This window comes from Lissotriton vulgaris, chromosome 3_2, assembly GCF_964263255.1.
Source record: "Lissotriton vulgaris chromosome 3_2, aLisVul1.2, whole genome shotgun sequence".
Classification (NCBI taxonomy): domain Eukaryota; kingdom Metazoa; phylum Chordata; class Amphibia; order Caudata; family Salamandridae; genus Lissotriton; species Lissotriton vulgaris.
Genome location: NC_141690.1, coordinates 326,417,625 through 326,489,713, shown reverse-complemented (window position 1 = coordinate 326,489,713; position 72,089 = coordinate 326,417,625).

The window sequence follows — 72,089 nt, the reverse complement described above, 5'->3', positions numbered from 1 at the left end:
CATTATAAAGGAAGATGTGTTATACATAAGTTACTGTTCTAGTCTTTCTAGAATGATAATACATGACCTGTATTCTACCAGAATGCTCTTATTCTTCTGTTCTATGTTTGCTCTCAAGTAAGGGTTCTATTCCACGCCAGTTGCTTGTTGCCTCCGTGGAAAGGAGTCCGCTCTTGTCTCCCCCTACATACTTGGAATAAAGGACTTCTCAACCCTGGTGTTCCATGCTACTTCATTTACCACAGAGAGTGAGCAGAAGAGGAGTAGGAGGTACAAGGAAGGAGAGCGAGGACAAGAGCAGCAGGAGGCACAAGGAAGGAGAGTGAGGAGAAGAGCAGTGTGCAGCACAAGAAAGGAGAACGAGGAGAAGAGCAGTATGAGCCACAAGAAAGGAGAACGAGGAGAAGAGCAGAGTGAGGCACCAGAAAGGAGAGTGAGGAGAAGAGCAGCAGGAGATAAAAGGAAGTAGAGCTATGAGAAGAGCAGCAGGAGGTACAAGGAAAATGAAGCGAGGCGAAGAGCAGCAGGAGGTACAAGGAAGGAGATCAAGGAGAAGAGCAGCAGGAGGTACACGGAAAAAGAGCAAGGAGAAGACCAGCATGAGGTACAAGGAAGGAGAGCGAGGAGAAGATCAGCATGCAGTAAAAGGATGGAAAGCGAGGTGAAGAGCAGCAGGAGGTACATGAAAGGAGAGTGAGGAGAAGAGCATCAGGAGGTACAAGTAAGAAGAGCGAGGAGAAGAGCAGCAGGAGGTCCAAGAAAGGAAAACGAGGTAAAGAGCAGCAGGAGGTACAAGGAAAGAGAGAGGAAAACTGCAGCGTGAGGCACGAGGAAGGAGAGTGAGGAGATTAGCAGTGTGAGGCATGAAGAAGGATAGTGAGAAGGGTAGCATGAGGCAAGGAAGGAGAGTAAGGAGGAGAGTAGCGTAAGGCACAAGCAATGAGAGTGAGAAGAGGAGCGTGAGGCACAAGGAAGGAGAGTGATGGGGAGAGTAGTGTAAGGCACAATGAAGGAGATTGAGGAGGAGAAGAGCAGCGTGAGGTGGTGTGGTGTTAATTGTTACAGATAAGAACAAGAATGGCTTAATAATATTGCAGATGAGTGAGCAGGGAAGAAGGCATTGGCAAGCAAGAAAGAAGCTCAGCTGGTGCTAAAAAGAAGATGCAAACAGAGGGCAGGGATTATGAAACAGTAAGCAGAAGTTAGGACATGAGGGGCCAAGTAAGCAAAACTGAAAACGGGGTAGAGCAGTCAGGGCAATGGAAGAGGAACTGCAAACACACATTGGTGGCACTGAGGCACTGGGTTCTATTTTTATTGTAGTAATGTCTGTAAATAAATAATCCGTGAAATATAATCAGACTTGGGCAGAACACACAGAAGGGCACCTAAATAAAAGTACTTCCTATCAGCAAATCAGATAGCGAAAAATGTGCTAAGTTATTTTACAAACCCAAAGACGTTTTAAAGAATAAGGGTGTGTGAGTACATCAACAGAATCCTGTGGCAGAGATCTGAAGAGTGGGGCGGTTATTAAAGCAAAAACTGAACAGTTTAAGGCTCATAAATATTTTAAAGTCAGAACAACAAACAGAAAGACACACAAATGGAAGAACAAATGAACCAAAATTATGTGTAAATTTGCATAGATTATGTTGGGCTGTGAACCATTTGTTTCTTTTTGGGCATTGCAGTAGCACCAAGGATAAGAGTGCAGGATGCCACCACCCAACTGATATCTGGTCCATAAACCCAACCTCCCCAATTACCCCTACCACCTCTCACAGCTGTGTGGGGGACTTGTGAGGGGTGGAGCAGTACATATTGTGCTAATACCTTTAATTGTGAATGCTTACTTGTGAAAGCTTTAGTAGGGTTGAACATTTTCTCTGCATTAAATTCCACCTAGACCCATCAACAACCACCTAATCCCAGGGAAACTGCTGACTTAGGTGGGCCAGGGAATGCATTATAAAGGCCTGCACATCTATTAATAATGGAGCTAGCGTGGAGAAGTATGCAGGCCGGACTGATTAACCTCACCATTTGGTAAGTAGTACGGCTTTTGCGGCCTCCTTCAAAGGACTCTCCTCACTACATTTTGCGACACAAGGTTTTTTCGATGACGTAGGGCAAGGAATGGGGGGTAGTGGGGGAAATTAAGAAATACATTCCTGCAAGATGTTGTAACAATGGTTTGGGAAACACAATGGAGCCTACTTTTTAAACATGGGGGGATGGTGGGGATGAGCAGAAGCTTTCAAACAATATTGTATTTCAGTAACTGATTTGGAAAACGCATTCATAAATGCCCTCCATTTTTTTAAACATTGCAGTATATATAAACATAATTTTGCAACCAGAGGCAAGCTTGACTACAGGCAAATTGTGTTTCTAGTGCACAGGAGCTAATGAAATTCTGCCTGAGTGTACAGTAAAATAAAAAAAGAAAGTGTGCACAAAGCAGTGCCACAGATGCCTCTTCCAAATTACAAAGCCTGTTCTGGCTGATTAGCAAGTGCTGCCTGGGAAGGGGGATGGGGGCAACAGTGTGCAATAGGGTGGCCAACTTGCATGGGTGCAAATTCAGGACGGTGAGTGTAAAAATTCAGGACAAAGGATCAAAATTCAGGACAAAAATTTAGCCAGGATTCAGCAAAATTTCAGGATGATCTAACTGCTATCTCTGATTGGATGGCCAACGACTACTTTCAATTAACTCCACCAAATCTGAAGTCCTCCAGGTGGTCAGGGACTCCCATCTCTGGGGCAGCTAGTGGTGGCCCGCTACCCTTGGTGCACCCCCCTACCTCAATCTGTTGTCAAGAATCTGGGAGTATGGGTAGATTGCTCCTTCTCGTTTGAGGCACTTGCTAAATCAGTGGTAGGCACCTGCTTTGGACTGCTAAGTGGGCTACAGCCTATCCTGGGACTCTTTGAGTCTCACACCCTGCAGTTGATTGTCCAATACTCTGTCCTGAATTGGACTACTTTAATGCGCTGCTTCTAGGCTCTAACAAATCAGTGATCAAAAGGCTCCAACTTGCCCATAACACTGCAGTCTGCACTCTGTTCACACTCCCTAAGCATTGTCACTTATCCGACCTCCTCTGCCGGCTGCATTGTCTGCCATAGGAACAGAGGATTTACTTTAAAACTCTCTGCATCATCCAGAAGATCTTTTTGGGCCTCTGCCCTAGGATTTTGAGTGACATGTGCTCTCCTTGTGCACCCACCTGATCCCCCTGCGCTCAGCGGAGTTGCATCTGGCCTAACTGCCTCGGGTACACAGGGCCAGAGCGGGTGGCCACTCATTCAAGGCATTGGCGCCTGCCCTTTGGAACTCTCTTCCTCTCTCTACCCGTTCCATCTCTGACCACTGGATTTTTAGAAGGACTGTAAATACTTGGCTATTCTCCAATCACTAAGCTGTGCCATCTTCATACTCCACTAGACAGTCAGTGTTGGGCTGCCCCGTTGCTGGGGCAGTCATGTGCTCTATAAATATTGTAACATAACATAATATAACATAGCTTTCCCAACTGCTTCTCCACCCATTTGAATCACATAGTCATTAATCTGTTTTTACTGCTCAGAAAGACATTGTAACATGTAATAGGTTGAGTACCAACGTGTTGGCACCTCCGGTATAAGGCAAGATCACATCAAAGGAGACATGCAGGCCTATGGAAAAAATACACTGGCTGGCTACACAAAATGGCCTCCAGCCACACAGTCAGAACAAAAACCAGCAAGTGGGCATGACCACAGTAAAGAAGAGATGCAGGCCTAAGGCAAAAACACACTTACTGGCTACACAAAATGGCCCGCAGGAAGCAGGGAGGCATGGCCACAACAAAGAAGACGTTCAGGCCTATGGCAAAAGCACACTTACTGGCTGCTCAAACTGACCGCCAACCACATGGTCACCACAACACCCAGCAAGGAGTCATGGCCACAACAAAGAAGCCATGTAGGCCTATGGCAAATGCACACTAGCTGGCAACAAAAATTGGCCGCCAGTCACATGCTCACAACAACAAGCAGCAAGGAGGCAAGGCCACAACAAAGAAAACATACAGGCCTATGGCAAAAGCACACTGGCTGGCTACACAAAATGACTGGCAGCCATATGGCCACAACAACAACCAGCAAGGAAGCATGGCCACAACAAAGAAAATATGCAGGCCTTTGGCAAAAAAACCACTAGCTGGCTATAAAAAATAGCAGCCCGCCACATGGTCCCTACAAGCAGATGGTAGCAGGCCTATGGAAAAAGCACACTGGCTGCCTACACAAAATGGTCATCAGCCACATGGTCAAAAACCAAAGAACACATACTATACAAAAAAATGCCCCCTGGCCAATGGTATGGGGAACAAATACTATTGGTGGCCTGTGGCAAACACACTCACAAACTGGGCAGACAAAGAAAGAAGGGATGGTAACTCAGGAGAAAACCGCATTAATTCAGCATTCCCAAAAATGAAAAATAATTGGGCTACAAAGGTTTATAACAACACAAACCTCCCAAAGGCATCAAATATATTGCTAGCCTATACATTGTTTGCAGAAAAAAACAAGAAATACCCCCAAAAACACATTTTGTATTTTAATCTGATGCCATCCAACAGACACCACAGAAACAGTTGTTTCATGCACGAATGCCTACTACTGGGAGTACTGGCTAGAAGGCCCATTGGCAGACAAGGTCAAATTGTTAATTGAATGAATATCGCGAAATTATTAAAACATGGAGAAAATGTTCTAAAATGTGCAACATTTTTCCTTTACAAAACAAGAAAATGCCATTAAAAAAAGTAACTATACCCCTACTGACACTGCAGTCCACCCCCCACAGAAATGTTTAAGAAAATCTGAAAAAAGTACCAATAAATCCTGCTTCATGCCCCCAATCAAACAGACAACACCCTTATACAACAGTTTTTTAACTTACTTGTGAAATCGTAAATACAATGTCCTTAAATTCGATGGTATATATGCAGCAGACAAGGAGAGTGATCCTTCCAGCTCCAAATCCAAATGAAAAATGATCAGCAGATGGACAAAGCACTGGCAGGAGCCTGCTGGACAAGAACAGGAAGGTGAAGTCTCTGGGGCACTTCCTTCCAGTTGAGAAAAAAGGCTTCTTGCACCAAAAAAATCAACTCGAACTGCATGTTGGGGAAGAAAATCCACAAAAAAAGCTTTTCAGCTGCTTCTCGAGCACAAAAGCTGCTGGAGCAGTTTGTTCACGATCAGCACTACATTTGTGCTGTTCGGCGAACGACGTGGTAACAAGTGCAAAGTATTGAGTGAGCTTACTAGTGGCCCAAGAGTATCATGGTGCTCGCACCAAAACAAATCTCTAGTGCAAAAGACATTACCGCCCACCCCTAAATAAAACAACCAAACAATTACAATTTGACAACATAAAATATAAAATACAAGCATGTATTATTGTTTCACATTTTTAAAAATAATCTCACGTCTGTGCAATACAAATAGTGAAATTGGACTACATGTGGGATAAAAATCCAAAACTTGACATATACAAATATTTTTACAGACATTGTAGTATAAAAAGGCATTGTGCAGATTTTACAAATTTGGTTGATAATCTTGTGTTGTAAAGTAGAACTTTGTTGCTTCTTTAATCATGTGTATCTTCCTAGCAGCAAAACAGTGCTTCAATGACTTTTTCCTAAGTCCAAAAAGGGCATATGATATATTCAATAGATCAGTTCTTAAAGTTGCAGTGTCACAAAGTTTTTGTAGCTAGACACTGGTGTGTTCTCAGATTGAGCAATAGGAATATATAAGAGGTGACATTTTAGGTAGTTGAATTTACAAGTGGATTGCAGGCTAATAAAAGATTTACCTGAGATGCAGGAAGGTAATAATCCATAGTATATTTTGAATATTTGTATGATATTAATGTGACCAAGTCACCTGTTCTGCTATTAGTTGTTAGGGGGATTTTTGCAAGAGTGAAAAGAGTTTGTAAATTAGTTTTAATATAATTTGGCCTCCCTGATTTCCGATTTTACTGATTTTTCCAGGTAAACACATACAGAAAACATTGTGTTTCCTGCCTGTATTTATGTTTTAAAGCGGAATTATACAGATATTATGGCTTCTTTTGAGTGTAACTCCAAGCTGAGTTAAATGACTTTCAGGCTGTACATTTTGGCAGACTGCTCAATAGCTGTACAAATTGGCAGCATTGGGAGGTACAAAGTTCAATGAGATTCGCTTAAATTAATGCATGCATGTATTTGTGCTAATATGCTAATTTCTTTATGCGGGTTTATTATGTTGTTATTTTTGGCTGTGCAATGTCCTAAAACCTGACATGCATCAAAGTATCAGTGCATGTTTATCCATAAATGCGGAAATATACAAGTTTTCACCTCATCTGTTCACAAAACACAAAATAAATATGGATAAATACCAATAACATGCGCAAACAAATTAATATGATAAATACAGACGAAATGTTCAAAAAATCAATTCCATAAAAGTATGAGCCCTAATTATAATTTTATAAACTGAGTCGAGGCTCGGCATGGGATAGGATTCTCCGTACATCTGAGATCATCAGCGATAAGTTGCTTTAGTGACTCCTATTTTGATGATAAGTAATTGCAGATGCAATTTAACTTGGCCTTATAGCACAAATTATTCAGTGATAGTAGGGTAAGCTCAATTTGGAGTCTTGCGTCTGGTGTGGACCGCTGCAGGCTTAACAAGAATTTTATAAGTTTAGATTTTATTGAGAGTGTGGATAGTAGTGTAATAGAATTAACTGTGACATATAATAAGGTTGGCATCAATTTCAATTTAATTATCTTTTGTGTTTGCAAGATTGCTCAGCCACCATATTTTTTAGCAAATCTTTTAACATGAGAGGGAGATAATGGGGGCTTTTTTCTGCTTCTTTCCTATATGCACAGATCAAGATCAACAGTTACCACCAGATAAGTTGTATGAATTTACTTCTTGGAAATGCAATCCATATTAAACCATTTCATTCTTTCCTGGACTTTCCAAAGGTCATCAAACAATAAAGTGATGGATCGAATACTTGAATTGTTTTCAACCACTGATGATAACTGAGGACTGTATTCCAGTCCATTGTTTTTCACCTACCATTTATTTCTAGACAGAGGCCCCCTTCACCTTACGCAAATCAGTAGGGAACCTGCTCCTCATGGGCACAGTCAACACTGAGCTACCAGACGCGATCCCATCAGAAGGTAACACAAGCAACTCCAGACCTGTTTAGGCTTTTTAAGGTCTTGTCGGTGGGGAGCAGCTTAAGTCTCATGGCACAATAAGCACAGGATCCACATCTGGACTGCATTTCAATCCATTGGTTTTTGCCCATGATTAAACTGTACACAGTCCCGCTTTATGCAAATCAATACTGACAATGGGTTAGAATGTTACCTGGACTGATTACCTACAGACTCAGGTACTTAGAGACATTTTTCCATTCCCTTATTGTGTGTTTGAAGAAACGTCCTGAATGGCCAAGGGTTTATTTGGATGTAGGTCTCTTGTTCACTGTACCACAGGATCCAATTCAATGATCAGGCCCAACAAACTGATCTAGGTATGTGCATTCCCTTCTTGAGGAGGACTTGGACCAGGGCAGAACTGTTATGAATAAGGCAGGCTTCTGTCTAGAGTGTCGCAGTGGTCAAAACAATGAGTTGGAATGCTACCTAGAGAAAAAGAGAATGGTTTAAACTATTTCCAAGCATTCTTCCAATCACCTATTGTGAGTTTCATGTTGGGAGGTTTTGTAGATTAGACTAATCGCTGAAAAATGCAAACAAGCAGAGGTGTAACTAACACAGTTCAAAAATGACAATATACTCAACTGGTTGCTTCTTTGTCATTTTCAGATTGGTTTATTGAAAACGTAAAATATGTTTTTTGTAGTGAGCCAGCCAGCCACTACCCATGAATTGTATCAACATGCACTCGAAGTGCCAGGTGCAGCTCAGAGGATATAAATAAAGGGGCTGTGAATCGCTTGGGATTCTAGCATTGACCGACACCAGTGTCTTGTGTGTGTATACAGCACTATTGGAGACCTGCAACAGGGGAAGCCATCATTACATTGCTAATGAGGGGGTACTTACCCCATGACTAGCATACCTGCAGTTGAGGGAGCAGTGCAGGAGCGCCAGAGCCGGTTCTTCGGGTTAAGATGCGTGGGGAGAGTTCTGCGACGGTGAGCAGCGCTCGCGCAGGAGACCAGCAGGTGCCGGCCCTGCCATGCCGAAGAGCAGCGGAGCGTACAAGTAGTGTAGTGCCTGCGGCCCGCTTGCGCAGCAGTGAAGAGGCGTGACTGTTGGTCAGTGGTTCCCAAACTTTTTTGACCTGTGGCTCCCTTGACCTAATCGGCTGTTGGCCGTGGATCCCCACCATTTTTTTACTGGTGGGTGGGTGGTATGTACCTTCTGTTATCTCCTTAAAGTAATTGGGACGCATTCTTTCACTCATCCAACCATCCGTTCACTCATCCAGCCATCCGTTCTGTCATCCATCCACCCTTTCACTTCACTCATCCAGCCATCCTTTTGTCCTTCTACCCCCTTTCACTAACTCATCAATCCTTACATCCACCCTTTCACTCATCCATCCATTCACAATTTCACTTATCAATTCATCCATCCACCCATTCACTTTCCCATCATCTACCCTTTCATTCATTCATCCATCCTTTCACACACCCATCCACACTTTTACCCATCCATCTACCTTTCCACCCATACATCCATCTATTTACCTTTTCTCTCATCCATACTTCCACTCATTCACTCATCCATCCATCCTTACTTTCATTATCTATGCATTCCCCCTTTCATTCATGCATTCATCCTTTCACTAATCCATCCAGCCATTCAGACATTCTTTTACTTATTTACTCACCCACCTTTCCACATTAAGAGCTGAGCCTTTGTCTGCAGAGCTGCAGGCAGAAGAGGCCTATCAATAATGAACTACAGCAAGGGGTGGGGTGCGGTGGGGGAGAGTTCACTATGCCCCTGCACATAGGCAGACTGAAAACGTAGAAGTCATGCATGATGCACAGTGCCAGGATGTGAGGTTACTGTAACATGGTGTTGTTTCCAGGGCTTTAAGTGGTGTAAAAAAACTGGGGGGTCTCTTCAAAGGGGGTGTTGGATGTAATAAAGAGCGCAGTTTAAAACACCAAGGCTAAAAATCTGCGCTTAGCATAGTGTTCCGCGCAACTGGTATTATGTTGTTTATGTCATTGCATCCAGATATATAATACAGCAAGAATCATTGCACCAACAACAAGCCAGGACTACTGGCTTTGTCAATGGTTGCTAGTTCCTTAAATAAAAAAGCAGCAACCATGGCTTTGTTGAATATAATATTGAAAATACTTTCGTTCAAAAATGATGAGACAGTGAAAGAACGATAACCTGTTCTTTTAAACTTATTTCACAGGCTTGTTTAAATGTAGGGTTCTCTAACATTGCAGCATGGGCCGTTTTAGTTTTTATCTAACTGGCCCTTCTGTACACTGAGGCGGGAGGTCGCCAACACATGCTGTCACACCCCTGACTGCCCCATTGTCATTCAGTAAGTGGCAATCAGCCCCATACAGAATTTCAATGGATGGGAGGGGCTGCTCTTGTGCTCCTGGAGGAGTGTGAGGCGGCTCCAGCAGCGGGGGTGAGGCCTCTCACAGGGGAGCAGCGCTACTCCCTGGGATGGCCAAAATGATTGATAAAAGGCGTAGGGACGGTAAAATGTAAATTGATACTTATATAGCGCACTACTCACCCGCAAGGGTCTCAAGGCGCCTGTACGAATACCGCTGTGGAACCCATCCTGGCTTTCCCTGTGAGGCGTCCACTCCTGGGCACCCCCAAGGGTGGAGGCCAGGCATCCTTAGCATTGTGGGGGCCGTTGTGGAGATTAAGCATGCTATTGTCCAGAGTTGCAGAGTGGGACTCAATGATTGGAATAGGCACAGAGGTGAGAATTATCAGGTCCGTGGAATTTTGAGCCCAAGACTCACCGAGGCGGGGAATTGAACCCTGGTCCCGGTCTAGACCTTTGCATCAGGGTCTGCCGCTCTAACCATTGAGCCACACTTCTCCACCGTCTGTGGAATTTACGGACGGTTGATCACCCTAACAGTGTGCGCGGCGCCCCTGGCCCCTCATTACGGCGCACTGGGGTGCTGCGGCGCACAGTTTGGGAACCACAGCTGGTGGTGGTTGCTTGGACAATGGAAAACTGCTGTGACCAAAGGAGCCTGGAGTAGGATGCGCTGACAGCAGTAAGCTGTGTGGCAGCACGTGGCAGTGCTGGAGGCCCCGGAGTGGACGGACAAAGAGAATGCCCATAGGCCCAGTTGAAGGGGATGTGAGGGCGAGGTCATGTGCGGCCGGCAGAACAGAAAGGGTAGAAAAGGGCCTATGTGGAGCCGGCAGTGAGGAGCAATGCCTGTAGAAAACCAAAAGGAGTGTTTGGGAGAAAGGAACTAAAGCCCACCACAAGAGCCAAGAAGGGTGGCGGAAAAAAAAACTGTAAACATTTAATGGAAGTCAATCTTATTGTGGACAAGAAAGAGATAAATTGGGGCAAAACACAGAGTGTAACAGACAAAAAAGAGAAAGAACAGCAAACACAGCACCTCACACAGCGGTGAGATTTTCAACAAGACAGGCAGATGCAAGAAAGCAGAGGTAAACACTCAGTTAGCTCCAAAATGTTGGTGCAGGATAATAACAATCAAAAGCACCCTCATGAACACTGCTCGCAGTCAGCACTAGCGGCACTACCCACATTCAGCCAGCTAGCGGACCTGGCCACGGCAGCACTGAGGTGTAGAAAGTGGATAGGGAGGTTGGAGAACTACTGTTGCGCGATGTGCAAAATGGATGGTGCCGTGAAATGGTCAACCATGCCTCACATGGGAGGGGATGAACTGGACAACCTATTCCTTGACTTGCCAAACACAGCCGATGACAATGATTATGACTCAGCAGTAGCATTGCTCAACCAATATTTTGATCCCCAATAAAACTGGATTATAAGCACTTTAAATTAAGACAGGCTCCTCAGCAAGAAAGGGTCTGTAGAAATGTTCTTTGTGCACTTACAAAAATTGGCCACCACGTGCACCGGCATGGACAAACAGTTTGAGAAAAGGGTGCAACTGATTTAAGGGTGCCGATCGGACAAGCTGAGGAAGCTGATCCTCTGCCAACCAGGGATATCACTGGATGAAATCCTAATATTGGGCAGATAGCATGAACTAACCAATTTGAGAGCCAGAGAGATGAAGTCGGCCCTAGCCCGCAGTGCAACAACAACAGCACATTTGGCTCCTGCGAAAATCAAAGAAGAGCGGGTGGATGCAATCCGAAAGGGAGCTGGGCATGGGAGAGAAAAATTCCTAACTAGGGCTGCGCAAAAGCACAAGCGAGCTGTGGAGTTTCCATCCACCCCTGAAGAACTGTCGGGCAAATGGGAAAAAATGTTTGCAGTGTGGAAAATCACACTGACATTTCGCAACGGTATGTTCGGGAGAGTTGGGCACAATAGTAGTGGAACAAAGCTGAAGAAGTTCAAATGAGACAAGGTTGTGTCTGTAGCAGAAGAGGAGCAGGGCGCTGCAAGGATTGTGAGCCAACAAATGAGGAATCTTGAAGAAGAGGTAGACGGCAATGGTGAAGTATTCACTGTATCCTTCACAGGACGACACAATGAAGTGTGTGTGGATGGTGTAACAAAAACAGCACTTATTGGTAATGGAGCGTCAGTGAACATCTGAGACGTAGATCAGTATCTGCGGCGGGTACCTAGCCCACCTTTGGAAAAGACCAAATTCAAAATATACAACTATGGAGGCGCCAGTCCCATACCTCTCCAAGGGGTCATAGAGGTGGAAGTGAGTGATGGGTCAATGGTCCTGTGAACGAACTTCTACGTCACAGAGGGGAGCACAGGCATCCTGATAGGCTGTCACACAGCCGAAGACCTAGGTACATCATTCTCATGCTCATGTGGAAGACATCATGGGAGAGTTCTCAAACCTATTTTAAGAACTGGGATGTATTAAAGGGGTCAAAGTGAAGTTACCCATTCATGAAACAGTGAGGCTGGTGGCACTGAGACATCGGAGGGTACAGTTTTACTTGCGACCCTGGTTGAAGCAGAGGTGGACTGACTAGAGAGGGATGGAGTGATTGAAAAAGTATTGGGGAAAATGCCTTGGGTATCCACTCCAAAACCAAAGCAGCCAGGGGCTATAAGTCTATGTGTGGACATGCCCCTACCTAACAAGGTGATAAAAAGGAGAGACACAGAACCCCAACAATAGACGAAATTGTAACATACATCAATGGGGCCAAGTGATTTTCTAAAGTTACTCCTTGACGAGGATAGGCGTTACATTACCACATTTTCCATGCATGTGGGATTGAGGAGGTTCAAGAGACTCCGTTTGAGGTGTCCTTCACAGCGGAGGTGTTCCAGAACACAATAGGAGAAGCACTATCCAGACTTGTGATAGTCATTCCTGTCGGTAATGATGTGCTCATATTTTCTGACACATTAGAAGAGCATCATGCCAGGTTGAGGGTTTCTTTACCGATAATCGCGGATCAAGGGCTCAATCGCCACAATAGCAAATGCTACTTTTCACCAATGAGGTGGAGTTCTTTGGATAATGGTCTCAAAAGAGGGCCTTCATGTCAACCCAGCCAAGGTTGAAGGCCATTCGAGCAGTTGCCATTCTACAGAACCACACGGAAATGCGCATTTTCTTAGGAATGGTCAATTACTGTGGACGTTTCCTTCCCCAGTTGGCAACACTTACAGTACCACTGCTTGTGCTGACCAAGAGAGAAACACCATGGGAGTGGACGTTTAGACTACACAAGCATTCAAGGAAGTAAAGGGGCCTCTGCTTCAAGCAGCTACCATAGCGTACATCAAACCGGGAGGCAAGACAGATTTAATACACGTGCTGACCAAGAAAGAAACACAGTGGGAGTCGATGTGTGAGACTGCACAGGCATTGAAGAATGTGAATGGGGGCACTACTTCAAGGAGCAAGCGCACTGTACTTTTAGCCGGGACGTAAGACAGAGCTCAATGTAGACGCCAGTCCGGTGGGGCTAGGGGCCATCCTCTTGTAGCAGAATGAAGGAGGCGAGTGGACGATCATGCCAGCCGAGCACTGACTTCAGTGGAAACCAGGTACGCCAAGATCGAAAGGGAGGCTCTTGCCACCAAGTGGGCGTGTCAGCATTTCCACATCTATCCATGTGGGCACAAATCGAACATGATCATCAATCAGAAACCTCTATTGTCGTTGTTCAGCAGATTGCCAGGAACAGACCACCCAAATAGAAAGGTGGGAGGTACAACTCCAGCAATACCACTTCGATGTCGCCTATCAGCTGGGGAAAACAACCCAGCTGATTATTTATCCAGACACTCGCTGGCCGATTACCCAAAGACACACAGACAGAGAAACGGATGGAGGTGTGGGAGATTTTGCAAGGTTCATCGTGGAGAATGCTTGCACTGGAGCTAAGTCGATAGAGGAGCTGGTGGAAGCAATTTAAGAAGATAGCTTCCTAAGCAAGGCAAAGAGGCACTAAAGGCTCATCAGTGGAAAGCCTTCCTGAGAGCGGTGAGTGAGCTCATTGTTGAAGAGTGAGAAATTCTTATGTGCCTGTGGAGATGCCGTGATGTGCTAAGCGAGAGTTCGAAAGGACTCCTTTTGAGAGGAAAGCACATAGTATTTCTAAGAAACCTGTGGAGACGTGCAGTGGAACTAACCCATCAAGGCCATCAGGGGCTAGTGGAGGCTAAAGCATGGCTATATGCGAAAGTGTGCTTTCCGTCTGTGGAAAGAATGATGGAAAAGACCGTGATGGGATGCCAATCCTTTGCGATCACAGGAACCGATGTAGCTTTAACCCCAATAATCACATGTGTGCCCTAGACAGGCCATGATCAAAGGTCAAAGCAAAACCAAAGGGGATGATGGACAGCGTGTTGAACAATGCAAGCACTCACCCCCAGTCAAATGATCTGGGTTTAATCCATCATCATTCTTTAGCTCACTCCGCCACTCCAGGTCAGACATGGCCATATGCAAATCAGTATGACCCTGTGCCTCATGGGAACAGTCCAGCCCAAACTGCCAAGCCATGTCTTCCCTGGACCAGAAACAAGCATCCTGGGATCAGTTTCTGGCTAATCAGCCGTCATGGGGTGTAGTGAGCCAACCGGCCACTACCATACATTGTATCAACATGTACCCGAGGAGCCGGGCGCGGCTCCGAGGATATAAATAAAGGGCTGGGAATCGCTCGGGATTCCAGAACGGACCGACACCAGTGTCGCGAGCGCACGCGTGCAGGCCATCATTATAGTTTTGTCTGGTTTATGTAACAGAGAACAGTAAATAGCTGGACGTAATGCAGTTACCAGCAATCAAAGGAAAAAATAATGAATCCAGTGTACACCATGTCTTTTCTGTGTACATTATTAAAAAGAAAATGACAAAAGTAAATGAAATCTTAAATTGAGCTTCTAAAACATTTTTTAAGTTTTTCTGCTACTTCGGGGGGAATCTTAAATCTTGTCTTTCATTACTTTTGCTGTTTATATTTAAGAAAAGCATTATTCTTCATGGCACATTTATACTATTTGGAATTCATTTTTTCACATTCGGCTCTAAAGACACTCACTCTGTAGAGGCAGAAATAAATCTAGCGTCTCGTCCTGGTGCCAGCACTTGCATGAAGATAAAATACATCTATTTTATTTCTCGGCTTGTCATGTAAGAAAGACATCATAGTTACAGAAAAGATTGAGAGTGTCAGCAATCTGCTTTATATCATTCTAAAGCACTCAAAAAAGTAATTTTGAAATGTTCGGTTTGAACCCAGCCTTTTGAGAATTTATGATGAATCTGTTCGCTGGGAGAAGAATGTTGAATCAGATGTTCAAGAGGCTGCAGGAAATAGAAATCCATTACAGCAGCGAAAGTGACAGCACCGGAAACAAAAGTAATCTTGCCGGTAGAATTAGCGCATTTAATTATCTGTACTAGCATGAGCATCCTTGCCATTCACCCTCCTCCATCAAAAGCATACTTGAGAGAGCTTGCTATGTACACACTTCACTGGGGCATCTGCAGCTCGCTTTGTCCTCATCCCAGAACTCTGTTTATCTTTTCCTTCACCATTTAAAAGATAAATGCATATATAAATAAATACGTGAACAGTGAAAGAAAAACAAATACAGGTTATTACATTAGTGGGCACATTCAATCAATCAATCAATCATAACACTTGTATAGCGCGCTACTCACCCGGAAGGGTCTCAAGGCGCTTGGGGGAAGGAGGCCGCTACTGCTCGAACAGCCAGGTCTTGAGTTGTCTCCTGAAGGCGAGGTGGTCCTGGGTCAGCCGAAGGTGTATGGGGAGGGAGTTCCATGTCTTGGCCGCCAGGTAGGAGAATGATCTGCCTCCGGCGGTGGCTCTTCGGATGCGTGGTACGGCAGCGAGGGCGAGGCTAGCGGACCGTAGCTGGCTGGTGGGCATGTGGAAGGTCAGGCGGTCGTTGAGGTACTTGGGGCCCAGGTTGTGGAGAGACTTGTGTTCGTGGGTGAACCAGTGCTGAACCAGTTCTGCTAAAAAAATGATACAACATCTTTATCCTTTACAGTGGTTTTGCATACAAAGCCCTGGCCCCAACTTGGGCTGTGCAAAATACTCAAGAATTGGCGTCGGCACCACATACTCTCGACCTTACTTAAGAAGGAACCTTCAAGCCAATTTTGAGGTCTTTATTGGTGAATGTATCCAGCCCTATCCCTTCCCGTTGCATCCTAACAGGGGCCATAGAGTTTCTCAAACAACCAATACATGAATGACATATGTGTATAAGGATCCTGCATATTCTACATCAAGAAATGTCTTTTCAAAATTCCAAACTGGGTGGCCAGATGGAATGGGGTCTTGGGAGTAGCTGACCATTAGGAGGTCTGCGCCAGGGATGGTTTGGGGAAGGCAACACTACAAGCGAAGGTAACAGTCTGGCTATGGCTGGGCTACTATGTAGCCCACTGTATATATTGTGGACATTTTTTTCACCAACCACTATTCTGTTGCGGTAACAAGGTGGCTGGCAGCAGCAAGGTGATTGCCATTTTTAGTGCAGCAGGGCTGTTGTTACCGGAGTTGGGGTGATGTTTCTTTGTGGCAGTTTCATTGCAGTGATCACAAAGTGGTCCAGGCAGGGGCGGCTCTAGGCTCATGGCGGCCCTGGGCAGGGAGCGTAGGTAGGGGGCCCCCGGAGGAACGCAGACGTGGAGGCCAGTGAAGAGGGGGGGGGGGTGTCAGGGTGTTTTGAAGTGGAACAGAGCCGGAGGCCACCAAATCCCTGCCAGGGGCATCCACGCAAATATGTATCCATCCTCAGAGGATTATTATATTAAGGATATATATTGGCTGTCGCATACGGCAGCGAGGCAATGCGGGGAAGGGACTCCAAGGACCTGGACAGCATACAGGTCAAGGCCTATAGAACAAAGTTCTCACTTCCGATTTACACATCTCCAGCACAAATAAGTTTGGAGTTTGGTCTCCAAAAACAATATCTAGCCAGGCACGGAGCGTACATCATCTGTTGCCACAAACTAAGAAGTGCGACTACAAACACACTAAATTCTCCGCTATTGAGCGACATATAAAGCAGGGCCACTTCGGAGGCAAGAAAATACCTCCAGTCAGCCTTGGAAGTCACCAAACTCTCAGAGCTTTGGGAAAAACAACTTGGGAACGGCAATTTAAAAAAAATTGTGCAGAAAAACGTCAAATTACTCTCCTTACTAGAGGATAAGGCTTCATTTGCAAAAAGATCACATGCATGGATGACTCTCAACTCCTACAACATTAACACCACAAATATACTTAAATCAGGGGTACCCTAAAGCCATAAAAATGAACTTTTTAAAGTACAGACTAGGGATTTTGCCATGCACAGGGCACTTACCACCATGGATGAGGAAAGATGGAAACGAGACCTGCAAGTTATGCAACGCCAGCAAGGGCGACATCCTTCTTGTAATTTGTCTATGTGAAGAACTGCAACAGGCATGCCAATTGCTTCTCATAAATCAATACAAGCGAAGAGGGATTGGCACCAGCTGCCTGAATCCATCAAACACACAACTGAACTGCAGATTTGTGAAATTCTTGAGAGGGACCGAACAGAGAATGCCAAAACTGGTGGAAATTATCAAAGACGCAGGCCAAGTAGCAGATGGACAACAGGACCAAATGGCACCTTATGGAACATGACTGCCTAATACCAGTGCGATATCATTCAGCAAGAGAGAGAGCAAGGTCGAGCATACGGGGTAGACACGGCATATGGCTGAACAGGATGAGAACTTATTACAGAGAGTCCGGCACTCTCAACTATGTGTTTTATTCTGCATTGCTGAGTTTCTCCTTTTATGACATTTTTTACAGTGTTTTACAACAGTTTTTTAAAGAGTTATTATGAAATTTGTATTGCAATGTTTTTAATTAACTATGCAAATAAAATAAACTTACTTACAGGAGTTAGGGTGATATTTGCTTGTGGCAGTTTCATTGCAGTGATCATCAGTCTGCTGATGACAAAGTGGTCCAGGCAGGAGTGGCTCTAGGCTCATGGCAGCCCTGGGCAGGGAGCATAGGTAGGGGGCCCCCGGACGAACGCAGGCGCAGAGGACAGTGAAGGAGGGGGGGTCAGGGTGTTTGGAAGTGGAACAGAGCTGGAGGCTGCCAAATCCCTGCCAGGGGCCTCCACGCAAATATGTATCCATCCTCAGAGGATTATTATATTAAGGGTATATATTGGCATGGCGGCCCCTGGGGTTTGGTGGCCCTGTGCAGGTGGAGAGCTTGCACATGCCTAAGGCCGCCCCTGGTCCAGGCATTAGGGATGCTGGCAGACGTCAGGCTCCATGACCTCATGGCTAAGATAGAGCCCATTGGCAGGCGCCTGGTGAGGACATACATGCCAAAGCTACGGATTCAGGCGTAAAACTAACAATTGCAACGTTAGTCCAACGCCTCCCGATTCCTGCGTGCAAAAACCCAACAGGGATTGGTCTTGTGTGACTTGAAGTATGCACTGCCAGTAACTTTCTCCTGCAGGTTAGAGCACAACATTTTTGCCACACTCTCTCTGCCTGCTTCAGCGTTTTCTCCATGCTCCTGACAGGTTAGAAAAATATATATTTTTGCATTTCTGATATCCGACCTTGCTGCAGCACACTTGCCAGTCCCATACATACCAATAGACCTGATTAAGGGATGAATAGAAGTCAATGGAAGAAATACATTCTCCAGAGTATTTTTATTTAAAGCTCCCACTTTCCTCATCTAAAATGTTAGCATGTGTGTGAGGATAGTATTGGGTGGGGTCCTGGCAGCGTCTCTGCATCTTTGCATGCTCACCACTGCGCTGGACTTCAGCAGGTCTGGCAGGCGAGGTAAGGGTACGGGCCCTGGAGCATACAGCAGGCTATGGGCAGGTCTTGGGCTCAAGCTGCCAGCTGTGAGTGCATGGGAGGTTCTGTGGGAGGAGTGGGAGGCCCTGGGGCCGTATATGGATGTCTGGGATTTTTCCGCTGTTGAGCATGCAAGCTAAGGCCCTATCCAGGAGGGAGGTTCACCTCACACTAGTGTTGAGGAGGCAGTGAGGAGGGGAGTGGGGATGTGACAAGTACATCTCATTTCCCACAAGAATTGGATGTCTATGTTCATGATGCAGTGAGCACCATTGGTGGCAGGGGGTGCATTAACTCCAGGGCCAATGCTGTGTGTGGGGGGGGGGGGAGTGTTCAGAGAGTTGGGGCTGCTAACAGGTATGTTGTCAGTCAGCCATCAGGAATGAAAAGGGAGGATGGTGGCTCAGGCAAGGGGCAATGGTTGGGAACCGAGGACAGCAGATGATCAGGAGTATTTTAAGGCAGCTGTGGCTGAGGCATTGAGCATGCCAGGGCAGCTAGGACATGGACTGTGTTTAGAGTTGAGGGGAGAGGGAAGGGTCCATGGGTCCCAAGAACAGGTGGGTGCCAGTCTCACTGGACAAAGGGCGACACTTAGCCCGGGCTCACGCATGGACTAGGGATCGATTAGCGCAATGCGTTCTGAGGACCAACATGTGGGAGGCCATGTGGCAGCCGGGCCAGTGCTAGCGATATCCCCCAGATGCAGGTAGGGTCTGTCTGTGTGGCAGGTTTGAAATGGAACGATGGGGAAGAAGGCAGTCTGGTGCAGGCTGTGGAGGAGGATGATATTTAATTGTGGGAAAGGCTTAGGTCGGTAGCAGGTCAAGCTCCTACTTATCCTGTAAGAGTGTACAAGAGGGGATCCTGACGTCACAGCATGGTGGGTTCGCAGAGTGTGATGGCAAAAAGCAAGCAGCGGAAGGGGGGTCCCTATTTGAAACTCTTCCCTACCACAAAGCTTCCATATCAATCTGCTCCTTTATGGGGTTTACTCCGAAGATCTGGAACAATATAGGTTCAAGTATCAGGCAAGACCCCCCTTAAATGAATCACCTACAAAATATACCCACTCTTGAAACTGATACTTACCTCCTGTGAGTCTCATTCCCTTTCCTCTACCAATAACAGCTCTCTACCATGATTGTTTGCTTTCAACACCTCAAAGGCCCACGTAATGCCTAGCTGCACCAATCACTTTAATAGAAAACTGTAAATATATCATGTGCTTGGTCTTATACACATTTGCCAAAAATATGACACCGTTTTGACCCTCTTGACATATTTTTGACACTCTTCCAAACTTGAAAACACTGTATTGTCCCCTTGGATTATTTCCACAATATAAAAACGCTAAATCTAGAAAATATCTGACCATATAAAAAATTTCATCAGCACACTCAGTTATCAGGTCACACTACTTTTTTCCTGGATTTCAGTTAGTGAGATTTTTTTTATTTTCACCTTTTAGTACTTAGTCATTCAGATTCAAAGAAACAAACATCCTATCTGTGTTTTACTGGAGATACATGTAAAGGTCATTTTTGACATTTTTCACAGCCATAGATAAATTAATGTGGCACAGGCTTGCTGAATGCTTGATGCCTATAGGTAGATCAGTGACTTAACAGGACAAATGGAAGGATGGGTGATGACTAGGGGTGGGCCAAACTTGTGTAATTCTGTGTAGTGTAATCACATGGAATTACCCAGGCATTCCGCAAGATTATGTGAAATTACGCAAAAAGAGTAGTTCTACACTTAGTGCTATTTCTTAGCGCAAAAATGCCACATTGCATCCAAAATGGACAAGAGGCATTTTGAGTTAAGAAATAGCACTAATGCTATAGAACGCAAAAAACTAGTGTGAGCCGCCGCTTGTGCTCGCTAAATGTATTCTTGGGGTAGAATTTTCCTCAAGTTTCTCCCAACATTTAGAGCTATATCCTTAGAGCTAGTTCCTTAGCTTGTCTCTGCTGGGAAGGAATAGATAAGCTCCTTCTTCAGGTTTCTTTTCAATGAAGTGACTTCCCTAGACTTATATTTGGCCTGTCTGCTGTATTTAAAGGGAATGAGGAATGACTTTTCTGACATGGTTGGCAGGTCTGGTTGCTGTAAGTGGAATGAGAGCTTTGAGACACAGCCATTTCTTAAGGAGGATTCCCTCTCACATTGTGAATTTCTCAGAGGTCCTTTGGGTTTTTAAGCAACAAAGCAAATATCAAATGACTTCTGTGATCTCATAGCATAGTGATATGTGTTCACTGTTATACTCTAGGAGGAATGTTTTCTACCTATGGCATACTACAATTGCGTGCTTGTGACGGAACCACTCCGTCACCAGCCACGGACGTGCTATGCTGGTGACGGAATGGTTCCGTCACGGCCCTGCCGCTGCGCCTGCGCGGCATCAATTTCGCACCTGCGTAGCGTGTTCTATTGAGCGGGCAGGTCGTGACGGAACCACTCCGTCACAAGCACAGCGCGCCCTTGGCTTGTGACGGAGTGGTCCCATCACGAGCATGGCGGCGCCGCACGGCCCTCCTTCCCCCCTGGGCCACGGCGGAATTACCGCCGCGGCCAAGGGGTTAATTGCTCTTCATGAATCACTCCGAATAAAGATATCACAAAATGTGTTTTCTTTCATCAGATGTAGAGAGCAAGTTTGTCTGCAGTAGCCATTGCTGGAGCATTTCATCCTATCACCTCTGGTCCTAGGAAAGATACAAGAACCTGGAGAAAGCGCATCTGTTGACCTGGTTCTCGTTTAACGCTTTTCTACCCAAAAGGAATAGGTCACTGGAGACTTGTACTAAATGTTTTCTGCAGTTGGTGGTGGAGGTAAAACTGACTTTACAATGTGATCTTTTTCAAAACTGAGAAATCTACTTCTGAAATGGAGATGGCTCGACCTTGGAACTATTTAGCCTACTTCACATTGAGGCCAAAGTAGTACCTTGGGTCACTTTGAGCTTTAAAACAAACTCCCTCGGGATGTGGTTTGCAGGTTACATTACTGAGCATTTCCTGTAGGTTTGGCCTACTCAAGAGATTTAAGCTCCAAAAAATTCCCAACATCGAAATTCTGCACATATCTTCAAGCCAACCACATGCACTTGTGTTTTGGTCTTTGTTTGGAACCTTCCAGCACCTGCAACTTTTCATACTATATGTCACTATGTAATCAAGCATTCTGGCAAGGGTAATCCAAACCCTGGTGTGTCTGGGTAGAATTTCTAGGTTGACTCTGCTGGACAATTGATATCTTAACAATGTTTCCATGTTTGAAGGCATATTGCTTCCCTAGGACAAGCCTAGTACCCAACTTCAGATACTTACAGGTAAGTCATAGGAGCTTCTGCCGCTCTTGTCATTGTCTAACGCTCATCTAGAAATGTGTTTGATAGTATTTTTGGGTTTATATTGATTTTGATTTTAACTATTTTACCACTGATAACTAATATTCATTGATTTCCTTCTTTGATTACCTTGAACCATTTACCTATTTTCCTAGTTTCTGCTTTATTTGTATTACATTTTTTAAAACTTAAAGTGCAAATTGGTAAAGACATTTAAGTTGTTCATTTTGACTTCAGCTCAGTTGATGTTTTTTTAAATACAATACCTATAAGCAGTTTATGTAATCTCTGTGGAAATATAGGTGGAGTTAGTCTGTTCAGCCCTATGGCTGTTTACATATTACTAATTTTTCTATGTACTCCATATCACTTTTATCGTCGTATGCACTTCTGGGTGAAGACATACGTGAAATAAACCATCATGGGAGTGGACACTTCTAGTTAAGCCCAAAGGGAGCTTAGTATAAAAGCAAAAAAATGTTTTGTAATCTTAAACAACAGGAACATACAACAATGTGAAGAGCACTGTGGACACAGATATATATAAAAAAAGTATAAAAGCATGTCTAATACATATAAGATGCTGGAATTGCGCATCATGGGTCCTTCGGATGCAAGGATAGCCTGTAGTCACACTCTAAGAGGAAAGTCTGTTGGATGAAAATATAATGTAATCCGTTGACATTTGTGTGGTTGCCCAGCCACATCTCAAATTACTGTGATGTTCGCAGATCCTTGCTATTATTTTTCAAGATGTCATTCCTACATAATGTAGGTTGCAGGGGCACATTATTAGGTACACCACTCACTGTGTTTTGCAATTAGTGAAATTTCTCAGTTGCCATGCCATTTTGTTATTGAAGAAAACTGTCCTGGTTGGTTTTTTAAGATGATAGACACAGCCGCCACATGGGTAGTGACTCATAATTTGCACTATTGTACCCTGTGAATTTGTGTTGGCAATCTGTGTTTTATGCGGGCGTGTGTGTACCAGCATAGCTCTAGGGCTCTGTCACCACCTTGCGAAAAATATAGGATGTTGTATTGATAAGATCCTCTATTCAACATGTGCCAGTGCATAATAATGAGTTTTGTCACTTGATTAGATGCTATATTGAAAATGGGGATACCTATTGGTCTTTCCTCCTTGTTTTTCTGTGGGGAAACGCCCAGGAGGGATTCCCTATTGTTGTTTTGTGCCTGTTTTTTTGCCCAGGACACCATCTTTTGAGGGTATTTCATAGCCTCAAGTTTGTTTGCTAGGTGGTTGGCTTGTATTTTGTAGCCCCTTAACAGTTTTTCCTCAATGTTAGGAACTATCCAAAAGGGAGATTAACTCTGAGGTGTCTAGGATGATAACTGTCATATAGTAGTAGACAGTTTTTTGCAGTGGGTTTCTCGTGAGTTGTGGTTTTTAAAGACCCCTGGCCTTCTTCTATATTGAGGTCCAAAAATACCAGTTCCTTCCTACTTATGGCATGGGTACATTTCAGAAATTTGTTCTGTACATTAGACCAAGTCAGGAAATTCTTTGCAGTCACTTCATTGCCCTCCCAGATGACAAGAACATCATCGATGTAGCTTTTCCGTAGTCTTATATGTTTAAAGAAGGGATTCTGATGGCAAAGGATTTAGGGGCATATATACAAGCCCTTATCACCACAGGAATGTCACTTTTTATGACTTTCCAGTGGTGATAGTGACTTCACCTTATTTACAAGGCGGTGTTAAGCCACTTACTGTGCCTTGATGCAGCCTTGTAAAAAAGGCCCCCTTTCAACCTGTACTTAGTGCGAAAGGGGTGGCCAATGGGTGTTTTCTTGGGTATTCTGCCACAACACCCATTGATTTTGACACTAGCTCTTATTTACAAGGGTGGTGTAAATAGAAGGCAACACCAACATTAGGATTAGGGAAATCATGTACTTAACATGGTGAAGTGAGGAGAAATGCTTTATTTCTCCTAGTGTTTGATGTTTCTATGTGTGCTGCCTTGTGCAGCCCAAACAGAAACAGCAAATTGGCATGAATGATTGTTTATGTACAGGAAGGTGTCTTTTTATGCACATAAAAAATCATTAAAAAAAAAAAACATTTGCAAATTCTATGTGTGCTTCTCAATGCAGTACACATAGAAGTTTCAAATCGTCATTTGTGATTGTTTATGTGCAGGAAGGGACACATTCCTTCACATAAGCAATCATTCCCTCAATGCCAAATTAAAAAAAAAATTCTTAATGGACAATCACAGATAGATTGATATGAGTGTCATGTTAGAAATTAGATTGAAATTTCTGGTATGCGGGTGCCCTTTTTGTTAGTACAGTATTACTTGATCCCAGCCTACGACCACATCAATAGGATCACTCCCTGTTGTGATAGCAACTTTTTAAAAGTAGCATCTTCAGAATTGTGATAAAAATCTGACCTTTTAATTGTAAGTCTTTCAACAGCAAACAAAACCTGTCTACCTGGTTCCAATTGGAGGTTACATTTTATTAAAAGTAATAAGGTAACTCCAATGTTATCCAATGCGAGAAGTAGACCTTGCAGTAGGGAAGCACAAATTTAAGAATTTCTTCACTACCAGAACATGTCCAAGTATTCAATTACACTGCACCCTGCCCTCTGGACTAACCAGGGCCTACCCTTGGGGTGACTTCTGTGCATTAAAAAGGAAGGGATAGACCTGGCAAAAGGTATACTATGCCTGGGCGAAATGGCAATTTCAAAAGTGACACACAATCTACAATGGTTACAATGGCTACAATGGCGGAGATGATCCTCTCCCCTCTTAGCTCCAACTGGAGTTCTAGCTCTCTCCCTAACCACCATTCTAGGCCACGTAGGTTTCAGCTTCAGCTGTCGGATGAAAACACTCTTGCTCTTTTATTCTCGTACAGTGGCTTGAGGATTTTCTCCTCCTCTAACTCTACTATCAACATCCCTACTATTACCTTGGACCTGACAGGGAATCTAGGGTCAACCACAGATCGGTTAACGAGGAAAACCTACTTCAAATAACAACCTCTCATCATGAAGTGGTCACTACCAACCCTCACAACAAATCGATGTTTCTCAACTGCCGATCAGCTGTGAAACATGCAGCTGATATTTTGAAACTCATCATTTTGCAAGATTTTGACCTACTGATTCTTAGTGAAATCTGGCTCAATGATGCCTCCTCCCTTGTTCTTGACAACTTAATCCTTCCTGATTATGCCATTATCAGATGCAATCGACTTCTTAAAATGGAGGGGTGCATTGCTTGCGTTCATTGCTCCAGCCTCGCTATAAAGCAATCTCAATTTGCTTTGCTGTCTTCTTGTGAGCAACTATTCACCTGAATTTGGAATTAGAGCAAGATTGCCTGTGTGTTTCACTCGATTTATCATCCATCGGGTGATAATCTGATCTTCATAGAGCAAATCATGGAGGTCATTAGCTCGAGTTCGGACCAACTCTGCCATATCTTCCTCTGAGACTTTAACCTTCATTGAAATGACACAAATTATCCTTTAGTCTGCTCCTTTAAGACTTTCCTCTCCAATCTCAACTTTTCACAGGTCTGTGAGGGACCTACCCACAACAAGGGCGCCACCCTCGACCTTATCATAGCTAAAGACAATGTCATACAACTGGGTGACATTCTACCCTGTGACTGGTCGTATCATCATCAAATTTCCTTCCACATCTTGGAAAAGGTCATGTACAGATATGGCCAGCTCTTAAAACTAAACAACTGACTCACAATCTGAGAGACATCAACATCAATGTTCTAACATCCATCAACTTTGAAAAGGCTTCAGCCCCCTCCTAACAAAACCAACCTTGACGATTTGTCTGATCAGTCAAACAATCCAAACCTTGGTTTAATGGTGCCCTAAATGATGAATGTCGCAAACTGAGACTATCAGAGAGGCTTTGGAGAAACGCGCCCTCCACCACAAGGCTCTTCGGCTAAGGAAGGTGAGAAGTACATATAACACACACATCCGCATTGCTAAAACAGACCACTTCAGGGCTCAGCTGGACGGTGCTAAAAATAGACCTAAGAAGCTCTTTGAAATCATCAAGCAACAAGCTAACCACTCTTCCAACCCTATCTCGACTCCCACAACCTCGCTTCCTAGTGTGGAGGACTTCTCAGAGCACTTCTCTGAAAAAACGAGAAAAATTGAACTGGATCTGCTCCCTGACACTCCCATTTTGCAGCCTCTGTACCTCGCCGCATCATCAGTTGAGCCAGCGGATCCTTCAGCAGTGTCCTTACTTATTTATTTATTTATTTATTTATTTATTTATGGGATTTTTAATGCGCAACTAATACCCTAGGGTGTCTAGGCGCAATGAGATGCTCTAGGATACACAAAATTCAGGACAGGAACTTATTGATTAAATAGCCAAGTTTTCAGAGCCTTACGGAAGGCAATGAGTGTTGGTGCTGTTTTAATATACAAGGGGAGTGTGTTCCACAGTATGGGGGTCGCTACCAGGAAGCGTCTATCTCCCCATGTGGCCGTTCTTGTTCGGGGAACATGCAATAGGTGGCTTGCTGCTGATCTTAGATTCTTTCCAGGTATGTACACCTGAAAAGCTTCCTTTAAGAACTTTGGTCCAGTCTGATGAATGGCCTTGTAGGCGATGCAGAGAGCCTTGAATTTAATTCTGCTCTCCACTCTTAGCCAATGTAGATGGCGTATGGCTGCTGAAGTAGAGTGTCGCCAAGGAATATTAAGCAGAATCCGTGCTGCCACATTTTGCACGGACTGCAGTTTGTTCAGGATGTATTTGTGAGTGCCAAGGAAGAGGGCGTTTCCATAGTCCAGCTTCGAAAACACTAAGGTGGTGATCAGTGTTTTCCCTGCCGAAGCGGGTAGGTATGGCATGAGTTTTTTTATTTTCTTCAGCACAAAGAATGCAGCAGAGACCACCTTGTTGACATGATAACCAAAAGATAGCCTGTTATCAAAGATCACTCCCAAATTCCTAACCTTGACAGCTGGAATCGGGGGGGAGCCCATCTGACTGGGCCACCAAGTTGGGGACCATTCGGGGGAGATCTTGCCGAAAGTCATAACTTCGGTTTTCTCTGCATTAAGTTTCAGGCAGTTACTGTGCATCCATGATTGTACATCCAGTAAACCCTCCTGAAACTTAGCTGCTACCACTGGACCGTTCTTATGCACCGCCAGCACAAGCTGGGTGTCATCCGCGTAGGTAGTTAATCGCATCCCATGTGATTTAATAACCCTCGCCAAGTCCGCAACATAGATATTAAAAAGCGTGGGACTTAGCGAGGATCCTTGAGGGACTCCACAGGGCAGTTCAGAAGTGGGCGAGTAGTAGTTGCCCAGTTTGACTGCCTGTTTGCGATTAACAAGGAAGGAGGCTATAAGGTCTTTAGCCAGATGACTAATTCCAAGGGCTGCGACACGGTCGACCAAGATGACGTGGTCGACCGTGTCAAAAGCAGCTGACAGGTCCAATAAGATGAGCACTGCAGCACCTCCCGAATCCATGATCTCTCGAATTTCATCCGAGGCCTTTATCAATGCTGTCTCGGTTCCGTGTCCCTTCCGGAACCCGAACTGAGTGTCATCTAAGAGCTTATGTTGTTCAATAAACTCAGAGAGCTGTTTATTCATTATTGCCTCCACTATTTTGGCAGGAAATGGAAGGCAGGCAATTGGCCTGTAGTTGGAAGTGATGGTAGGGTCTAAAGATGGCTTCTTAATCAGAGGTTTAACAATAGCCTTCTTCCAGGTCTGTGGATAGACACCTGTCCTAAAGATGGAGTTGCATATGTTGGTCAGCGGCTGGGTAACCACATTGTGTAGTTGGTTCATTATGGTCGGAGGACATGGGTCCAACGGAGAGCCTGATTTAATTTTGCCAACAAGTGCGTTGACCTGTTCTTCGGTAGCTGACTGAAACTGAGTAAAGGAAGGGTGCTTCAGTACTGGTTGAATAGTTAAATCAGCGGTTCTTCCTACCGGCTCTTTAGAAAAAGTGGAGTAAATATCCATTACTTTAGTAGTAAAAAATGTGGCTAGGGCGGTACAGAATTCCTGTGAGTTCTCTATTGTGGAGCCAGCTGGAGGACTAGACAGAGAGTTCACCACCTGAAATAACATCCTAGCTGAGTTCTGGGCGTGCTCAATACGACCAGTGAAGAAAAGATTCTTTTGTGTGGTGATAGCTTTCTTATATATAGCCAGAGCACTTTTGTATTCTTGCTTAGCCAATGGACTATAGTGCTTTCTCCAGCGCCTTTCTAAATTTCTACAGAACTGACGCTGGAGTCGCAGCTCTTCTGTATACCACTGGGCAGATGGAGTGGTTCTATTGGGGCGATAAGTTTTTTCAGGAGCAACTTTGTTCGCTGCTTTTAAGATCCATTCCTGAAATTTAATGGACATAGTTTCAGTATCGTCTCCGCTTTCTGGAGCAGATGACAGCAAGAGATTTGAGAGATGTGGTATGTCTGCGTTTTTCCACATCCGCGCCCCCACTGGTGCCCTATCTTTGGTCTGAGGGGGTTTGAGTGGTAGCATCCGGATCCTAAAAATAATGGCTTGGTGGTCAGACCAGATCAAAGGTAGTGTTGCTACCAACTCAATGCCATGGTCATTCGTAAACAGGCCATCCAGCGTGTGTCCGGCTTCATGCGTGGGGCCCTTCACCAGCTGCTGCAGTCCTATTGCCTGCATATCAGTAATAAGTTGGAGTGTATCTTTGTTTTCCAAGTTTTCCAATGGAAAATTAAAATCCCCAAGAATTGTATAAGTCGGGGATTCTATTGCTGATTCCATAATTTCAATGAGTGCAGCTAGAAATTTGGTTCGAGCTCCAGGTGGCCTGTACACCAGGGTTCCTTTAAACGCCTGTTTGTGTGTAAGATTGATAGTAAATGCGAGAGCTTCGCAATTGGTACTTAGAATGGGCTCAAATTTGGCGCGATAAGTGTCCCTATGAATAATGGCTAAGCCTCCGCCTCGCCCCGAGGCTCTATCTTGTCTAGCTACACTGTAACCTTCAGGAGTAGCTTGAACAAAGTCAGGGCCAGATGCATCATCTCCCCATGATTCTGTGATGAATAAGATGTCCAGTTCATGATTAATAATGCTCTCCCTGATGTCCAGACTATGTTTGGGGAGAGAGCGTGAATTAATGAGTGCAGCTCTAGTATACTGTGTCGCTAAGCGAGGTGCGCTGGCAGTTATAAAGGGGTGGTCTATAGTATTTGTCACAGACAGGGGAGGTGGCAGAGTATAAGAGCAACCTGCACATGATATGGGTGTGGATAATGAGTGTTTTAATAACGGAAGTACTTGACAAGACATACCCAGTCCTGTGTTCCATTCCTGCAGCTGTGTGGAAGTATAGCGTAGGGTGGAAGCTGTATGTAGGATAGCAGCAGGACCAGGGGGAGTGGCCCTGGGCCAGGATCTGGCTCGGACGGGCGCAGACGGGCTTGTCTTAGGCGCGTCTTCGGCGCGCGCCCGCTGCGCTCGTCCGCTGCGCATCCTAGTCGAGCGAGGACTAAATAGCTCTCTCCCGGAAGTGGAGAAGAGCTAGACCGCGTCCCGACCCTGCCCCAAGATGGCGGCTGGTGCTCGTGGTCAAGTGCCCTATTCCCTTCGCTCTGGCAGGTCAGGTAGGCACCAAAATACTGTGCAAATCACGCTAGGGTTAGTGCAATATTAAAAGCATTGTCATCACAATTAAAAAGACGTTTTTTTAAAATTTGTTCGTTTTTCCAGAATTCATTCAGCTTCTCTCTAAAATTCGTTTCTAACACCCTACAGAGTAACTGTGCAATTTCTAGTCTAAAATAACAGCGCTAGTGGGAGTAATCCATTCCAGTTTCAAGAAATGTGTAAATGAGAATCAACAGAGCAGAGGGCTCGCTCGCTCTAAATAGCTCTCTCCCGGAAGTGGAGAAGAGCTAGACCGCGTCCCGACCCTGCCCCAAGATGGCGGCTGGTGCTCGTGGTCAAGTGCCCTATTCCCTTCGCTCTGGCAGGTCAGGTAGGCACCAAAATACTGTGCAAATCACGCTAGGGTTAGTGCAATATTAAAAGCATTGTCATCACAATTAAAAAGACGTTTTTTTAAAATTTGTTCGTTTTTCCAGAATTCATTCAGCTTCTCTCTAAAATTCGTTTCTAACACCCTACAGAGTAACTGTGCAATTTCTAGTCTAAAATAACAGCGCTAGTGGGAGTAATCCATTCCAGTTTCAAGAAATGTGTAAATGAGAATCACTTACCCATTGGTGGTTCTCTCAAACACGATGCCTCTTGGAATTCCTTTCTCCTTCCAGATTCGGAGCTGCTCCACGCCATGGCGACCCTTAAACCAATTTCAGCGATCCACTAACTGCTAAGTTTTTTAAAGATCTCACTATGGCCATTCTCCCTTTTTGGTCGTGGATCATCCATGAATCTCAAGACTGGGCAAGTTACTCCCATCCCTAAGAAGCCCAACTCTGATTTATCTGATCCTTACAACTTACTTACTATCACCAGCATCATGACTCTAGCTAAATTGCTCGATAAATGCATCCACTCGCAGTCGGGTTTCAGAGCAGGGCATAGTACTGAAACAGCACTACCTCACATTGTGGATGGCACCCTGAGATCCCTTGATCAAAATGCCCCTTGTCTTCTGATCCTTCTTGACCTGTCCTCAGCATTTGATACCACCAAACATGAAAACTTAATGCTCCATTGCCTTGCCTTAATATAAATAAACATCAATCACAGGTAAGAGAAGAAGTTTAGGGGAGGCATAATTATTAATATGGAAATTAATTCATTGATTCACACACCCACACCCTATCGAGTCCAGTTGCAGACTGCATAGACTAGGAGCAGAGACTGACAGTACTAGTAGGACAAGTCACAAGTGAGAGTACCCATGAGAAAACTCTGTTCCTGGTCCGGATATGCGTTACACCTGCACCTCCCTCATCATATGCACCTCCCTCAACACGAAATGTGAGACCCCCCAGATGGACGTTACGAGGACGAGCAAGAGCAGCTGAGGCAGCTGAGGACGCGGGAGAATCGCGGGAGAATCGAGCTGCGATTCTCGATTTGCGAGTGATTGGAGAGGACAAGGACACATTAGTGACACGTTAGGGAGCCACAAATCAAGACAAAAGCCCCCGGGGGGGCAAACAACAGCAGAGGACAAAGCGGAGATCAGATCAGTGCCGGTAGGAGAGAAGCTCCCCCGCTAGCTCCCAGGCTGCCAACACACACCTACAGGAATTTATACTCCCCCAAGTTGTACAGAGGGTCTTGGGTCTTCATGAGTGGACTGACTTTACAGCTCTTTTACAGCCCCCACCAGTGGTTCTGGAGAAGTGGGAAGGAAGTGAAAGAGCTGAAGTGGAGCAGTGGTGCTGGCAGAGCGTATGGCCAAGGAACAGAGGTAAGTGAAAACCTAATGCTCCGATAAAAGAAATTAAAATAGCCATTGTCAATAATTGACGTAGCGGGAGTGGCCGAAGTTGTTGGAGCCGGCGTTAAGACTGATGAGAAAGAATATTAAAAGACAAAGAAGGGAATAGACGAAAGGACACCTGGTTTAGCTTTTGCCTTGTGTATGAGTGGATTCTAAAAGCAGTGGAGACAGTGGCAGAAGTATGGCCCTAGGGAAAGCTAAAATCCGGAAGACCCTAAAAGACGCCAAAAAAACTGAAAATAGGGGCCTTGGGGCAAAATCCATGGCAGATGCAAAGAAAGAAGCAGGAGAGGAGAATGGAGATGTGGTAGCACCAACGGAAAATAAACTCCCTGGGCAGAGAAACACCCAATCATTGAATTTGACCCCACAGGCAGTAAAGACAGGGGCTGTAAAAGGAGGAGCTCCAGCTACTAAGGCGATCAATGACTTCTTCGGGAAGCACTTTGGAGGGAAGGACCAATCCGAAAGAGAGCTGAGTGTTGTAGAGATTCTTGAACCCCCCGAGAACCTGGTAGCCCAAAGTTTGGTCTCCCCGAATCAATACTATTTTAACATTTCTGGGAACCCCCTAGAACCTCAGTTATCCTCCTCCCCAAGGTTATTCCGGCCATCACTCGACCAAGAAATCGAGGTAGATGTGGAGGGGGAAGAAGACGTTTTTTCCAGTAAGACACAGAGCAAAGAGGCCAATACTCACTTGAATAATCGTTATAAAGAGATGGGAATATTGGAAAACTCTGAAGCTATTGAAACTGATTTAATGGGACCCTCATTGTATGATTTTGAGGTCACAGGAACATCTAGCGCGTCTATGTTGGATGTGATATTGATCCTCAAAAAAACTCTGCAAGGTCTACTAGAGATTTCCGTTATGAATAATGAAATTTTAAAGACATAAAGCCTACAGTTTAAAAATATGATCGAGGAATTGATACAAATTAAATGTTTAATGCCTACTCTAAACAGGCCAGTAATGAATGTTGGGAGGGAAGATGAAGTGGTTGGGGAAATCCAAATACAAAAAGAGGAACCTAGTGTTTTCATATCTCGTCACCCGATGATTATAAAAAGTCGGGGAGAACGAAGGTATTATAAACAATACAGCCAATGGTAAGTAAGGGGAGAAACTACCAAGACAAGGGTAATACCACTAGACATCAGGGAAGTAGGAACGGTGAAAAGATATAAGCGACATCTAAGGGTAAGAAAATGACCCCTGTATCTAAAAAGACAAATATGATTTAAAAAGGAAAGAATGTGCACACCCTTGGACAGAAAACAAAGAGGTTAGAAGCTAAGGGTATCCCTAAGAATATTAAAACTAAATCTAGGGAATGCCGGGGCGAAGACAAACCGGGTAAAGCGGGAAGAAGCCCAGGCACGCCTATAGGTATAGGACCTAGCAACCCCAACCCTAACATTAATAAGAACCCTTGGAGGAGAGACAGCGAGGAGGAACTTAGTAGGAAAAGGGAGTCTCTAAAAGATGAGGCCAAACCAAGACTTCAACAAGATGGATATCTGGACCTATGGCTTTTCCTAGAGCCAACAGAACAGAGAAAAGGTGGGAAAAAAGCAAGGAAACTGAACCCCCTAAATCACTCCCAACTCCTCTATTCATTTGCAAAATGTGCAAGTCTAAGATATTTTAGATCAGAGGACCTCAAAGTAGTAGAGTTTATGCCAAATCGTAAAGGGAACGAAACAACCAGGTCCTGCTTTATCCAGCATTAGTCAAAACAGCACTGGAAAAAGCAGAACATGAGCTACTAAATGAAGGCATTAGCCTAATAAAAAGAGACAAAATGATGTTCGAAAAGCAGGGGAAGACATTTCTTAGAAATCATGCTGGGTTGGGAACACAACGAATAAGAGTGATTAACTCCTGTTGGGGTAAAAAGGAAGGACTGGAAATCGCAATATCCCCTAAGGAAATAAGAAACGTTGATGTAGACGTGTTTGATGGGAATAGATATAGAGCTCTAGCATATGCGTAACACGAAGAAGAGGGGTGCCTGAGTGAAATTGATTAGGAATTTGGGATGTCGCACAGCCTGGCTTTACTAACCTGGAACATAAATGGATACAGAAAAATAATGTCCCATGAGAGTTTTTATAATATCCTTAAGAGCACGGACATCGTATGTTTACAGGAAACCTGGCTGTGCAACGAAACCCTAGTCACAGAGGGGTTTGCCCACCACATGAAAACAGCAAGGAAAAAACAATTTGGTAGACCCTCGGGAGGTCAACTGACTCTGATATCCACAAAAATTGCTAGAAATATATAATATCTTCAACTAAAATGTCAGTGGGCGTTAGGTAGTAGTGTTGTTACAGAACGTTGATCCTTGTTTTGAAGGAATATGTATTTTTAATGTATATATCCAGAAGGGAAAGGAAGTTTATAAGGTGGACCTGGAAAATCTAAAAAAGGACATGGGGATTACATGTGATACCTACCCAAAGGATGTGTTTCTGTTGATGTGCGACTTTAATCATAGATTAGACCCTCGAAAATCTGCTCTCATTCCGCAAACAGTTGAAAACCCTACTGTTCGCCAAATCCTCCGAGTTCTAACTCCTCTGCTCCGCCCCATCTCTGTTACTTACTCAGCGCTTGGACGCCAGTGGGCAGCAACCGCGCTTAACAAATCTATTTACAATTACAATTACAATTACAATTACAATTACGATTTATGGTGTAGTGACTTATTAGGAGCCTGTAGGACCCGGCCCTTTAGGCAGGTTCACCCCGAGACTTTTTGCTTTTTCCTAGCCTGTTTCTGTGACCTGGTGTTGGTGATTTTAGGCCTCTGCGCACTTTTTTACTGTGGTACAGTGTAAAGTGCTTGATCTCTCTGTGTATGTGCGGTGAGTGACCTGCCCTCCCATAAGAATGAATGGGGAATATGTATGCCCATGGTAAATCCTGCTGTGTGGGGAGTGCAGGGGCGAATTTGGTATGAGAGAACTCGTGAGACTGAATGCTGCGAAATGGTATATGCGGCATGATTGTGTCTAGTCTAGAAGTGCCACTTTTAGAAGTTGGCATATTTGTGTATTTTGTGTCTGGCGTGTGATTGGCTGGTGAGCCTGGGTCAGGAGTGCCTGGGCCTGCTTGTGGATTGACTGTCTGGTTTGAGGGTGACAGGGGCTGGAGAGCCCAGGAGGTTGTCTAAGTCAGCCCGTGGATGAAAGGCAGCATCTGCTGCCAGGGAAGTGGGTGGACATGGCACCTGATAGTGAAGGGTTGTGCCTGCCTGACCACAGGGCGACTGTCACCTCTGTCCCTGATACTGACAGGACTTCCCTATAACCAGTTCTAGCTTGTTCTCACACTGCCTGCACAAAGACTTCAAAGACTTTTCTCTGTATAAGAAGGGGCTGTGTCCCCTTCCAATTTGTTCTTGTTTCTGACTTGAATCTACCAGGGGCGGACGCTGCCCAGCCCCTGGATGCCTAGAGGACTTCTGGGGACCCCTCTGCCTTGCCTGGGCTGAGGGGGGGAACTCTGCTTTGCCCTGGATCCCTGCTGTTGCTGGACTGGTGACCTTTGGGTTCCTGTAGCGCTGGGAGCACTCTGCCTGCCTTCTAGTGCTGGGAGCGCTGTGTTTCCTCTCTTTAGCGCCTGTGAGCGCTTCACTGGGACAATAGCGCTTAGGAGCGCTTTATTTCTGATTATAGAGCTGGTAGCGCTTTGCTCATTGTCCTTAGCGCTTGGAAGCACTTTATTTTCAATAGCCGGTGCCCACCCGGCATTTGCCCCAGATTGCCGTGTCTTTTGAAAGCGCTGACGCAGCCTTGGCAGCGCGACCAGAGCCGTGGGCTCGTCAGGAGGGCCGCGCTGCCATTGACTGGCCCCAAGAAAAGTTGCCGCGCCGTGATTGACTGACCGGCCCTGGACTCCCTGATGACACGTCCCCGGGCCGCGCCGTGATTGGCTGCCGGTCCGGGGAGAGAAAGGAAGATGGAGGCGGCTGCTGCGGGGCTCCTGTGACCGGGAGGGAGCCCCGAGAGAAAGAGGCATGACGTGCGTTGCCGGTCCCCCGGCAGAGGAGGGAGACCGGAGATGTGCCCAGGAGTTGCCGGCTGCGAGGCTCCGCTGTGGGAGAGCACCCCCGCGGCCCGAGTGCAGAGGAGTGCCGGCAGCCGAGGGGACGCCGCAGAGAGACGGCGCGACGATTGAGCCTCCCCGCGGCAGTCCGGTGAGTGCGGGAGGGGGGCTCCGATTGAAGAGCGGCCCCGTGTGGCAGCGGGTCGCTCCTCTGCAAAGTGGGGTATGTCTGTTCTGATCCCAGGAGCGAGGGGACTATCATAGTGCCGGTTGCGAGGCGCAGAGTCATGGCGGCCCCGGTTGGCAGCGGGTCACCCCAACGGTAATTAGAGCCCCGCGGCTCCCTGTCCAACGTGGGGGCATCATTGTTGAGAGAGCCTATGTGGCTCCGAGCGATGGGTCTGTGCAGATCTTGGCGCAATTTGGTTTAAAGGACTAGTGCGAGCCTGTGGCGCAGACTTTGCTTCTAGGGTCAGTGAGGACCTTGTCACAGTTTTGATCTCCAGCTGCCCATCAATTAGTGGGCAGCTGCACCGTTTAGGCGCAAGATGGAGAGTGAGTCCCTGAGAGGGTCAGAGATGGCACAGAGGTGCCCGGCCAGTCACAGCTGCGCAGCATTTAGTGCCAGTTGCAGCGCTTAGGCCTTGTGATTGTTCTCAGGTGCCCAGCAAGTAGTGGGCACCTGCAACGTTTAGGTTTTGCGCCAGCACCCTGGACTGGGGCTGCATGACAGCGCGCCCTGACATTTGGACACAGGGCATCTGAGCCCCAACAAGGCCAGTTGGCCTAGGGACTGCCACAGGTGGTGGCTTATGTAAGTTGTGCTCAATGTGGTTATCTGCTATGTCTAGGATGGTAACTGCCTACTGTGTGTTTTTGTGCTATTGTATTGTTCTGGCACCTCTGAATGTTTTTATGCATTCTGTGTCTTCCTTTTCCCTGCGCGGCACCTCTGAATGTCTTAGGCATCATGTGTCTTCTTGCGCTGCTCCTCTGAATGTATTTTATTGCATCATGTGTTTTGTTCTGAACATCGCTGAATGTATTTTTATGCATCATGTGTCTTTCTTTCCTGCGCTGCACCTCTGAATGTTTTAGGAATCATGTGTCTTCTTGCGCTGCACCTCTGAATGTATTTTTATTGCATCATGTGCTTTGTTCTGAACACCGCTGAATGTGTAGGTTTATGCATCATGTGTTTCCCTTTACTACACCGCTGAATGTGTTTTCATGCATCATGTGTCATGTGTTGTGCTTATACCCCTAAATGCTGTGTGATACTTAGGTGGTTGTTCCTTTTAGCACAGGTGGTCCTAGTGAGGTCCTGGTTCCCTGCATGACATTCTCCTAAGGTGTTTAGAGTTGCATAGGGGGTACTTACCTGTTCCCAGTAGTTACTGGATGTGATTTATAACTGTTACTTTGTGCTACATTGATTTTATATTCTTTTATTCTAATTTCTGACAGTATTTCATTTCTACTAAGTGCTGATTCTGACAGTGGCCCATGTGGCCCTGTCGTGTAAATAATCCCTTATGAATGTTGCCCGTGCCAGTTGGCACAATGTACATGTGTGATTTTTATCTGATATGTGTTTACAATACAGAAGTCATTTTTAATATAACCTTGTGTGGAGTTCCTTTTGTGGTGTGCCTAGTATGTTGTTGCTGTTGTGCGCTGGCGCAACTGCTTTACACATTGCCTCCGAGTTTAGCCTTACTGCTTGTGCCAAGCTACCAAGGGGGTGAGCAGGGGTTATCTTGGCGTGTGACTTCCTTGCCCTGACTAGAATGGTGGTTTCTGCCTGGCTTTGGCGTCAGCCTTAGCCTACCAGAAATAGCCAGTTCTAACAGAGCCTATAATATAGAGATCGCAAAGTTTCCCCACAGTGACATTTTGTCCCAAGATGTGACTCTTGGTCATTAGCTGGGCTCCATGGGCTTGTTATGTGTGAATGGTAGAATGGAAGCCGACTGGCCGGCCAAGCGAACATTTACTTTAGGGCAGCAACTGTGCCCGATAGACTACGTGTTTACACACGCTTGAAGCATTGAATTAATCAAGCATTTTGAAGTATTAAATGTGGAAGGTAGTGATCACTAACCCCTGTTGACTAAACTTAAAGTAAAAAAGGGAAGCCAGAGGGAGACAGTCCTTCAAGTACATGTACCCAAAACGACTTACAACCCATATTTTAGATGAGCATATTCAAAAATGAAGTGCTGTTCAGCAAAACCTCCCATTTGAAAAAACGACATCTGAGGATGATAACACATGGTATGCAAATATAATAGGTCAACTAGTAGAATGCCTAAGGGTGAAAATTAGAGGTGTTAAACCTGGGGAAAAAATTAATAAAAGGTCGCACACCATAAAAATAGACCATGGTTTGATGAGGAATGTCGCAAAGCAAAAGCTAACATCAGGCAAAAGGAAAGAAAACTTAAAGGTAGGTTTAATGGAGGACTATTTACTAACCTTGTGAACTTAAGGATAAAATATTAAACAATCATCAGGAATAAGAAAAGAACTTATAAAGAAAGATGCTGGGTATCCTTACTAGTGGACATTGAAGATAAAAATGTGAAAGGCTTCTGGCGCCTGGTACAAGAAAGCAAGGGTAAAGTGGCAGGGTCTCTGCAGTGCTCGGTTCCCGAGGGTAACTTGGTGGGCTACCTGGAGGAAATGTATGGGAAGAGGTCAACAATAGATAAAAAAAGTCCAACGGCATTGCCAGGTGTGAGGGAAGAGCTAAAAGAACATTTTACCCCAAGCCATTTTAGGAAGATAATTTCTAGATTAAACTTGACCCGTGCTGCTGGCCCAGACAATTTACCGGCAGTTATTATAAAAACGAAACCAGAATGGTGGTCAGAGTTCTTTGTGAAAATGTTCCAGGGTTTTCTGGAGACAGGCAATGTGCCATATAGTTGGAAAGGAGCTATTGTTAAACCTATCCACAAAAAAGGAAATGTAAACTCCCCCAAAAATTACAGACTAATAAACCTACTAGATATAGGCAAAAAAGTATTCGCTAAAATAATCCTGGGATTACTCAAAGATTGGGTGGAAGAAAAACAGATCGTGCCCCCCGAACAGGGAGGGTTTAAAGAGGGACACTCAACGGTAGACCATTGCTTCGCCCTCTGGGCAATTGCGCGGAAGTCACTCGAGCAGAGGGTCAGTCTGTTTTGCCGCTTCCAGGACTTCCGTGCAGCATTTGACCTGGTGAATAAGGAGCAGCTATGGTTGACCTTGATAGGGTACAATATCCTGGGGGATCTATTGAGTTTGATTCGAGCCCTGCATAAGGAAAATTGGGCACAAATAATTTTAGATGTAGAGGGGAGTTTAACGCACAAAATCCAAATTGGTATTGGCATTAAGGCAGGGGAGCAAACTGGCCCCCCTCTCTTTTCCCTGTTTATCGTGGACTTACCCCTAATCTTAGGAAATGCAAAAGGGGTAAGCCCAAAACAAGGTGGGAAACATATTTCGTGCTTCCTCTATGCGGATGACCTAGTAATCATGGACCAGACATAAATTGGTTTACAGCGGAAATTAAAAATGTTTAAAGAATACTGCCTGGTCAAGAGACTAGTCGTTAAAATGGAAAAGACTAAGATTTCATGCTTCGGTAGAAGGACAACAGGGTTTTCTTGGTATTTGGGGACCGAAAAGTTGGAAAAAGTAACAGAATATAGATACCTGGGGATGTGGTTTGAAAGAAGCCTTCAATGGCGTACGCATCTCGACGCACTAAAACTGAGAACAGCTACCTCAGTGAAGGATTTAAAAAGATTTAACAATGTGTATGGTAAAATGTCTGACCGATCGGTCCTAAAAGCCTACTCTGCAATGGTTCCACCTCAATTCTTGTATGGTGCAGAAGTGCTTTACTTGAGTGGTAAAAATCAGTGGGACTTAGAAGAGGGAAATAGCTTGAAAAATCTATTCTTTCTGCCTAAAACATCAATGGTACAGGCAGCGAGGCTAGAACTGGGAATCACCTCATTGGGTTTAACAGCTTGCATGGCATCACTACACTATTGGCAACGTTTGGGTTTGGGTGAAGAACACAAAATCTCACAATGGTGTAGGAATGAAATTGTAAATAGTGAGCTAAAGTGGGCAATAGAGCCCAGAGATATTGTCAAGAAAGTATGTCATATTTTAAAGCTTAAGCTGTGCCCCCAGTCCCTTCAACTTAAGATAGATAAGAGGGAACTTAGGATTTTGGGCAAAGAAATATCTCGAGTACAGGACCAAGATTATCTCTTGAGAAAAAGCTCAGTTCTCCATATGGCCACAGCGTGGCAAAATGAATTACACTTCCCCTATATTGATAGGCTACCTAGTTGCCCATTAAGGAGAGTGGTGTTCAGACTGAGAATTGGAGTAAATCCATGTCACGCGAACAAAGGGGTAAAAATTTCCATGATAGATAAAAAAGGATATTGCACTTGCACCTTAGGAACAAAATGTGATACTCTACATATTTTATTAGATTGTCAGAAGTTTTTAGAAATTTGAAAAGAGTTTTTATACCCGATTTAAAAAAAGTATATTAAAAATAGGATGCATGCAGTAAACCTTTTAGTGGAAATGTTTAATTTAGACATAGCTTGTGCCATGGGAAAATATATAAAAAAAGTTAAAGAGGCCCTTAAATGCAATGAGAATTGAGTTGATCAGGTGTATAGGTACGAGGAGAATGAGTCACAAAAGGGTAAAAGCCATGTGAATAGAAACAAACACAATTTGTGAATTTTAGAAATTGATTTTAAAACTGTATATATCTATTTTATTGAAGGCATTGTTATCAATTGTATACTTTTATGGTTGTAAAAAAACAAATAAAGTTTTATTGAATTGAAAATTGATTGAGAGTACTGCATCTATCTGTTGGTGTGTTACACTATCAGCAGATAATTACATTAATCAAAAACTGACTGTGGGCCTGCGGCGGAAAAGGAAGCTGTGTAAAGTAAAAGAGTAACCCCCCCAAAACATTTACATCTTATGTAAAGTAAGTATAAATAATGTATTCCCCATACAAAATAAACTAATGGAAAAACCCACTGCACCTAATCCACTCCTCTCCCTCACTCCAACCAATGTCCAAAGATAAGAGTCCAATCCAATGTCCACTCCAAAAGTCCACTGTCTATAAATATATAAACCCTAACTTTTCCCCAATGCCCAATTACCACCCACCCAAAAAAAAAAAAAAAATGGGGGTTAAGGCAACGGAGTTCTAGCTGCAGGCATGCAGTCCCCGGTTAATCTTCAGGACCTCTTTTACCTGCTCCTCTAGACGTGCCATTCAGAGGAGCAAGCGGCATTTGTATGTTCTACAATTGTATCCACGGAGGGCCAGCAGTGTTTAATGAACTGCTACAGGTGGCTGTTAGACTGCAGCGCCGTACCACTAGTGGGGCCTGACTGGGGCCCAGGGCATTGGAGGAGGCTGCAGCTGCTGCCGCCTTCTCCTCTGCCAGAGCCACCAGACACAGATATTCTGTGCAGATATCCTCCAGCTTCTGGTGCCAGGCCATGGCTGCTAACTCCTTCTTGGTTGGTTAAGAAGAAGTAGCTATCTCAAAAGAGAAAATTGTAACCAATACTCTTAGCAAAACAGTAACATAAAATAAATTACACACATAGTGGCACAGTAGCACTAGCAAGCATAGTTTATAACATTTGTGGTATCCCCTCACTTCCTCGGTCTCTAACATTTGTGGGAGTTTCAGGTATTGCTACTACTAGGCACTATGGAGTAGACAAGTCTTTCTTTTCCCTTTCTCTTCTTTAGCTAAATTAACCTTGTAGACATGCCAGCTCAGTCAGCTTGAGCCCTAGACATACATACTCATGCCGCAGACTCATGGTATTTTTATTTACTACTGTCTGCAGGTGGGGCAGCTGCAGTCTACAACTACACAATTATCTTATTTTTCTATTATGGCCATACTCTGTTACATCAATGGCAACTACTCAATTTCACTTTTACCCTGACTACTACATCAAGGCAAATGATATCTGATCCAAATTATCATTGAATATATATGGAGGACGTGTAACCATACAGCTGATAGGCCACCCATGGCAGGCTGACACAGTCAAAAATGACATAGGTAGGGTGAGGGCATGGGAGTTGGGAGGCGGCACTTGATAATGAGTGGGTATGGGTACATACATACACAATATATATGCTGTGCTTGAAAACTACTGTGAGTCAAGGAAGCTATCTGAAATACAACCTTAAATCAAAAACCTTGAAAAAAACAGTCCTTGTTTCTCTTCTCAGGGATTTTTCCATTTATCATTGCATTGCTCTTCTAGCATTATAGTTTTTTAAATTTGAATGTCTTCATCCACTGACAGTCTATACCTATGTTATGATGATTGTACCATCCAGGCATCCATCCATTTCAAGTAAACATGGCTATCATTCTTCTTAAATAGTCTCTCAACAAATCTTTCACCAACAACATACATTTGTAATTTATTTTATTAACCACCATCTATATGTCCTTCCTTGCTTGCCTTTGAGTTTGACCCATCAAAGCCCTGAAGGATTCCTATCACCCATACAGTTTCACCAACCGACGCAGGCATCCTTTCTTTCACCTTCCACCCATCCTTCAACAATCGATGCATCCGATTCCTATCAGCCACCTATGCATCCTACGCATCCTTCTCTGCCAGTCATATATTACATGTCACCGTCTTTCCTCCTTCCATCCTTTTTTCCCTTTTTGTTCAACCCATTCATCAAGGTTGCATGACTCTTAGTCTTATTCATAAAAGTTTCCCAGCTGAGTTGAAGTCAGATAGAAGAGGCCATTAGTTACTCAACTCCTGATGCTAATGCAATTGCTAATGCTAAGTTAAGGTTGTCTTCTTCAACCGTTGTTCACAACAACTTAGTCTCTTTCAACAGTACAGTGTGTATACCCTTGCAGTGACTGTATAACTATTGTCAATAAGTAAGGAATATAAGTACAACTTACCACCGCCCACCACTGCTGCTGGCTCATCCACCCCTGCAGCAGCTGTCGCAACTGCTCGGTCCTGGCTGGCACGCCTGCTCCGCCGCTGGCCCCTGTACTGGTGGTCGGAAAACCTAGCAAAAACATTATACATTTTTTTAGATGCCATATATGCCTCCCCCTATTTTTTTGTTTTCACTAAGAAGATTGAGAAATACATGCATATACCACATACATGACTAGTTCAAATTGGGTACTGGAGTAGAGTAGACAGTAGTATGTTCTATCCTATCAAAAAGAGTAAAATATCTGGTGGGGAATTTTGTTGGTGGCAATTGTCGAAAAGCCTCTCAAGATTAAGAAGGACTGGACTCAGTGGGTAGAGCTATTGGTGATCTGAGTTTTGAAACTTTTAAAAAATAAAGAGTGGCCAACTGGGCTAAGCTACAGACTAATAGTAGTACAGAGTCAGAGGCATCAATTGATACAAAAATACAAAACAGACACTAGAAAAAAATATAACTAAGAAGATAGGTAATGCAGGGATAACAAGAATTTAGAAGCAGAAAGATGGAAGAAGAAGAAGATTTGGTAATAAAAGAATTAGGAAACAGAAAAAATATTTGGAACAAATAAGGTGCAGTAAAAGTTAGGAAAATATAATCATTGATATTAACAACAGGAGGACTTACTGGGTCCAGCAGCAGAGTCCTCGGTATAGAGGAGCGATCCTGGCCCAGGGAGGTATCTCCAGCTTCCTCCTCAGACGACCCTCTCGTCTTCTTGCCCCTGGATGCTGATCATGTAAGATATAAAAAAGAGACAAAAATTGATTGGTGTGAAACAAATAAAATATTTTTAAAAACGCTCTAAGAACATTTTTGGACAGGAAGCAACAAATGCAATAAAATTGACCAATCTAATCTGATCTACTAGTAGTTGTATTGCGAACGGTCTGGTTATTATTTATTAATCCAGTAATCCATTCCGATGCCAGAATCCTGTACCTGTGAGTACCACCTAGCCTAGCCGGCCTTTTGCAGAGACATTGGAGATTAATTATCCAAAAATATATTGGCTTCTTCTAAGTGTGAATCTCATTTGAAATATACAATGACTCAACCCCCTTTGACGGGCCAATTGTTCTCTAAGTCTGCATTTGCATTTATTTTAGTCGTCAAAAATATATAGATGGACATATGCATATTGCATACACCAAATTATTGATTGGTTGCTGCTGATGTGCTGATGAGTTGCTATATTACCCACTCACTAATAAACTACAAAAGGGTCTACTAAGGACTGGAGTCAGCAGGATGTGACGGAGGATGCATCATGCCAAGGACCTCTAAAAAATTACCAACTAATACTAAGTAACTAAACTACCTACCTACCACAACTATCTTAGTGAAAGAACAAAGGAACGGAGTCTCTCTAGCATTACCCAACTTAAGTTCACTAAACTCTATTACATAATCAGCTCAAGCGGGCATACTGTTACAAACAAGTAAGATTAGTAGCACCGTGCACCTGTCTTTTATCTAGAAGAATAACAATCACATCATATAAGATTTTCAAATAAAACTTACCTGCATGTATTCAGTATATTTTGTGATATAAATTGTTCTTTAAAACCTACATATGTTTGTTATATTTAGTACACGCCGCAATGTTGGGACACTCATGGGGTTTTGGATTGTACAGTGTGTCGCGGGAGGCAGTGGGTAATCTCGAAATTTTGAATGTGTCCTTTTTGTTTTATCTTGCGATGTTAAATGGCATACAACGAAATTATAACAATTTATAAAGAATTTCCAGTGTGATAACTATAGATTACATGTTTTTCCATATTTTTTTGTTTTCAATAAAGGAAACTTTGACAGTTTAAAATCAATTAAAAAAGGACCTCAATTAAAATTCAAATTGGCTGTGAATGACTTGAGTGTACTAAATTATTACTGTATTTTGAAAATGGGAAAATAAATTTAAAAAAAACAAAAAACTTACCTGCATGTTGGCAGCAGCATTCTTGCTATTTAGAAAAAAAAATACTCGCAATAACACAGAACAGAACACACACTACTACTATAATTAGCTACTCACCAAGCCCCATGACCTCAACACATAGCAGGTCCAGCAGGTCCTGCCCCCGGTTAAAGATGTCGGACCACCGGTGAGTCAGCTGGTTGTTGGTGTGCCAGACCTTAGAGCAGCAAAACACTGCTCGGCGCACCCTCACCTACCGGCAGTGAGGCTCCAGGGTAGACTAGCCAGAGGCAGGCCTGCCGCCTGCTGCCAAGGTTAGAGGAAGGTGGCGCTGTACAAAAAAACCAAGGGCAGCCACCTCCACCACTGAGCGCCATCTTCCGCAAGGAAGGCAGCTTTTGGGCGCACGAGCCTTGGCATTCCCCTTTTTGCTAGCCTTATGCATGGTTCTGGGGTGGCGGGCGGAAAAGAAAATGTAGAAATAAAAAACAAAGTCAGAAGAACAAATAGGAAAGTAAAAAAAAAGCAAGTAATTGAAAAACTACAAAAACGCAGTAAAAGTAGAAATAAAACACAAAATATACACTTAGGGAGAGAGCGGGATATATAATAAATAAAAAAAGATCAAAGAAACAGTGTAAGAAACAAACGATTGAAAAGATTGGAAAGGGATGAAAAACAGGCCCCAGAACCAGGTAAAGAGTAGAAAAACAAGATGGCTGCGCCCATTTGCAACCGCGTGGTGATATTTGAGCAATATTTCCCCAGAACACACAATTCACGTTGCTGAATGTCACAAACGTCTTGTGAGCATGCACGAGAATGCGGAACAAGCAACTCCGTATGCTCGTGCAACTCCACGTAGCATTGATACGTTTTTTTACCCCTTCACATAGGTTCGCGAAGCGCGGCTACAAGAACTCCGCCCAGGCTTACAGTTTACTTGATAATGATGGATTCCCCCTAGATTTGCTCGAGTATTAGTAATAATATACTACGCCCACCATGTACGTCCATTTCCCATGTCCATTTAAACAGTGGTTTAAACATCACTGTTCAGAGGGTAATTCCCAGTTGCATAGGGTACTCATAGCTACCCCCAGGGATCCCTTGGATCCATCATGAGGTATATAAAGAGGCTACTTCTACAAGTAAGCGGGAAGTACTGCAACACCAATGGGATTCTCTAGTGTTGTCAGCAGCAACAAATAATGGTAAATCATTTTGGAGGCTGTATCTGATATGAAGTGCCTGAGTCAAGCAGCTACCCCGATAACTTCTCATATTGCCAGCAAGACCTGGGAGGCACATTTTACTACAAATTTATGCTGTCTCTGAAGCCCTGAATATTCCCAACTTGGAGTTTAAGTCTAAAGAATTTCAAGTATCTCTGAGTGAGGTGAAAGACAGTATTGGCCAGAGTTTAGGTGGCAATGCTGAGTTCCAATCTATCTCATTAAGTATAGCCTAGAGTTCTGGGCACCTTTACTGGTGAATGTTTTCAATGGTTCCACCCACTCCTCATTACCTCCCTCATGGACAATAGTGCAGATTTTTGAAAAAGGGTGATCACACACAGCCTAGGTAATGAATCTGGAGAGGGTTTTGTATAAGAGAATCAGAGAGTGGGCTGAAGAGGTCTATTTTGTATCCTTGCCCATATGGTTTTAGGAATCAAGTTGAGACTTTTGAACCATGCTTAAATTTGTGTCTCAATATTGGGAAATACACTATTGAAGAACAATCTCTCCTATATTTGGCCTTTATCGATTTTACCTCAGCATTTGATTGCATCAATCACTCAAAGCTGTGGTCAGATCTTCTTGCACATGGAATGGATGAAGCGCAAGTGCATTTCCGAGCGTATTTACACATGGACATGAAGGCCAGGGTTAGAATACCTACAGATGGTGAGAATACATCAGATATAGGTGTCTTCCAAGGAGTGAGACAACGGTGCATTTTAGCACCACTTTTATTCATTTGATACATTAATAACCTCCACCCTTTTTTAATGAAAACCACATCAGATGTCCCAAAAATAAACGGTTGCATACTTTCCTCACTTTTTTATGCTGGCAATGCCTTCTGATGGTGCATGCACAGAGAGCGCTGCGTCTTTTATTTTACAGTTTCGTGGACTTTATGGAATCCCTGGATTTGCAGACTATTTTTACCAAATCGCACATTATGGTCTGCTGCCCTAAGAAACATTGGGGCATATTACCAAGCAATAGCGATAATTATCGCTATTGCTTGGTTAGAGACAAACATTTACCGCTGAGCTGCGGCGATTTTTACCGCAAATAAACCTTGGTATTACCAAGGTTTAACGCAAATGCGATAAAAATCGCCGCAAAGCATGAATATCGCTAAAAAGTCAGCGATATTCATGCATTACCGAGCTAATGCTCTTAGCCATGTTATCCACCTCCCATTGGATAACATGGCTAAGAACTGCTCAGGGCAGGTGTTAGCTTTTGGAGATATTCGCGCTTAGCGCGAATATCTCCAAAAGTTGGTAATAGGAGATAGCGATGTTAGCGACTGTTTTCATTCGCTAACATCTTGGCACGCCCAGTTTGCATGTCATTAGTGATAAATATCACTGACATGCAAAGTGGGGCCCAAGATGGTCGCTATCTCCTACTAGCTGTCGCTAACTGGTGTTAGCTACAGCTAGGTAATAGGGAGATAATTTTATCTCCGCTTTCTTGGCTTTTAAAGCCAAAAAAGCGGAGATAAACCCCCTTGATAATATGCCCCACTGTTTGTCAACTCTTTTAATAGGTAATCATAGCCTGAATTGCTCTAGCCATTTCTCATTTACTTGTCCTAAATTTTGCTGCTACTGGTTCTTGGGCTCCGCATATCGCACATAGCAGGACAAAACTCATAATGGCTATTGGCACCTTATTTAGTTTCTCACAGCCTTAGGGAGGGAGTAAAGTCTGGCCCCTACTGCAAATTTAAAAAACACAATACATACCTACTGCAACTATGGGGCAGAAGTATGAGGCATCCATAAATGTCACCCTTTGTCAGGGGATTTTCAATTCTGAAAATATAGAGATGCAACCAGTTGTACTAATAGCACACGATAAACAAATGACACATGGTGAGAGGTGTACAATTCATGATAAAAGAAAGTGAATGTGACTACACAACTAATTATACAGATTAAACGAATCTGTGAGTGCAGGGTGAAACCACAAATGGATTTGAATGTAAGTTTAAATAATGGGCACTGCGAGGTAAAAAGCGGGTGAAATCAGTAACACATTTAACATGCGTGATATTTATTTCTATATTCGTCACAGCCGAAATGCATTGGGCGGACCTAGTTGACAAATGAATACTATGAAAATAAAATTATGAAAGAATGTATGAATAAAACTGATAATTTACTGAATACAACGTCACAAGATTGGAACATAAATTATTGAAATACTGAAAAGTCGTGCAGGCTTGGGGACGTTACTCCTACGGGAACTAACGCAACTACTCTCAATAATTCATATAGGCACATATCTGATAGCAGAGATACAAGCTCGTGGTTCTATGAATATTGAATAGTTTTTCTGTAATGATTGGCGCATTACCTTGTGTATTATCTGCTAAGGGATTGAATGTTTTCTGGTTTTTCTTAATCATGTTTTATTATGTATCATATGTATTTTACTGCATATGTTATGCAATTTTATGGATACTTTTGATGTTCAAATAAAGTTATTTGAATTTGAATGGTAATAGTATTTTCAATTCAATGTCAGTTGTTATTGTTCTAGGAAATTTATTGGCAGTATTGGATGTTATCACTGCAAAAAATGCAGTATAACCTGAAGAATATTAATCAAGTGGTAAAACATAAACAAAAGGTAGTCTTTTTTTTAATGTTTGCTTGAATATTGTAATTTGATTGAATGAATGTGGGTTAACTTGAAAGGACTATCTATCATACAGATTTCACTATTCTCTAGGATTATGGTGTAATGTAGGGTTGAATAGTTGTACATGTTTTAAAAAGTGTTTGCAATTATATAGAGAAACGTTTCATCTGTAAAGAATTCATTTAGTTCAGGGGAAATCTTAATATCCGAATACGTTTTTTACTTGTTAGAAATTTTTTATAAAAATTGTCTCTAAACCTGACTTTCATACACAATGTAGATGTAGTTAGTCAAGGGAAGGAATTTAGTAGTTAATGGAACTAATGAAATGCTTTCTTTTTTAAAGTATTAGATACAAATAATGGATATTGGTATTTTAAATGTAATTTCTTTTACACAATTGTGATATAATAAACATTTACTGTATTGCCCAACCCTGCAGTGTCCAGCATCTTTTCGAAGATGATTTAGTTTGGAGTCGGAATAGCAAATCTGATCCCTTCAGTATGCAGCTTATTCTCTGAGATTGCTCTGTTTAGAGTAGGAATATTATATTTGACACCTTCTGTCTTCAGCACCTTCCCTGAGATGGCTTAGTTTTGAGTTGGAAAACTAAATTTTAATACTTTGTTCATTAAAAAAGGGATTACTTATTTCATCATTTATTAATGTAGTAATTATTTTAATTATGTTCTTATTATTAAAATCAATTTCTCCTTTTTTATGTGATAGTATAATCATCATAAAACATACTTTTTCTGTTAATATGATTGGTGAGTACTTAGAGAATCTCCACCATGAGATTTATCAAGTGCTTCCGTAATAGTCTGTGAGGGTGAAGAAATAGTTATATATGATTAATATATCTTTAGGCAAGTAACTTTATGTATTTTTTATTGTGACCTTCTTTATTATGGGTGTCCTGCCCACCATCTTTTGTTGGGGACAGAATTGTTAACAATATGATATTTCTTAAAGGTTATTTTGCCTAATACCTTAATGTAGTATTTTATTGTTAGAAGAAGCATTTTCTAAGTATTTAATGTTCAAAAAATAAATATTTAATTGAACAAATTTTGTGGTAAAGACATGTGCTGAAGACATGCATCGTATATGCATGCACAGTGAAGGTAATTTCATTGTCAGTCTATGTACATGTGAAGTAGAGGCATTAGACTAAGCATGATAAAGGCATGCATTGTAAAATAATGTGTTGTAAGGTCATACCAATTCCAGCTAATTGACTGCAATTTGTTCAGGCAAACAATATTTTTCTCTGTGTCATGACCTTTTGCACCCTTTAACTTCCATAGTACCAACGTGGTTGACTCACATGGCTATGGCTCTTTTTAGCCCTGTGGTCATCAGCAGACCGGTGCCACAAACCTTGGAGTGAAATGGTAAAAATTAGAAATTCAAGACAGAACTGGAAATATCTCTCCAGTACTCTGGCAGTATTTCAGAAATGCTTTAATGAGTTTCTGAGAAAATGCACATTTCTCTTTGGTAACCCCTGTGTTTTTGCTGATATTATTGCTGGTTTTTAGACTTTGCCTACTGGAGCACTGCCGTCTAGTGCCAAGTCCATGATGCACATATGTAGCTCTACTATAGGCCATAGTATATAGTCTAGAAACTACACCTGTGGCATTTAAAATTAAATGTTACCCGTGGATCGCAAGTCTTATTGTGCGATCCACTAATGTGACACCAAAAATATGGCTTTGGACCTACCATTGTAGCCGGACTGTTGCAGTTTATTATGAGCATTCTGACACGTGAAAGTAACCCTTTTAAGGGGGAAAGTACTAGAAGGCAAAATGGCCGGTGGAATACTACGCCAAGGATGTGAGGTCTAACAGTTGTTATGCAAATACCCAGGTACTTCAACCCTACTTCAGTTGTTTTAATATCTCAGGCTCTCCTCAGCTTCCCTGGCTAGGAAAGACCTTCACTGGCTGCCCATTTAGGCGAGGATTTCGTTTAAGCTTCTCTGTCTAGCCCATAGGGACATCTATGGCTCTGGGTCAGAGGGTATTAGGTCCCTTCTTGTTCCCTACCTCCCAACTAGAGCTCTTCGGTCCTCCACTAAAAATCTCCTCCGAGTGCCTAGATTTGCCAAGGCCAGATGGGGAGGGAAGGCTTTTTCCTCTCTGGCTCCTAAGCTTTGGAACTCCCTTCCGCTCGATTTGGTGGGACAACCATATCTGGCTTTATTTCGCAAGGATTTGACAACTTGGCTGTTCCGTGAGGTTTACCTTTAAGTCATGGATTCAGTTACTTCGAGATTTGCTGTTTTAATTTTGCTTTGCTTGGCACCTTGATGCCCTTGGGCTAAGTTGCGCATTATAAATTTTGTTTCATTCATTCATATCATGGAGCTGTTTTACTCCTATCTCCCATGTGTTGATCTTATATATGGTTAATTGTTCCCAGTTTATTTTACATTCTGAGGGGCACATTAGAAAGGGCAATATTGCCGCTTTAGCTGGACCTTTTCCTGCTAAAGTGGCGATAATTCTGTCGCTTTATTAGCAAGCTGCCGCTAACAGCAGTTAGCAACAGCTTTCTGACGAAAGCGACCTGTTTGCGTGCTGGTTTGCATGTCAGCAATATTCATCGCTAATGACATGCAAAGTAGGCGTTCCTGACCAACAGACCTGGTAAACAGCCACTAACAGGCCTATCACCTATTAGCAAGGAGGCCCTCGCCCCAGTTAGCGACGTGTAAAGTCGCAGTAACCGGGGTCATCCACGGTTTTTTAACACCTGCTATTTTCCTGACTTAACCATACCTAACATGGGGGGTGGATTATGCTGGTATGACCACGGGGTCGTATCAGCAAGGTTTTTCCCCTTCCCCATGCAACATCCCTGGTTTTGTTGCGATGTTGGCCCTTCCCTCCCGCTGGAATATATTTATCGCCATAACGCCAAGTGGCAATATATTCCAGCGATAGCTGGCGATAAAGAAATTCGCGCTAAGCACGCTATGCGATTTTCCTCGCAGTTTGTTACTAATATGGCCCTGAATAATTTCCAAATTCTATAAACAGCAAAAATATTGATGCAGCGAAGTATATCATCAGCTAATAGTGTGACTCCTCCGCCCACCGTGACTTATTTGTTACTAAGGTGATCTAAGGTCTTATTCATTTACTTATTTTTATCTCTTTTTTGGAGTTTACAGTACTTTTTTTAATGCTTCACTTATTGAAAGGACATGAATATATTGTGTGCAATTAGTATTTATTCAGTGTTGATTCACGACAGAATTACACACTTTATAATACACACACATCTGCTTGTAAACTGGAGCCTAATTCCTTTAGTTTTAATAAAGATTTACTGATGATAAAACCATCCAGAACTATAGAATTACAATGTATCCTTCTATTACATACATGCATGACCCTTATAAATAATGAAAATTAACATAATTATGTTGCATATGATGATAACTAAACAGGTACAACATGGACATAAAGACACAATTTTCACATTGGAAGCATATGATTGTGTACTAAAATATCAATTATACAAGCAACTAGAGCGTAAAATACTAGATTTCTAAACTCCACAATGAATTTGTGCAGAGATGAGGTATGCAATAAAGTGCAAATAACATCATGCTTCAACACACACAAATCTCGCAACACATAATTTCTCCTCAGTCCCAGGTGCTTTATGGCAAATAATTATTCAACATGTAGAGCTGATATTGTGAAAGCCCTCTAATGCAATGTAGATATCATGTGTGGCTGAGAAGAAAAAATAGAAATGTAGCCCTTCCTGTTCGAGAGATTGTGTCAAATTGCTATGTTGTGTACAACAAAGCTGTAATTTTCCATCCGTTGCCCTATTCATTATTATGTTTGCTTTCCTCTCTCTGTATACTATACTTTTATAAAATTGGGTGTTTACAAGAAAATATATACACAAAATTATATCCCACGGTTCCCGTCGTTAGGAGATTAAGAAACGGACACTTCCATAATAACAGGCATTGAGAAGTTGTAGAAAAATAAACACACACCGTGCAGCGAACGAAGGCTAGAAAATACCAGATGTTTAAAAGGTTCGAAACAGAAAATAGTGCTAAACACATGTTAGCAGAAACCGTGCCTGCTCTGTATTGAAAGAATCAGGGAAAGACATGGTCAGACATTCAACCACACGTCGTCTAAGAAAGAACTGTAATTCCAGCCTTGGCACCATGCTACTCTTTAGAGTGAAACCAGCCATCTGAAGAAAAATATGCATCTACGGACAAGACCAGGGACTTAGCTTGGTCGCCAAAAAGGACTAAGGGTGACTTTGGGAGGGGGGGGGTGTGGGGTTGGGGGAGGTATGGTAGTGTGAGTTTCATATTTTCTAACAATCTATAATGTTAAAAGACATTTTAAGACAATCAGGGGAAATGAGAGAGGCTCATGGGACAGTGGAAAGCAGGATGAATGCTGATTGTATGGGTGCTAAGTGAGAGAAAACACAATATTTTTTAAAATAGCACCCATCCATATTTGAAAACTTTCAAAGAGTGTATGTGTGCGTTTTTGTCTGTGTGGATGTAAAAATTCCTGATGAAATCCAACAGACACATCAACATATCCGACTGAAAACACATGCACCCAAATATTTACCTGAAACTACATTTATTAGGGGGGTAAAACACACTAAATGTTACCCCTGAAGCTACGCCCGGTATACACTCAAAATATCGGGTTTTTAATATCGATTTACATTGATATCATTTAAAAAATATAGAATGGACACAATATCGACTGGACAGAATATAGACTACAAAAATATCGAATAGTATAGCATTAATATCGAATCAAAAATATAGAATGGACATAATATCGAATGGACAGAATATAGACAACAAAAATATAGAATAGACAGAATATAGACTACAAAAATATCGAATTTGAGGTAAGTAACTTAATATCAATTTTTAAAGTGTTTTTTATGTTAGTATATGTTTGAAACGTGTATATTTATTTTATTATTTATATTAATTAATTTTGTTTATAGTATTTAATTTTTGCGTAATATAATTCTGTAGCGGGCTGTGGGTTTATAGGGGAATAGGGTGGTAAGTGATTTAATTATAATTAATTAAATATGTTAATTTATTTTTTTGTATTTATTTTGAAGTAATTGTTAATTAATTATTAATTGGTAATTAATTAAAATATAATGGGTAATTAATTTAAATTAATTTATTAATTGATAATTATGTTCATTTTATTAATTTATTTTCTGTAGTGGGTTGTGGGTTTATAAAGGAAAAGAGTGGGAAGTAATTTAATTGTAAGTAATTCAAGTTTTTAAATACTTGTTTTTTATCCCATTTTTAATTAATTTTTTAATTGTTAATTAATTTATTGTTAATTGGTGAATCATTTGTATTAGTAGGTAATTATTTTTATTCATTAATTTGTATTTGTATTTTTAATTGATTACTTAATATATTATATAAAAGTGTTTTTTAATTAATTTGTAATTGGTATTATTATTTATTTTATTTTTATTTATATATGAAGTATTTACTTTCCCTACTGTTGTACTCACTAGAGTGGGAATAGTAGTTGTTACCCTCCTGCTATCCAACGCTTTCCCTACTGTTGCACTCACTGGAGTGGGGATAGTCATTTTTACCCCTATGCGATCCAACACTTTCCCTACTGTTGCACTCTTTGGAGTGGGAATAGTAAATGTTATGCCTACGCTATCCAATGCTTTCCCTACTGTTGAACTCTCTGGATTGGGAATAGTAATTTTTACCCCTACGCTATCCAACGCTTTCCCTACTAATGCACTCTCTAGAGTTGGAATAGTATTTTTTTCCCTCCCGCTATCCAATGCTTTCCCAACTATTGCAGTCATTGGAGTGGGAATAGTAATTTTTACTCCTACGCTATCCAACGTTTTCCCTACTGTTGCACTCACTGGAGTGGGAATAGTAATTTTTACCCCTACGCTCTCCAACGCTTTCCCTACTGTTGCACTTTCTCGAGTGTGAATAGTAATGTTTACCCCTACGCTATCCAACGCTTTCCTTACTGTTGGACTCTCTGGAGTGGGAATAGTAATTTTTACCCTTTCGCTATCCAGCGCTTTCCCTACTGTTGCACTTTCTGGAGTGGGAATAGTAATTTTTACCCTCCCGCTATCCAATGCTTTCCCTACTGTTGCACTCACTGGAGTGGGAATAGTAATTTTTACCCCTACGCTATCCAACGCTTTCTCTACTGTTGCACTCACTGGAGTGGGAATAGTAATTTTTACCCTCCCGCTATCCAACGCTTTCCCAACTGTTGCACTCTCTGGAGTGGGAATAGTCATTTTTACCCTCCCGCTATCCAACGCTTTCCCTACTGTTGCACTCACTGGAGTGGGAAGAGTAATTTTTACTGCTACGCCATCCAATGTTTTTTCTACTGTTGCAGTCACTGGAGTGGTAGTAGTAAATGTAACCCTCTCGCTATCCTATGGTAAATATATTGTATATTTTTTATTAATACTATGTTTATATATTTATATATATATGTATATATATATATATATATATATATGTAATAAAAAAAGTTTATTTTTAATTTATATTAATTATTTATTAATTTTAATGTAATTTAAGTATTTTAAGTATGTTTAAGTTAGTTATATTCATTATTTCATTAATTTTAAATTACTTTTAACTATTTAAAAAATTTGATATTTTGACTATCTATATTTTTTACAACGATATTTTTGATTCAATATTTTTGTACTTACCTGTTTGGAGATAGGAAGTCGATATTTTGGCATTCTATATTTTTTACTCGATATTTTTGTAGTTCTATATTTTTGCCATCGATATGGTTTCAGTGATCCGCGCCCCTGTGCAACACTCACATGACTGCTTAACCAAAAGGATATTTTGATGCCTAATACACTGTCATGTTGAAATTCATGTGTTGCGCACATGCAGTTTGTGCATTTTATATCTGTTTCAAAATGTGCAGAGCTGAGAAGCCCCTTGATAATCTTAACCTCTTCGCTGCTAGCCCCCCCCCCCCCCTCCTGTGCTAAGCCTTTTTTTGGCTATTTGGGGTAGTTCGCACTTAGACCCCTGTAACTTTTGACCACATAAGGTATCCATGCCGAATACTCGTCCTTTTTTTCCAATGTCATGGGGATTCTAAAGGTACCCAGGGTTTGTGGATTTCCCTGGAGGGGACGCAGAAATTAGCCAAAATAAAGCTACATTTTGTTTTTTGGGGAAAAATGCTCAAAAAGGGCTACAGATAAAAGCGTCTGCTTTTTTCCATGCAAAAGGCATTGTGGTGCTGAAATCACCATCTTCCCAGCTTTTGGGAACATGCAGACTTTTGTCAGAAAACCAAACATTTTTACACAGTTTTGCCATTTTTCTGGGACATTGCCTATTTTTGCTATTTTTTGCGCTTTCAACCTCCTTCCAGTTAATGGTAAAAATGGGTATGAAAGCAATAATGGATCCTGGATAGCTATACATTTTGGAAAAGTATACAACATTGGGAATTCAGCAAGGGGTCATTTAGGTAGATCCTTCAAGGTTTCTTTATAGATACTAACAGTTAAATATAGGAAAAATGGAAACTAAGTTGAAAAAAAAACAGCCTTTTGTGTCAACGTTTTCACCTATAACTTCTTCTAATTATGACAACTCTTTGAAAGCAATATACCGTACATCCGCTTAACATTACTGGTTGTAGGGATATATAGGACTTGTAGGTTCACCAAGAACCCGACGTACCCATGGCCAAGAACTGAGCAGCGACTTGCAATGGTTTTTTATTATGAACCGCGTGTATAGCAATTATAAACGTATACAAGGAAAAATCGGTATGAAACTATGACAACTAAATTTTTCTGAAATGGGAACAAAATATAGAGTTTAGAAACAGTAGATATTTGCACATTTCCGAATTTGGGAATGCTCATACTACCATGAGAATTATCGATCATTTTTCAATATTACTTCTTTTTTACACATTGTCTTTTATTTGGAAGGCAGAAATGCATCAAACGTCAATAGGAAATAACAGTTGCTTTACAAATCTGAATTACCCTAAGTCTCCCGATAAAAATGGTACCTCACTTGTGTTGGTAGGCGTAGTGCCAATGACAGGATACGGCTCACAACGCAACGTGAACACACCACATTTTCACAATGAAAGATTACCCTTTTTTGCAAAGTGCCTAGCTGTAGATTTTGAACCCTAGCTCTGACGGCACCTAGGGAAACCTAGCACACCTATACATTTTTGAAAACTAAACATCCAGGGGAATCCAGGATGGGGTGACTTGACTGGCTTACACCAGGTTCTGTTACCCAGAATCCCTCGCACACCTAAATTTTGTTTTAAAAAACACATGTTCCTCACATTTCTGTGGTCGAAATTTCTGGAATCTGCGTGGATCCACAAATTCCCATGCACCCTGTGTTTCCCAAAGTCTTTAAAGAAAAATAGTATCTCACTTGCGTAAGTAGGCTTAGTGGTGGTGACAGGAAATGGTGCAAAACGCAAAGTGGACACACCACAATTTCACATTGAAAAATGACCCTTTTTTGGCAAAGTACCTAGCTGTAGTTTCTGAACCCTAGCTCTGTTGTCACCTAGGGAAACCTAGTAAATCTATACATTTTTAAAAACAAGACACCCAGGGAAATCCAGCATGGGGTGAGTTGACTGCCTGTTACCCAGAATCCCTTGCAAACCTACAAAATTGGCAAAATATACCCATTTTCCTCATATGTCTGTAGGGGAAAGTTCTGGAACCGTTGTGGATCCACAAATTTCCACCCACCCTGCATTCCCCAAAGTCTTCCAAGAAAAACAGTACCTCACTAGTGTGGGTAGGGCTAGTGTCTGTGACAGGAAACGGTGCAAAACGCAACGCAGACACACCACAATTTCACATTGAAAAATGATCCTTTTTTTGGCAAAGTGCCAAGCAGAGGTTTTTCAACCCTAGCTCTGTTGGCACTTAGGGAACCTAGCAAACCTATACATTTTCTTTAAATTAGACACCCAGGAGAATTCAGGATGGGGTGACTTCACTGTCTATCACCAAGTTCTGTAAACCAGAATGCCTTGCAAACCTAAAAAATTGTCCAAAAAAAAATATTTTCCTCACCTTTCTGTGGTGGAAAGTTCTGAAATCTGTGTGGATCCACAAATGTCAACCCACCCCATGTTCCCCAAAGTCTTCCAAGAAAAACAGAACCTCACTTGTGTGGGTAGGCCAAGTGTCTGCGACAGGAAATGGCGCAAAACACGACGACGACACACCACAATTTCACAGTGAAAAATTACCATTTTTTTTTGCAAAATGCCTAGCTGTAGTTTGTTAACCCTAGCTCTGCCGGCACTAAAGAAAACCTAGCAAACTTATACATTTTTGAAAACTAGAAAGCAAGAGAAAACCAGGATTGGGTGACTTAACTGCCTCACACCAGGTTCTCTCACCCAGAATCCCTTGCAAACCTAACTGAAAAATTGTCCAAAAAACACATTTTCCTCACATTTCTGTGTGGAAAGTTCTGGAATCTGCGTGGATCCACAAATTTCCACCAACAAGAACACAGGCTCGCCCACCATATCCTGAACCCCCAGCTAGACAGGAACCCCAGTAATTGAATTGGCAGAGGAACTGGAAGGAGAGTGTTAGGGAAACGTAGCCCTGTCAGTGGGTTGGCTTAGCCAGATCCTAACCTCCAGGAGAAAGTTTCTCCATTTTGGATTTTGAAGGAATAGTGCTTTCTGAGGCAAAACTATGCCCCCTACTTGTCACCCAAGACCACTGGATAAATATAGGAGAGCTGCCAAGGTACTCAGATCCCTGCCTTTAAACTACAGGAAAAGGAAGGACTGCTGGACGCTTGGACTGCACAAAAGAGGACTGCATAAGAACTGCACCTGCTACGCACTTTAGCCTCCAGCCCAAAAAGAGCTTTGTTTTGCTTTGAAAGTTGAAGGAGTGAGCTCCCTAAACACAACATGTTAAAAGAGTTCCACCTGCATCATCTCTACCAAGAAGAACCCAGCTGGACTGCATCCACAGGACTTTTAAGGATTTGGCCAGGTGCTTTGTTGAACTCTTAGTCCCAATATCTCAAGGAGCAACTCAGTGCTTCTGGAACATTGGATTGGTGTTGTGGACACTTTGAAACCCCCAAAAGGACCTTCTGGAAGAAGTTCCAGAATTTTGGAGAACTTTGTCGAACCGCAACCCAGACTGGATTTCAGGTTCTTCCTGCTAAAATTTCAGGAGCTCAAAACTTGCAGGATTTCACGAGACCTCATGCTAAACAAAGCTGCTGACCTCAACTCAAAACCTGGCCTGAAGAGGAGCTTAGGCGATGTTAGGAGAAAAAGCTACACAAAAGTGACTAGGGGCCTTTTTTAGATCTTGGCCGATGAGTGACTCTGTCACAACAGGGACGGATATCCCTTCTGCTGAAACATAAATCCCATTGGATATAATGCGATTTATATTTTGGCAGATGGGATACCCAACACCGTTGTGACAGAGTAACCCGTCTGCCAAGATATACATCAGGCCCTAAGTCAGAAGGGAAAAACTTGACTACCACTCATTGTAGACGACCAGCCCTCCTTCCAGGTCAGCCTGAAACGTTCACTTTGTCCCGGTCTAGCATGACCAGATGTTCCAAAGTGGTGCTTCTTGCTTTTAGGAACTAGAACGTGTTTATTTTTTCAAAATGTATATCTCCTGTTCCACACATTCGATTCTTGTCATTCTGGTGTCATTTTATTCAGTAAAATATTTTTGATTCTTATAAATTGATGTTGGATTTTATTGTGTGTTGTGTCTTACTTATGTAATGTATTTTAAAAGCTTTTCACACGTGTCTCCTAAATTAAGACTGCCTGATCACAGTCAACTACTGAGAGTTGAGCAAGGGAATAATTTATTAGGACCTTGAATGGGCCTTATTTTGTGATTCTGGCCTTATTACTAGTGGTAGGTACCTACTTACCCCTACCAATAAACCACATTCCAACAGTAGTCCAAAGTGAATTGTTTGTCTGTTTGGTTGTAAGGTGCCACGCATTGCACCCACCACAAGGGAGGAGCAGTTTGACTGCCACCTCTGCTATGCACAACTGAGTATGGATTCTGAGGTAAAGTGGCGCAGGTTGACCTTTCAGGCAGCCCAAAAATCAAGAAAGATATTCTCTTCTTAACAATTAGCTGTATGGATCAAGTTTTACTGAGTGAAGGGTGGTGTGTAAGAGGGGTAATGCAAGGTTCAACAGCTCATAAAAGCAAAATAGCTAGGAGAATAATGCATGGAAGGTTCAGACAATGGGACCTATTCACATACTTTTAAATGAATATTTCTGCCCAGGTGATATTCACCATTCCCAGGCTGATATATCTGCCCAGTAGTAGGTTTATACATCTTCACTCGTTACATGAGGAGATGGATACTCTTACGAATAAAATTGTCACCTAAAAATTACCACATGTACCTTTACAAGCGGGTATCACAGTGTAGGTTGGGTATATTGAATTTAGAGTATTGAATGGTCACCATATTTTGACTGGAATGTCAAGGGACAAAATAATAATTGGTAAGTTTGTACAGATGTTTTACACCTTACTTCACATATATACATTTTCGTGCCTTACATTGCTTCTGAGTATGTAGATTTGGAGTTAAGAATAGTAAATCCCAACCTCCCTCAGTGAACTTACCTCTTCAATAATTTGTCTCTCAATATTCTGGTCAGGTCAAAATAGCTTTCCACCATACACCCTAAGCTTCTAATTGGCCTGCCTGTATAAGGAGAACCAACTGTTAGTCCAGGTTAGAACAAAACACCCTTACACTTATATTACATTACAACTTCCCTACTCATGTCACACTGTATGACCCAGTCACAGGTAGGCACACATCCCAAAAATTTCACCAACCACCACTCACCCCTCAAGTGCATTTGCTGGTATTTAATATCTTTTACTTCAATATAGTTGTAGCAAATATAGTTTTCTAATACATTTAATATATTTAGTTAGCAAATTAATTTGAGTTCTTAGCATTATTAGTATAATATAGATTGTAATTGCCAATGCCTAATTATTTTTTAAATGCAATTAGTAGATTATAATGAGTTAGGCTTGTTGGTTTTCTTGAGGGAAAGGTTTAAAGTTAATTTAATTACAATTTGTTTATTTTTAGGAAAGGTGGAAAATTATTTTTTTATTTTTAAATTGAATTAATTTTCTATGTAAATTAAATATGTCACTGATTATTATTTATGGAAATTGTTTGATTGTTATTTTATTGAAGTTTAATTTGTAAAATGTAATTTATATTTTATTTTTTATAGTACAGTTAGAAATTTATATTTTAGTCGTGATAATTATTTTAGTTATAATTGTTTTTAAATGCATTTTTAAGTAATTTCAAATGTTTAATTGTTATTAATTGTGCACCCTATTTCCCATTTATTATGTAGTGTATTGTGTTAATTGAAATATATTTTAATTTGTTAATCAGTGTTTTGAATAATAATATGTGTAAATGTATTTTATATCTGTTATTATGTTTAATTTTATGTATTTTTTTTAAGTAGTATTTTCATTTTATTATTGGCTTATGTGTTAGTTTATGGTGTTTGTGTTTTTTTTCTGGGTAGTAAGGAGGGTAGTGGATTGGTTATCTATTTACTGGATAACCTGTTTCATATGTCTTAATTTAAATTTCCATTTAATATAATTTATAATATGTAGTTTGTATTTTTGATTTAATTTATGATTTAGAAATTTTAGGTTGTGATGGATTTAACTGTTTTTCATATAATGATTATGGGTTGGAATCGCATATGTAACCTCCAGCCATTCCTTTTGTCATAGTGTTCTAGACGTTGGGAAAAAGAATTAAAAACAAATACTTGACTGGTTACATAAACAGGCCACAGGGTTTCGTCATATGGCAGATGGTACAGTTTTAGATAGAAGGGTCCGCTGGAATGAGGTTCTTATAAAGATCTGTAATGGAGATTATGCGATTATTGCTTTTCAGCATCCTGCTCTGGTTAATTAAGTCTTTGTACATGATTGAATATTCCAAAAATATTGTATATGCCATTCTGTTTTTTTAAAGCTACCTACCGCCACACAAGTTATCATCACAAAGGACATTCTCTAAGGCCATCAGCAAGCCTCCATCAATTTCACTATCCAATCGCTTTAGCCCTTTGAAGGTATGGATTAAGCAAATTAAATTGGCATCCAATTTGGAATTTGACTAACTAATGCCACAGACCTTTTATCTTTGACTATTTACCTTACAATGAGGTTCCTCCAGGCACGTATCACCCTCCTTTGACTATGAGAAGCCCTCATACCGTTCACCCTTTGACTACCGAAGATAACTTCAAGGTCGAACCCCCTGACTCGTAAGTGCACTAATAAATTTGATGACCTCTTTTCTTTTGTTTGAAGTAATTTTATTATGTTGTCATAAATATCACTGGTCTAAACACAAAACTTTCTAATACATAATAGAATTAAAACTACCCAGGATGCATTTGGGACTATGCCTCAAGCCAGTGATGGCATTTTTGTTCCACCCCCTCTAGCCTACTTCAACTTAGATGAGACTCTCTTGGAGTTCTCCACTATTCCCCTGACTACATCCCTCAAAATAATGTAAGCGCTTAAATCTGAGTGTTGGAAACACGGCCGAATCTTGCCACTCCTCAAAAAGCCTTTGGTAGATCCATCTATACCCAGCAACTACAGGCCAATAATGTTGCTGCCATACTTCTCCAAGGTTTTGGAGAAGTATGTGAACATTGTGTTCACTGATTTTATAGAGACAACCCATGCACTGCACCCCAGTCAATCTGGGTTCAGATCAAATTTTAATATGAAGACGGTGTTACTGGAAATCTCAGACATCATTAAAACCACTCTCGACAGCTGTGGAAAAGTGGTACTGATACAGCTGGACCTCTCAGCGGCTTTTGATACCCTGCCCCACAATCTACTTCTGCACAGACTTCAGGACTGCAGCATCAGGGGCACAGTCCTTAAGTGGTATTCCTCCTTTTCGGAAAGCCACCAGCAAACCATATGGTCCCCCCCTTTCATCGCCCTATCCCTACCACGAGGGTTGGAGTGCCACAAGGCCCAGTTCTGAGCCCAACCATGTTCAGTTTATATATGGCTGCCTTGGCACTCTTGGCAGAGCATTATGGGCCAAAAGTTATATCCTACACAGATGACATGCAGCTGCTGTTTACGCTGTGTTGAGAGGAGATGAAATTAATAACTGCCTGACTGAGGTGTTCTCCTGGTTTAGGCACAACCAATTGTTATGCAACTCCGATAAGTCCAAAATCATCTTTTTTCGGCCATAGTCCTGGCGTTGAATGGTGTAAATGGTGGCCCCAGGACATGTCCCTCCGCTTGTCCAGTTACCACCATAAAAATCTTTGGGTAAAAATGGATGCAGACCTGTCCATGAAGTTGCAAGTTCAATCTGTGGCCGCCACTTGTTTGGACTACAGAAAATGATATGGAATTTTCTCCCTCTTCTCTTAGTCCCACATAGGAAAACAGTGGTCCAAGCCTCGATAACATCGAGGCTTGACTACGCTAATGTTCTGTATCTAGGCTTTCCTGACTAACTACTAGGCCGCTTGCTGGTGGTACAAAATGCGGCAGCAAGGACGGTCCGGTTGGTTGACCATAGGACTCATATGACGCCTCTTTTGATGTCCTTGCACTGGCTTCCGGTGCAAAAAAGGGTGAATTTCAAGGCTCTGGTACTGGTCTTCAAAGCCTTTCACAAGCTCCTTATATTAAGAGCAGAATCCAGACCTATGCTCCAAACAGAACCCTGCAATCCTCAACTCAGAGGCTCTCGATCGTGCCAAAGTTCGCCCGTTTGTGTATGGGCAGATGCTCATTCCAGGTGAACGCTGCTAGGTTTAGAATAGCCTGCAACCTCCCCTGAGACAGGAACAGGTACTCCTTAGCTTTAGGCGAAAGCTAAAAACCTGGCTGTTTTAACAACAGTCAAGGCACCCATAGCCCCTTCCAACTGTTCTGTCAATAGGGTTAAGTCAGTGCCAGGACACTCTCTAGAGTAGGTGCACGCTTCACAAATACCCAATAACATAACATAACATAACATAACATAACATAACATAACATAACATAACATAACATAACATAACATAACATATAACATAACATAACATAACATAACATTCTATCAATTGATTCATGGTATTCTGCTTCAAGAGATTTGATCCACCACTCCACATTACCAAAATGGATATACATATTTTTTTACCCCCCCCTGCAATTTCTTCTACATTTAGTAGGGCAAAAGGAGGTCTTCCAAAAAGGATTTTGACTTCTATTCCAGAGACTTAGGGCCGAGTTTGGCGGTCTTGTGGTGGCAGTGAGGGCATCACATGAGTTTGGTGGTTGGACTGCAAAAAAGACGACTGCAACCACTGTGGATCCGTGATCCCTGGGCAGTGTTGCAACAGTGTCAGGCTGCGATATGTTGGCAGTACAGCTGCAGCACTGCAAAGCATATTATGAGTTTTCTCACTGTAAAACTTTTCATGGCTGTGAGCCCTACATGAAAATGATGGCAGTGAAGAAACTAAGGGGCCCTACAAGGCCATTTGTTGCTGCTGGGGGTACATGCAGGGGGCACCTGGTGTGCCCGCCTATCTGCATGCACCCCCAGTTCCTGCATGGCATGGACTTTACTGTCCATGCCATGCAGGAACTTGCCTTGGCACTCCCGTTTTGGTGCCTTTCTATGGCTCAGATATGAGCCTTCGAAAGTCACTGCCATGGTACTGCCAAACCTCTGCTCATCAGACCATGAATGAACTTGTAATCTGGTTAACAGTGTGCGGACATGTTTGGTGGTGTAGCAGTGGGGCACTGGCATGGCTGCCTGCTGCCACACCACCAAACTCATGATCATGCCCTAAGTCAAAAGGTAAAATCCTTGACTGGATCATCAGTGTCTTGATGGCAGTATTTATTTGTTATGGATCCTGTTAATTAGGACATAGGGATGCTGGAGCAGATTAGGGTGTGATGACCTTGAATTATTTTGTTAGGTGAATTTTTTGAAGACTAATTTGAGGAAGACTGGTTGCTGGCTATTTTTATTTAATAGACATTTTGACATTTCTGAACACAAATGCAGTAGTCCATTTGCATAGGTCAATTGCTTTCTTGGAAAATGCCTGGAGATTTTTTTATTAAATTGATAGTTGTAGTCTCTGAGAATCAGATCTTTGGCACAGCTTTCTGGAAGACTTTGGGTTGGATTGAATCTTGATCAAGAAGAACTGAGTTCTATGAGTCGTTCCAACAGTCTCTTCTTTAGCTGTTTTGCCCTGACTCTTTCCTATTCTCAACCAGGAGGCATCACCGCCATTGAATGGCCAGGAAACTGCTTCTATAGATGTTAACACAGATGTTAGTAGGCCAGTGATGATAGTTCATGTATTTATCATTCATGATATTTACACATTCCAATGTTTTTATATTGCTGACCAAATTTCTTATATGACATAAGTCTGATTTTCTTGGGGTTATTTTGGGAACATTTGGACTTTTCCTTCAAGCCTCTTTTTATGTTAGCTGGTGTCATTTCTACTGCAACACTCCAGCTCACTCCAGGAGTATTGTGCTATTTGCCATTTTGACCAACTAACTTGCTTAACATATGAATTGTGCCCCCCCTTGCTGAGATTGTGAGGAAGTATGGATTCACACCGGTGTCTTATGCTGACAACACCCAACTCCTCTACCCTTTCCACTCTCTTAACACGAGTGTTAAGGAAAATTTTGCTGAGGGCATGAGGGCAGTGTCACATTGGATGGCCTCCAACTGCCTCCAATGCAATGTCGGGAAGACAGAGGTAATGCTTTTTGGGAAAGCTACCATACTCTGGTCTCCCGACCGATGGCCTCTGGACTTGGGACAAGTGCCCTGCCCAAAGCTGACCGTAAAAAACCTGGGTGTGAAGCTAGATCAAAATTTAACCTTAAAGGAACATGCAAATGTCATTTCTGGAGCATGTTTCCGCACCATTGGCCTGTTAAGACGAGTCTTCCCGCTCTTGCCTGATTTGTATCAGGAAAACCCTTGTACATGCCCTGGTGATAAGCCGGTTGGATTATTGTAATGGGCTCCTGACACTAGCTAATGAGGATGCTCTAAACCGGCAACAGGTGGTCCAAAATACGGCGGCAAGACTAATTTTGAACGCTCCCACAAGAACCCCCTCTAAGCCCCTATTGAGAGAACTCCACTGGCTACCGATACAGCAACATATCAAGTTTAAAATCTGTTGCACTGTTCATAAATGCCTCTTTGGAGATGGCCCCAAATACCTGGCCCAAAAATTTCAGTTCTATAATCCTGATCGCCTTCTTCGATCAAGCAACCAACTGCTATTAAAATCCCCGCTCATCAAGAAGACCAGGCAAAGCGGCCGTGCCCTCTCCCTTGTGGGGCCGACCTTGTGGAATATTCTGCCCCTTAGTCTCAGGCAAAACACCAACCATTTATCCTTCAGGAAAATGCTCAAGACAACCTTGTTCCTGGAAGAATAATGGCCCATAACTTATCTACAGAGGTACATACCTTACCATCCTGGCGTGCAAAGCGCGGAGATACCCCGTTGGGGTCGATTCTGGCGCGATATAAGAAACTAAATAAATAAATAAATAAAATCTCATGTTTGGTAAACAATCATCTGGGTCATGTCTGAGTGCTGCGGGCTGCCATTATTTTATTGACTTCCACCTAGCTCATGTACACACCAGTATGCACCCATTCCTGGTTGAAGTTCAGGATTTTTAAAGTGTGTTCTGACCTTATAATGAGATCAATACAATACCTCAATTTCACTGTTTAGAGACAATTGCAAATCTAAAACACTTAAAAAAACTTTAAACTTTCTAAATGAATCAGTTACAGTAATATACAGCATTAGCAGCCTGACTTGAATTTCTCACATTACTTCTAAAATACTTCAATAGTAGATAAAAAGACAGTGTAGGGTAGGATAACCAATCAATACACTGTACAGCCTAACATCCAAGCTTACATAAGGGGCAGATACACTCCACTCAACTAAATCCTAGCAACGTCTTTCTTCAGGGACCCTCTCCCTTTCAAAATATAGGTCACCCACAGTTATTTTTTGTAAGTAAGACTATAAATAATGAATGTGCATTGTCAGAATACAATTTTGCCCCAATACGAAACCACTTGGTTCAAGCAGACCTTGAAAAGGATGTGAAGTGCCTTGAACCTCCGTGTCTTTGTGGGACCAAAAATTCCACTGTGCGGTAAACAGTGTTTCACTGTTAAGTAAAACCATCCTCCTTGCTTATGAAGCACTAGATATACCAAGCTAGCCTCACTGGACACCCAACTTTTCTAGACTTCTTATGAGGTTCACCTCCAACTGAAGCTTCACTGCAGTTTGTAACTACGTTCCCATTTCTGCTTGTTCTCTTCATGGAGGAGGAAAGATGAAATCAGTCTCTTTTGCCTAGTCACAAGGATCTGAGAAGCTGGTCCTGATACCAGCTGTCCATACTCCCAAGACTCTCTCCCTAGTGGACTCTGTTCAGGGATTGTGGATGGTGGGCATTAACGCTACTTTGTATTCAGGGATGCCTAACAAGTATTGACTAAATCCCTCTTACTTCCTCCCGATCTGGTGGCAGGATTTGACTCCGTGCCGTCAACAATACTCATTTCAAAATCATTCCGGGAAGCTCAGAGTAGGAAGTGTAAGAGTGGCGAGCACTCCATTGATACCCATCCTCAGGTTACCGTGCAGCTCCTGCTTACCCCAAAGCACAAATCCCTCTCTCCCAAATTAGAAAATGTTCTACAGGAAATATTAGGTTTGCAAAATTCAATCAAAGTCATTCGTGGGCAGCTGATATAGATTTAGGCACTCTCCAAGCTTAACCGGTATTTAAATGAAGTAGTAGACAAGGTGTTGTTCACACCAGTCAAATGGGTTTTAACAGCATACTTTAAAATCTGAGTGTTTTAAATTTCAGTCTCATATAGTATTTCACTCTCTCTTTCTATCTCTCTCTTGATCTCTCTGTGAAAGATAATCAAGCAGTGATTCTGTGACAATCCTAGACTGCATAATTACACCATTTCAAAATTTGGTGTATTTTCCCTTCCCACATTTTACCCCAGGGTTATAACCAGCATAATATTATTGTTGGCCCCAAAAATCCTCTACATATACCTCTGCCCTGCATGCCAAACTGTACTATTGTTTGGATCCCTAATGCTGATTTTTACTGTTATAGGCAAGCACGACCATGCATGTGTGCCATGACATTAGCCTGTCTCACATATATTGGTCTTGTTGAACCAGAAGGGGTGCTCAAAGCCACACAGTGATGGAAGGATACTGCCTTCATCAGGAGTTCAGCAGCACAATCACTGTACCTGCAGCATTCCATGTAGTGATCAGTAAGAGTGAATAGGTCCTGTTTAACGTGTGCCATGGGAGTGAGGCCTATAGGCTCACTCATGTTGTTAAACTTCTAGCTGCCGTGTGCTTAACTCAACCTTGGTCTACATCAGTTACAAGTGCTGAGCAGTGCAGGAGTAGTAGCTGTGCAGGTTGTATATAATATAATCATACTTGACTGGGAAGGGTACAGTAAAGGGATAAGAAGAGTGAAGTGCAGTACATCCATGGTATGTGCATGTGCTGGGTGTATCCTTACTTGCAAGGAATACATTACAAGAGAGATTTAGTTCTGTGCAGTACATGCACAGTGGAAGCATGTGTTGAGTGTGTACCCATGAACACTACCATACATGAAATGTTAAGTGTTGTGCAGTGTCAGCAGGTGAATGTATGTATAGGCAGTGTATGTGTTTGCAAGTATTACATCATGCCACAACACAGAAAGTCTACAGTACCTTAGAGTGTGCAAAGTGAATGTCTGTGCTGAATATATGTGTGTCTTTGAGGCCTTGAATGTGGGATTATCAGCCTTTCAAGAAGAAGAAAAGAAAAGAGAAAGGTGTACTTTAGAAGGAGCAGAACCCCAACCTAAAAGTTCAAAGACTCAGACCCTAAATCATATTTGGTATCTGGAAATTGACTATATAAAAGTGAGGTTGAGACCCCAAAAATGTGTCATCTCAAGCAGCCAGATGGGCATTGGGAACCCTATTCAAGACTTCTGCTTGTGACCAAGATTGGGGGCAAGGTCAAAGCATCCTTCTCTCACCGCTGTATGAGGGTATCCTGGAGCCCTGTGAGGAAGAGGAGAGCATTGGAGGGGGACTCCTGGTGTGAGGCGTGAAGGGACACCTGTGCACTGAATAGGTTGTTGCCTTTGTGCAGGATCAGATCAGCGACCCTCGTATGCCAGGAGATGTCCTCTATGAACTTTGTCATGAATCGAGTTCTGTGCGGGGAAAGTGAAACCTGTACAACTGCCATTCATTCATTCATTCTCCTTAGCAATATTTAAAAAACTTCTTAAACCTGGCTTTTCTCTCAAGCATATTAGGTTCTTGCTCTCCCAATGGCCTTTTGGTCTAGTTATCTGGAGTCTGGACTTTTATGTCTGTCTGTATTGCGCCTTGATGCCCCATGGGGCTAAGTTTTTGCGCGGTATAAAAATGCCATTCATACAATTGCTGCTGACAAAATGCCAAGACCTGTGCTGGCCTTAGAGACAGCCCCGAAAGCCAAGAGGGGTAGCTGTGGTATAGGTGGCTATGCACTGAAGATCAGCACCTTGCCAGCGGGTACTGCACATCCCCATATACCTTGAGGGGCTGCTAGTATCAGTTACTATTGAAGTTGTGACCTGCAGAGGTCAGAAATAAGCACTGAAACCTGTCCTTGACCTGTCCGGTGGACCCAGCAGAATATCATTGCTTCTTTGCTGGGACCCATTCTGAAGTGCCAGGATCAAACCCCCTTATTTGGGGAAGCGCAACCCTTACCATGCCAATGGAAGCCAGGTGCACCTCCGATCACTGTTGGAGCCAGCACACAGGTCATCCCACATGCAGAATGACTTAACTGATCAGGACTGGATCAGGACTGGGGCATTGCAAGGGACCATGGTAGGGCAGCTCTCTGAAACACTCAACACTTCCTTGCTGCTGCTGGAGCAAGTAATACATGACATGGGTCTGCCAGGCCCTGGAGAACTTGCTGGTAAAATTACTGTATCAACACTAGAAAAAAACGCCAATGCCGCCTTTCGTTGTTTCTCACACAATCTAAATCTCACCTTTGATTGAAACAAGAAGTGAGGCGATCTAAGTTCATTGAATGAATCTTTAGTTTTTTATTTTCTTTTTACTTCATTTGAGTTTTTTAATTTTTCTCAAGAGTCATTTTTTCAGTTTGCAAAAACATATAACATACAAAATATGAAATACCTTATATACATTTAAAACACTCCCCTACCCACATTCTCACATGCACTCTTTTGTACAAAACACTCAAACACTCTCACACACTCTACAATAACAGGTACAAATTAGTAATTCTACAAAAAAAATATATCAATCAATAATGCAATAAATATTCTTTTTGACCTATTTGTAAATTTCACAAGCAGTTCTTATCTTTGTTTACAATCTTATGGCATAGAACAGTACAGGGTCTACGCGTTTCAAACTCTTCATATTTTTCGAGTTCTCATCAGGACCATAAACTGTGAAAGGGAAGGGAGACCTGGGTTAGGTTGTGGTTGTAAACCAAATGTAGAAGTCAATCAGTGGCTCAACAGCCGTCTCTCGGCCTCTTACCTCTATCTCAGTACAACCAAATGAATTAGTCGAAGTCCTCAGGCACACGACGCGGGACAACCTAAACAACATTCAAACATAAAGCTCAGCCGAGCTGTATATGTGTACTCAATATCTAATAACATAATTCACAATCACAGTCTTGCTTACCAGTGTGTCTTGACTTATACACCACCTACAAACTGAGTGAGATCCAATTTGACTAGAACAACCATTGGATGGTAACTATGGATATAACATCGTTATATACACAAATACCGCAAGATGAGGGGCTGGAAATTCTGAGACAAATACTTGAAAAAAGAGACAAACCACAGAAGATACCAACAGAATTCATAATCCAACTGGCTGAGTTTGCATTGAAACGAAATTACTTTAATTTTGATGGAGATTTCTATTTCCAAGTAGGAGGTGTAGCTATGGGCTGTCTCTTTGCGCCGGAACTAGCGATTCTATACATGTCTGCCTACGAGGAGAAATTCATCTACAACCAAAATCCCTTCGCCCAATGGATAAATAATTGGAATAGTTTCATAGACGATGTCTTCTTTGTATGGACAGGCCCAGAAGAAGAACTATCAAATTTCCACAATTGGCTGAATAACAAAGACACCGACCGTAATAGAATATAACTTTTTTCCAGCAACCACCCACGTAGCTTAAAGGAAAACCTTCCATACGGACAATATTTACGGATCCGTAGAAATTGTCAACATAAAGACGAATTCATGAAATATGCTATGAAATTAACAGTGAACTTGATGGAACGTGGATACCCAAAAAAACTACTCAATAGATGTAGGAAAAGAGCATGGTGGACACCACGTGAATGCCTCTTAGAGAAGAAAAACAAACAAGAAATGGATCGCATGGTACTAGTCAGTACATACTGCCCAAATTCGAACATGCTAAAAAAAGCGATTAAAAGCAATTGGCACGTGATAAAGAACTTGAATGAGGAATTCTCTAAAGTCCCTTTATTTGCTTTTCGCTTTTCGTAAGAGCGTCCATGACTGCGAAAGAGCAAGTTAATCTGAGAACTATGATAGGCCTACCTCCAATTCAAGGCCATCATAAATGTGGCAGTTGCAACTGCTGTGCGACCACAGAGGAAGGGACAACCTTCAAATATAAGGAGATCACATGGAGACATGAAACTTTCACCAACTGTAAGTCGCGGTACGTCATATATGGGATAATATGTCCATGCGATTTACTGTATGTGGGAAAAACCAACCAAGAGATCAAAACCAGAATCCAACAACATAAATCAAGAATAAAACGGAAGGTACCCAATGCACCTTTGGTGCAACATTGGCAAGCTAAAAATCATCTGGAAACTGATCTTCGCTGGACGGTGAAAACAAAGGTCGAACAAGATAAGAGAGGAGGAGACCTTGAAGCCAAATTATCCCGCTATGAAGCAATGATGATTGTCAAATTTAATTCAGCAACTGAAGGGTTAAATGAAATTTCCGAAATGTATAAACTATCATAGATATGAGATGCTACTACGGCTAGAGAAGTTGATTCCAGGATAATACTTTGCTTGATGACATATCCAATCACAATACACCCAATGAGCTTCCTAACTGACAATGTAAATTGACCCTGTTCCAAGATGGCGGCAACAGAGTCAAGGTGATAATATTTGAATGGATACAAATAAAAATTTGATTGGCATTTCGGCTTGATCTAAAAAACTGGTACATACAAACTGTCAAATAGAAACCACAGTATATGAATACACTCAAAGATGGAGCGACCTGGAAGAACAGAGCATTCTAACCCTTGTTGACAAACGACCCTGTTCCAAGATGGCAGCACTAGCGTTTATATAATAATAT